The following is a 72,089-nucleotide window of genomic DNA, read 5'->3' on the forward strand; positions in this document are numbered from 1 at the left end:
GCCAGGTCTGGAAGTTTCATTTCCAAAAAGAATCACTCCTGTGACTGACAAAACAAACAAACAAACAAACAAACAAACAAAACCATACAATCTGGTATCATGGCAATGGACATATCCAAAGACTCATATTGTTCTCCACTTCTATATGAGTAGTATTTCATAAAGATGAATATGCTAAGAGATAACAAAGATTTCAGTCTCTTTCAACCGCAGCATTACTGCTAGCTCCTTCTCAAATTCACAGTAGATAAAAAGATTAGATAGTCTCTACAATGAATTATTCAGAGATATATTATCTGTGGAAAAAGGTAAAGTAAATTAATTAATATTAAATGACAAGAACCTTGGAGCAACAGAATAATAATGAGTGGAAAACAGATTTGCACTCAAATTTGACATATGCCAAGCAACTATGTAAGCCCAAGCTCTCCCTTCTCTCCTCCTCTCCTTCCTCCTCTCTGCAATGGTGGTACAAAGTTCATTAAACTAACCAACAAATTTCTGAATGAACTCGCTGCCCACTTTATGAGATGAAACCCATCCCTAACATTATTTGAGTGACCAAGAACCTGAGATTAATAGGCCACAGAATCAAGAGTGAAACAAAAATAAATTCTACTTTTAAAATTAAATTATAGAGAATAAACAAAACACAGCCTAAATTTTATAGAAGTTATTTACTTATTTTCTTCTAATTTTTGTTAGTTACTTCATAATCAGGTACTGGTAATTTGATTATACAAGGCCTCCCCAGATCAGCCCATAAATTTCTTACTACTTACTCAACTTTGTATCTTATTTTTTCTAAACATTTGAAGCTGCCCATATCATAATGGATACGTGAACTTTCATTTGAACAAGGTCAACAACAATTATAACCTGAACTCTTTAAAGAGATCTGAATCTACATCTCCCTTCAGGTATCAGTAGATACTCATACTTAGGGCTTCGAGTATGCCCATTTACTTTTGTTGTGATAAGATTTGGTCTGGTGGAGTTTGCACATGTCTTGAGCATGCTGACTCTAATTCTGGGCAATTCATAAGAGAAATTGTGATGTTTTGTATAGAAATAAAACAAACAAACATACACATAACATACAAACACAGAATGATAAAACAAAACACACAAAAAAAGAAACATACAATTCCAACATTTTCTTGGAGTCATCCAACATATCTGGGTCTTACTAAATTTTTCTATCCCTTCTTCTATAACAATCCCCAAGCTTTGAGAGAAGGATGCTTGGTGTGTATGTCTGTTTTAGGGAGGAGATTTTTCCATACGATTTTATTCTTTATACCTTGACCACTTGCAAGTCTCTGTTTCAGTTGCATATATTCCAAATAAAAGCTTATCTGATAATTGCTGAGAGATGTATGGGAAATATTTTCATTCATTAGAAATCAGTTTAATAGTATGTTTACTAGCGCAATAGTAGATTTAGATTTTCCTGTAGGCCTTTAACTTGTCTAGCTACAAGTTCATGGCCCCAGTATTAGTCCCAGATACAGAGTTCAATTTGTTGAATAGGCCATATCCCAAGTCAGAAAATTGTTAGCTAGACCCACCATATCCATGCCATTGTTAAATTAGTTGACAGGTTTTGTCAGTCTGGTCATTATGTTAACTTACATGGTTCACAGCTGGGAAACATACGTATTACTTTTCTCTTTCAGTAGTATGCCTATCATCTTCTAGCAAAGTGAGAGCTAGCCATTGGGGATGAAGTTATCAGCCAAGTAACAGCTTCATTTCTCTGTCGTCTATACTTCAATCAATAGGTTCTTTTTTTCTAATTAAATTTAATTTTTTCACTTATTCACTTTACATTTCGCTCACTGCCCCCCTCTTGGTCACCCCTTCCAACAATCCTTTCCTTCTTCCCCCTTCCCATCATCTCTGAGCTAATGGGGCTTCCTGCGTATCCTGCCACCCTGGTATTTCAAAGTCTCTTCAAGAGTAGGTGCTTCCTCTCTTATTCAAGCTAGACAAGGCAGTTCAGCAGAAATAACTTGCCCCACATATAAGCAGTAACCTTTGGGATAGTACCAGTACCAGTTGTTTGGGACCCTCATGAAGACTAAGCTGCACACCTGCAACATATGAACGGGGAGGCCTAGGTCCATCAGGTATACATTCTTTGGTTGGTGGTTCAGACTCTGAAAGCCCTAAGGGTCCAGGTTACCTGACTCTCTTAGTCGGCCTGTAGAGTTCCTATCCCCTTTGGGTCTACAATCTTTATTCTTCCATAAGAGCTCCTAAGTTCCATCCACTGTCTGGCTGTGGATGTCTATATATGTGTCTGAGGCAGCTGCAGGCTGGGTCCTCTCAGAGGACAACATACTCTTGTCTGCAAGCATAACAGAATAACATTAATAGTGCTAGGGACTGATGTTTGCCGATTGGATGGGTCTCAAGTTGGGCCAGTTATTGGCTGGCCATTCTCTCAGGTTCTGCTTCATCCCAGTCCCTACATTTTTTTTTTTTATAGGTAGGATAAATTTTGGGTTGAAAGTTTTATAGGTAGTATGGTGTCTGAATTGCACCATTGGAATTTCTGCCTGTCTATAGGAGGTGGCCTCTTCAGATTCATTATATCAATGTTGTGAGTCACAGCTAAAGTCATCCCTAGTTGATTCTTGGGTGACTCCCTTAACCCAGGTCTCTGTCTGGTCCTGGAGATGCCCCCTACCTCCTCACCCCTGTCAGTTGCAGGTTTCCATTTATTTTCCTGGCCATCTAGCCATCTTTCCTGTCCTTCTTCATACCTAATCCTGAAATCTTCATTTCCCTATGCATCCCCCAACCCTATCAGCTCTCCCTCTGTATTCCTCTTATAGCTATTTTATTCCCCCTCTAAGTGAGATTCAAGCTTCTTTGTTTGGACCTTCTTCTTTAGCTCCTTTAGGCCTCTGGCTTGTAACATGGTAACTGTATTTTATGGCTAATATATAAGTGAGTACATAACATGCATGCCCTTTTGGGATTGGGTTACCTCACTCAGGACGATATGCTCAAGTTCCACCCATTTGTCTACAACATTTATAATGTCTTTGTTTTTAATAGCTGGATAATATTCCATTGTGTACATGTACCATGATATCTTTATCCATTATTCAGTTGAGGGACATCAAGGTTGTTTCCAGGTTCTGACTATTACAAATAAACCTGCTACGAACATAGTTGAGCAAGTGTCTTTGTGGGATGTTGGAGCATATGCCCAGAAGGGGTATAGCTGGGTCTTGAAGTAGAACTTTTCTCAGTTTTCTGAGAAAAATATCAAATTGATTTCCAAAGTGGTTTTACCAGTTTGCATTCCCAACAGCAATGAAAAAATGTTCCCTTTGTTTCACATCCAAGCGAGCATCTCTCTCTCTCTCTCTCTCTCTCTCTCTCTCTCTCTCTCTCTCTCTCTCTCTCTCTCTCTCTCAATATCTTAGACATTTTGATAGGTATAAGATGGAACCTCAGAGTAATATTGATTTGCATTTTCCTGATGACTAAGGACTTTGAACATTTCCTTATGTTATTTTCAGCCATTTGAGATTCCTCTGTTGAAAATTCTCTGATTATCTTTGTACCTCATTTTTTAAATGGTCTCTTTAGGGTTTTGGTGTATAACTTCCTGAATTCAATGTAAATTTTGGATATTAGCCCTCTGTCAGATATTGGGTTTGTAAAGATCAGTTGCCAGTTTATAGGCTGCCAGTTTCTCCTATTGACCATGCCCTTTGCCGTACAGAAGCTTAGGTTATTAATAACAAGTCTTAAATGTAACCCGGAGCATTACAGTAACCTAAAGATTCATAAATATCTGCAATAAAAGAAATAGCTGTATTACTCATGGGCTGTAATTGATGGATTTTACATCCTATTTTATACTACTCAGCTCATAATAAAAATAAAATTAATAATGCAAAGTTAAATAGATTCAGTTAGCAATAATCATTAGGTGTGAGTTATCCAATAAATAAACAAATAAATAAATAAATAAATAAATAAATAGACATAGATGCATGTTTTCTTTTATTTCTGGATATTAACTTTGAATACTTGTTCATATTATTCCACTTGGAATATCCAAAGATGTCAAGAAATTGGTAAAAGTTCATTAATAGGTAACCGGAGTAGAAAGAAAGAGCACAGTGATATGAAATATTAAATGGGAATAATGGAACAGGAAGGGTTAAATGGAGGTAGAAGTGAATAGGTAGGGTAGAGAGGAGAATAAAGGGGGGAAAACTAAAACCAAAGGTGAAATTTTGAAAGGTGACCTCAAGTCCAGTCAAGAAAAGCTTCCTAAAATTTATACATACACATGTATAAATAGCCTTTAAATGCATTTGTCTCATTTTCAGGCAACAATGGCCCAAGAAGAGTATATGGAGTAACATATAGAACAATTCTAGTGTCAGATGGAGTTGTCCAGTTAGATCCAATAGATCCAGAAAACTTATAAGCTACCACCAATGCTCAATTCTGAGCATCTATTTGTCTTTCATTCTTTTGTCAAATGGTTTACTCTCTAATTTTTCTAAATGTTGACTGCAGCATGTTAATCTTATTTGCTTCTTAAAGTAAAAATGATTTTCCCTTGAAATAAGTAATATTTGATACTGGTTATACTTTTTTCTTCTTTCTTTTCATGTGTATAAATATCTGTACATTCCTATGTGCAAAGGCACATACGTGCTCATAAGTGTCCGTAAACATCTATATGCGTGTATATGAATGCTCAAGCTTGATGTTAGGATTTTTATTTCATCACTCTCTACCTTATTCATTGAACCAACCTAGAGCTCACTGACATAGCAACACTTTATAGCAGCTTTCTTTGGATGTTCATTTGTTGCCTTATGAAGCTTAAATTATAGAACTGCCATACTCATTTAGAATTACTGTGAACTTGGAATGGAAAACAATTTAATGTAAATGGGTGCTTAGTCCTGATTGGCCACGTAAAGGACAGACTGACATAGTTCCTGGCCCTGGCCCAGAGCCAGCAGGTTGTACCTCCGTAAGTATCCATAGTGTTGCTGTGGGTGTAAGAATTATATGTATGAAATTCATGTTCCTCCTTCAAGAAATGTCCATTCTTCCAGGGTTAATTGAGTCCAGAAGGTGAGGGTGTGGCTAGCATCTCATTAAAATGGTAGAGCACTGAGACCTTCAGGACTGTCTTTAAGGTTGTGGGAAAGAACTCTGAAAACATGAGTTCAAACATATTTGATTTTGTAACTATGTAAAATATAAGGAAGCAATATAAATTATATAAGGAGTTTCATAGATCTATAGGAACAGAAGCAGCTGCTCTATAAACCACCTTGTCATAAAGATACTAAGGAAAATGATAATGAGATTTAGGGAGTGGTATTTGCACAGCATGGTCCTGTCCAGCTAGCTTCTTTGTTCATGCTTATAGAGGCAGGCAGATTCCTGAGTTCAAGATTAGCTTGTGACAGAAGGAGTTTATGTCCTGGCCCACGCATGGTAGAAATGATAATTTCAGGACAGGATCCCACAAAGCTATCTTATTGTCTGTGCTTACTGCCTCTTTCTGAGAATCAGGGGCTAGGATTAGGGACGCTGATTCATGGGATAGTCAAAGGGAACTTGGGGCAATGACTGAATTGATATACACATAAAAGACTGGGCTTTTTTATCTGCAAGTGATGAACTATTCAGAGAAATTTTAGAAATGCAAGAAGCTGTCACTACATAACACAGAGAGAAAAGCCTGGAAAGCAGAACATAGACGATTAGCTTGAAACCCATGATTTGACTTTGAGTTGTTTGTTTCATTGTGTTCTTTTCAGATACACTTTCTCTCAGAACTCTCCAAGCAAAGGCTGGTTCTTGGCAAATTGGGATGCCAGGCCAGGGCATGTAATGCAGCACATGTCTTCCAGGACAGCATGCACTATATACTGAGACCTTTTCTTAAACAAACAAATATAAAAATGTAACAAGTAAGGTGGTGGAAATTTTTTCCCTATTTTTAATCTATAGAGTACATGAATTAATTTTGCTGACTATTCACATTTAAATATTTTTCAAATGTTTCTACAATTGCTGTTTCAATGATCAGCAGCCTTGTAGACAGGAATTATATGACATGATTTCAATTCAGTGACTCAAGGAGGTATGGGTTATAATGCACTTTAGCTTCCTAAGGCAGACGCTTTTCTTTTTGCCAGCTTAGGGAAAGCAAATAAAATAACTGCACTTCAGATGATCTGTCTTAACTTATGTTTCTTTTTTCCAGAAGACTAGCCATGTCTAGAGCTTCCTGACCATGGATTTACAACCTTCCATTTTGCAGTCATTTTATCTGACTTATTTTATGTGTTTGTAAAGTTACAAAACTAGTAATCGGAAGTAGAAATTTCTGATTTCTTTGGAAACTTAGTTGTCTCAGTTGATGTTTTTCTGAAAGCGGTCTTGTGAAAGGATGTTTTGATAAAATACATATCTATATGAGAGCATGTTTTGCTGAAGCAGATGCATGAGAGGATGTTTTGCTGAAGGAGACACATGAGAGAACATATGATGTTTTGCTGGAGCAGACACCTTAGAGGGTGTGTGATGTTTAGAAAGACGATAAATATAACCACACAGACAGTGAGAGGATGCTCTTGCTTTGGTTCACCCTGCAACGATTTGCTAGTTTTTTGCTGATCTTTACTTGTTATAAATTTGTAGAGGGAAGCAAAACAAAGATCTACTTGTGGTATTCTGGTTGTCTATAAATATAAAATACTAAGAACATTACTGCCATTCAGTAAATAAAGCAGTAAAATTTAGACATCAGCACCTAACACTCCTAACACTGGACACCATAATCAGGTTTCTGCGTTTAAATTATAGATATGGCATATGGTACTTACATATTTCATGCTACTAAATTCAAAAATTATTTCTAAGTGGATCTAGCAATAATCCTACTCATAGAAAATGTGGGGTATTTACCATTTTAAAATCATATACCCTAACACTCCAAAAACAGTTTTGTTATTGCGAATTATTCTCTAAAACTTTTACATAACTTGCTATCTCAGTGTATGGAGGAGGAGTCTATTTGATCGTTGAAGGCTTACTCTCCTAATAAGACAAGTTCCTTTTCTCTTTGTTCCTAGTTCCTTAAAGACATTAAAGCAGGGCTACTTTTGAACAGCATGAAAAGGAGACCTAGTAAGTTACTCCAAAGTGACAGGTTTGAAAGATCATATAATGTAAGGTTAATGTTAGACATTACACTCTTCTTAAAGTGTCAGAGTGGGATGGCAAGTCTTCAGTGCTGGTTTGGCAGTTCATTGGATAAAATATATAGTCAGCATTTGGGATGGGGAGAACAGGGCTATAACAAACACATGTCCTGGGAAGAAGAATTTACAAGTCCAGATCTAGAGTGCACCTTCAGTTCTTCATCCCATTTGCATCCTTCTAATCATTTGTATACCTCACAAAAGTACTATGTGGCCTTCAGAATTATGCCAGCTGTGAATTTCTCTAAATTTTCATGACGATTTGACTTATATCAAAATAATTTTAACACACTTACAATCCAATATTGATAAAGGCAATGACATGCGACCTCCTTACCCACTTATAATATTTGGTTTTTAAGAAAGCATTTTCATGGGTTCTTTCTTGAGGGAAATACAAACATATGAAAGCCAAGTTACATTTGTGTGTATTAATTAATTACCAAGAGCACATGTATAAACACACTGGAGACACATATTTTTCAATTGCTTAGTCGTTTCAAACAAATGGACAGTTATACAGATCAAGTAAATAGAGAAGCCTTGCTGCTAAACTAGCCCAACATTCCACCAAATAATCTACAATTATTCTAAAAAAAGTTTACATAGTATATCCAAATCTTATTTAACAGAATAACATTTTAACTACGAAGCATGTTTCATGTACTTGTGAGTATGTATGTGATGGTGTCATATTTGCAACTTGAACTTTACCATCGTCATCACGGTGCCTCTCGCAGGCTTGTCGTATCTCCATCTTTCCATCTTCTGAACTCTATTCTACACACAAGTCCCATTGCCTCTAAAATGCTGGGGCAAGTCATTGATGTTAAGGAATGTAGGAGAAATGACTGCTTATGCGTACACTCAAGTTTTTAGCAATAAAATAATTTAGTGTCATGACAGAAACATTAATATCCTAAGCATCTAATCCTGATTACTTGTCCTGTTCTGTAAAAAGACTACCTTGTTTATTCCTTACTAGAAAATAATACACATTTCTCGAAGAGGCAAGAGATACTTGACTGTCAGCTTTATCATATAGTTTCCTTCTATTTGTTTTTAACAACTTTTTTTTTCTTACTGTTTCCAGTCCTGGTCAAAATTGGGCTCATATTTTTTTTAAAAGGAAAGCTCCTTTCTATAAAGTTTAGTCAATGCAAAATAGGAAGTAACAGGCTCAATGATTACTTTTAAATACTTAGAAAAATTATTATATCTATAATAAATAAATAATGTAATTTAATTTTCAAAACGAATTTACCTGTAGGAAAATATTCAATCTTCTTAAATCTGAACTGACATTAATCATTGATCCTTGACTATTTTATTCACATAATCTTGAGAAAAGCCTCAACTTTCTTTCCAACGACAGAGGAACTCATGTTCATTATGAAGAATATTGTTGTCATGTAACTAGCGTAAAAAGTTCAGCTGCTTTGACTGATGCATTTTAGATAAATTGTCTTTATTTCTTTTATGTCTTTATATTTATATTCCTTCCTTTAACCCCTCCCTTGAATATTAGTATAATAGTAAGATAAGGACAGATTAATATACAAAGGATCATATTGAATATTAGCAATGTTCTTCATCCATCATCTGTACAAGAGTTATATGAGGAAATATCTAACTGACAGTACGTAGAGCTTTTCTTCCCTTCAAACTCATGGCGCAGTTCTAAGTTGCACATCCAGATGCACATGGATGCTGAGTGTGCAAGCTGACATGCTGTTCTTAGCAAAACGCAATGTGTTCAATCAAGCTGGTAAAGCTAGAGTCCATAAATTTATCATGCAAATGTGAGTCTTGAAAAAGCCTTCCCAAATGAATCTCATGGACAAGGATCAACATTTGGCTCCCATTCACAGCCACATATCCTGTAGCACAGCTGACCCCCACAACACAGTGGGCAACTTCCTCAAAGCTATTAAAAAAAAAAAAACTTTGAGAAAATTTATTTGAAAAGGAAACTCATAACCAAAGATACTTCATTTATAAAAGGAGACCTGATGCCAGTAAAAGTTTTCCTGCTTTCTGATGTGCTGGTCTTCTGGGATATGATGTTCTACAATGACCCATTATTGCTCTCACATACTGATTATAGAATATGCATCTAATGTAGAATGTAAAGTGAATAAGTAAAAATAAATAAAATTAAATTGAGAAAAACCATATGTATTAAATGTCAGTAAGAAACTATTTTCGAGGATCTCTTGTATATCATAAATTATATTTATGACATTTCAAACAACCCGTATTTATTTTTTTTCATATGTATTAAATTTTGAGATTAAAAGTACAATTACTTCTTCCTTCGCTGTCTCTAAACTCTCTCTTTCAAATTTATGCTCTCTTTTTATTGTTAGTATATGCACATATGTGTATGTCTATACATTTGTGTCCCTAAATATAACATATATTATGATACTTGTAAGTACGGATTCATGAAAGACCATTTGGTATTTGAGAAATAATCGGTGGGCGATTTAATTGGAATGATTGGAAGACTACTTCTTCTGCTTTGGCATTACTTATTGCTTGCAGTACTTTGTGTAGTGTAGAGATCCCCTGCTCTTTCAACTTCCCATTTGGCTTGTCTGCTTTCTTTGTTCAACTTATGCTCATGTTTGGGCAATCATGTTGGTGAGACTTCTGAGACAGAGTTTTCAATTTCTTTTCACTCAATTCAACTTCTCTCACTTTTTCTCTGTCTCCTTCCTCTTTCCATAAAGTTTTTACCCTTAGGATTATTCTTTTGTTACTTTTTTTTTCTTTTCTTAATCTTAGGGAGCAGCTCCATTTCTAGCATTTACTAAAACAAAATATATGTGCATATAAGAATGCACACAAATAGCTATACTATCCATTACCGTAATTCAAAAATATACAGCCTATCATATGTACTATATCATATAGTATAGCTTTATGGATTTCTCAAAAGTAGAAATCTGTCAACATTTGGTAAATTGTGTTTAGAGACAAGAGATTAAGTGCAATTCTAAAGTCTTTGGAGTAGTGGAATGGTTTCATACATGCTTCAAAATTTAAGTTGGCTATAAAATTCAATAGACATTTTGTAGTTCATACAAAGCTTTACCTGTCAATAAAAGTTCCAATAGCTAAAACTCTTAGATAGATACAGACCTATTATACTAATAGGAAAAAATTCGTGAAAATGAATAGTAAAACTCATTTTTAAAAGGAATATCATGGTTATCATAAATTATTCCAATGAAAATCTTTAACATGTATAAAAACTGTTCATGTTTTCATAGCATCACTCATCTCAGTACTGCTGACATTTACAGCTATCCTTTTATAGCTTGTGCTCTGATCTAATTTTGTTATACAAAACTAGATATTTAGGTTAACTATGGCAATAAGGATTAACTAATTTCATATTTTCAACAAGATTACTGTATTGCTGGCTATTTAGGGTTATCACAAGCTGGAAGAAGTACCTGAGTGACTTTCATCTCTCCAGTATTCTAAGTCTGCTTCTACATGAGTTTATTCAGAGAGTAAAAGCTGCCAAGATCTTTCAGCTTGGAAATTGGAGATACTTAATTCTTGAGCACATGGCTTGACATTAGCATTTTAACTTGGCATAAGCCTCAGTCTCAGGGAGAAACAGCTGTTTTGAAAAACATTGGGGAGATAATCATTAAAAAGTTTAAAATAAGCAGAAACTGGAGTTCTGCCTTGTCACTGTAGTGTGTGAAATGTTGATTTCTGCCAAAACCTACCCTCCATTTATTAGATAATATAATAAATATTATGTGCAAACTGAAAGCACACACACACACACATTGAACAATACATTAAAACAACGATGTATTTTGATAACACAATAATTTTCACATTTTTTTTGGCAACTCATTCTGTGTGTCAATGCAGGGCACACTCATATTCTGATTGGAATATAGTCCTATAGTGTGTATGCCATCATTTCCTATCGCAGAACGGTGACTTAGAATCATTTATTAGAATAGCATTTCCCCATGAAGCAAACAAGAAAGCAAATATTATTTAATTAATTAGGTTTAACAGAATTCACTGGGATGAATCCATTCAGTTTCTACTTTCTTCTGTTATTTGTTCCATGGTTTTCCCTCTTTTTCTCTGTTCTCACATTTCTTTAAAGCAACTATATATTTTTTAACATAAAATGACAAGTAAAATTTAGAACTATAATATAAATCATTCAAGCCAGTAATGAAGTCATAAACTTTGAAATAGGGAGATACACTCATGTTTCATGTGATACAAATTTCACTGGTGCAAACAATTTCTGTGAAGTCTGAAACCTGATCTCATGCAGTTGAGTTCTCTAATTCTTACACTAGTTTCTCTTTACTGTCTATATAGTATATGAATATATAAAACACAAATCTTAGTTAATATGCTTGTGAATATGTGTCTATACTAAACTTTTTGAATATTGTTTTTCAAAGCTAAGTCTATGCTACAAGATAATAAATCTGAATTTTCACACCTCAGTTATTTCATTTTCTATTTTTGCTCTAAGCATTTTAAATGCAAACCAAGCTATGCTTCATTGACATTGCAGTACTTCAGACATTACTCTCCAGTGCTTTACCCAACTTTCATGGAAAAAAAGTAATTTTGTCTCAGAAATCAGCACAAAACTAGAACCTCAGAGTATATGTCCTATCTGTGGAATATTCTCCAAAGTTAAACTAATCAGCATCTTTTGAAGAAACACATTTTATTATCTTTAAGGTGAATATACAACATACTCACGAGATACTTGGTTTTTTTGCCAAATAGAATCACTCTTTATTTTTAAGTATATACTTTAAACTGTGTCCAGTAGCAGCTTCTCCCTTCTTCTCTCTTCCTGAGACTTATTGCTCTGAAATGTTGATCTTTATTTATTTTTATTTTTTAATTTGGATATTTTATTTGTTTACATTTCGAATGTTATCCCCTTTTCGGGTTTCCCCATCTGTAAACCCCCTATCCTTTCCTCTTCACCCTGCTTCTATGAGGGTGCTCCCTACTCACCCACTCCTGCCTCACCACCCTAGCATTCCTCTACACTGGGGCATTCAGTCTTCGAAGGACCACAGGCCTCCCATTGATGTCAGATAAGGCCCCTTCAGACCCTTCAGTCCTTCCCCTAATTATTCCATTGGGGGCTCTATTCTCAGTCTACTGGTTGTCTGTGGACCTTCACATCTGTAATGGTCAGGATCTGGGAGAGCCTCTCAGGGGACAGCTATGTCAGTCGCTTGCCAGCAGCACTTCTTGATATCATCAATAGTGTCTGGGTTTGGTGTTTGCATGCAGGATGGATACCTAGGTGGGGCAGTCTCTGGATGGCCTTTCCTTCAGTCTTTACTCCACTCTTTGTCCCTGTATTTCCTTTAGACAGGAGCCATTCTAGGTTAAATTTTTGGAGATTAGTAGGTGGCTCCATCCCTCAACTGGCGGGGGAGCATGCCTAGCATCTAGATATGGTCTCAACTGGTTCTCTCTCAACCTTGGTGGAGTATTTCAGTTAATATCATACCCATGGGGTCCTGGGAGTCTCTTGATTTTTCGGCATCTGGGATTTCTGGTTGCTACCCCTAGTTCCCCATCCCCCAATACTATACACCTCTGTTCAATTTCCTAACCCTCTGTACATCAGCTCCATCTCTTCCCATACCTGACACTGCTCCTCTTCCCTCCTTATCTTCCTCCCATGTCCCTCCTACTTCCATTAATTTTTTGTGCCCCCTTCTAAGTGGGACTGAAGCATTCATTCTTTAGACTTTTTTTCCTCTTGAGCTTCATGTGGTCCTTGAGTTTTATAGTGGGTATTCCACACTCTTTGCTTAATATCCAATTATCAGTAAGTACATATCATGTGTGTTCTTTTTGACTGAGTTATCTCACTCAGGATGATATTTTTCTAGTTGATCCATTTGCCTGTGAATCTCATGAAGTCATTGTTTTAACAGTTGAGTAGGATTTCATTGTGTAAATGTACCACGTTTTCTGTTGAGGGACATCTAAGTTGTTTCCAGCTTCTGGCAATTATGAATATGGCTGCAATGAACTTAATAGAACATCTGTCCTTATTAAATGTTGGAACATCTTCTAGGTATTTGTCCAGGAGTGATATAGCTGTCTCCTCAAGTAGTACTATGTCCAATTTTCTGAGGAACCTCCAGGCTGATTTCCAGAGTAGTTGTAGGAACTTGCAATCCCACCAGGAATGGAGGAGTGTTCCTCTTTGTCCGCATCCTCTCCAGCGTCTGCTGTCATCTGAGTTTTTAATCTTAGCCATTCTCACTGGTATGAGGTCAAATCTCAGAGTCATTTTGATTTGCATTTCGCTGAAGACTAAAGATGTTGAACATTTCTTTAGGTGCTTCTCGGACAATTGAGTTTCCTCAGTTGAGAATTCTTTGTTTAGCTCTGTTCCCCATTTTTAATAGGGTTATTTGGTTCTCTGGAGTCTAATTTCTTGAGTTCTTTGTATATATTGAATATTAGACCTCTATCGCATATAGGATTAGTAAAGATCTTTTCCCAATCTGTTGGTTTCCATTCAGACCTTCAAAGAAAACTTAGTATCAACACTCTTTGAACTATTCCACAAAACAGAAACAGAAGAAACACTACCCAATTTATTCTATGAAGCCACAGTTATGCTGATACCAAAACCACACAAAGATTCAAGAAATAAAGAGAACGTCAGACAAATTTCCATTATAAATATTGATGCAAAAATACTCAACAAAATTCTCCCAAACCAAATCCAAAAACAAATCAAAATGATCATTCACCACGATCAAGTAGGCTTCATCCCAGGGTTGCAGGGATGGTTTAGTATACAGAAATCCATCAACGTAATCCACTACATAAGCAAACTCAAAAGAAAATAAACCACATGATCATTTCATTTGATGCTGAAAAAGCATTTGACAAAATTCCACATTCCTTCATGTTAAAAGTCTTGGAAAGGTAAGGAATTAAAGGCCCACACCTAAACATAGTAAAAGCAATATACAGCAAACCAGTAGCTAACACCAAACTAAATGGAGATACTTGTTTTAAATGTATATAGTTCTGTTTATAGTCTTTTGATACGATTTTATTATATTTTGATATTGTATATTGTGCCCTTCCCCAGCCTTGAGCAGGCTGGAAAATCCTTGTTTACCATAATAGACCTTGCTACAATAGGACCTAGGTGGAGTTATCTGCCCTGGCTGCACTTACAACTTCCTACAGGACTTTAACACCTAGGTGAAGCCAGCTGCTTTGTTTACACTACAACTACCTGCCAGCACTTATAAGAAGAGACTATCTGCTGTGCCAGCTTTGCAACATTATCCAGCTGAAACTTCCATGGGGCTTCCACTATATAACTGCAGTGCTAAATATTAAAATTTTAGCCTTGATCAGAAAACTTTGTCTTGGTTCCATGTTTTCCTTGCCCCTTTGTCTCTTTCTCATTTCCAGCCCTCCTTTTAGGTGAACTCAGTTCGTCCATGGCCGCTGTGAGGATACAGGTGGAGATTGTGGCACAGATGATTCCAATAAGAAAAGATAGTTGCGGCTGCAGAGATGGTTTGGTGGTTAAGAGCACTGACTGCTCCACCTAAGGGATCTGGGTTCAATTCCCAACAACCACATGGTGTCTCGCAACCATCTGTAATGGGATCTAGTGCCCTCTTCTGGGTTGCAGTTGTACGTGCAAAAACAGATAGTTAACTTTTAATGATTTTCAAAAGTTGTTAGGCGATATTAAGCGGCTAAGACCTCACCTTAAGCTTGTCACAGAAGAACTTAAAACTCTGTTTGATATTTTCAAGGGGAATACAAATTCTATTTCCCCTGGACAATTAACCGATGAGGGACAAATAGCTTTGCAAAAAAGTAGAGGAAGCTATTAATAGCCAACAACAGTTACATTATATAAACTAATCAATTGTTGGCTGTCCTACAGCAGCTCCTTGGCAAAGGGACCATTAATGTGGATTCATCTTTCTTCATCTCCAAAGAAAGTTTCAACACCCTGTTCCGAAGCTGTTGCTGTACTAATACAGAATTGTAGGTCAGGATCACAAAAGTACTTTGGGAAAGAACTTGATGAAATATTCCTTATTCCAAACAGCAATTGAATCGGTTATTGAAGAATACTCATATTTGGCCTACTGCATAGCAAACTTTTTAGGCAAATTTGATAACTATTATTCAATAGACAAGTTATCATTTTCCTTTATGCATGTGTTTGTATTTCCTCTAAATTTATGCATTCAGCCAATAGAAAACGTGATTACTGGATTTACAGACAACTCATCTAATGGGAAGGCAGCATATATAATTGGATCACATGTTCATTTTTCTGAGTTACTTCCTACTTCAGCACAAATAATTGAATTACATGATGTAGCCACTGTTTTTGAAATGTTGAAAAATCAAGCATTTAACTTGTATACTGATAGCCAATATATAGCTCATGGGTTATAATTGCTTAAACTTGTTCCTTTTTTAGATATTGCTAATTCTCAAATTTTACAGTTATTTATACAAATACAGCTTAATTAAAGAAACTTGTAGCCGGGAAATGGTGCTGCACGCCTTTAATTCCAGCACTTGGGAGGCAGAGGCAGGCAGATTTCTGAGTTCGAGGCCAGCCTGGTCTTTATAGGATATTTAAGAGCTCACACTGAATTGCTTGGACCCCAGGGCACAGCAGATTCGTACACCACGCAGATTATAAGCCTTACAAAAGAAAAATTGGCTATGCAATCTCATTTTTTTTATCATCAAAAATAGTAATAGCTTGAGACAATAATTTGGTATTTCTAGAGAGTGTGCAGATCAAATTGCAAAAACTTGTTCTCAATTTCCTCAATTTCTTCATAATGGTATTAATCCTTGAGGACAAATTATGGCAAATGGATGTTACTCATTTCTGATTTTGGAAAATTAATTTGGAAATTTGATTTTGTTGAGACGGCCTACCTGAGAGAACTGGATCTGGGCCTGGATGGTTGCTCTGTTGTTCATCCTGCCAGCTCTTCTGCACCTGCACCACCATGGCCAGATCTCCTGCTTTATCCCACAAGGGCATGTGACCTGCTCTCCTGCTTATGGTGGCCAGCAAGAGATAGCCAGCAAGGGCCAGGCTTCCAGCACTGTGCTAGCTAGGGGCTCTCAAAGCCCCCCACCAGAACCAGCTCTTTCACTCTAAAGGGGCTACTGAGTAGTTAGGGGGTATGGGGACAGTGGGCAGGACACATCTCTCCTGTGCCCATGCCACTTCACAGTAAGTGAGAGGCAGAGTCCTTTCTAATGCTCTCATACCCTTGGGTCCTGTTCCCCCACATTGCCCAGGAAAGGGGCAGGGTTTTTTCTCCCTAGTACAGCAGCCTTAGATGAATGGGGCCAACTCTGTGTAGCCCTCAGGTAAGGAGATTGCCCTAGGAGACAGCCCAGACAAGGTGTGACCAACTGGCTTTGGGAGGTAACAAGGGCCATGGGCATTAACCCAGACCCCTATTGCTGCCGAGCCACAGATCCAGACATGGTATTCAGAGACAGCACATGCTGAGACCTCACCCTTGCTTCAGGCGACTGTATGCTGCTCACACCACGCTGATCCTCACCACTTTAAGTCTTCAGTTCTTCCTGTTGGTATCAGACTCTGAACACAGTGACATCACATCTAGGCAACCCTCACATCGTTGCCAAGGCAATCAACCATACATTCCCAGAATCCACCTGGCTACCTCCTACCCTTACCTGTAAGAGACTACATCATCACCCATATAAATAAGCAGAACTCCCTGACCTCACTCTTCTTCCTCTTCTTCTCCCCCCATCCCAACCTTTGTCCTATCTCCTGAATAAACTCCACATGGAACCATTGGGTTTGATGTGGTCTCTTCCAAGCCCTGGGCAAACAAATATCATTTCCTCTCTTCATACTGCACACACCATTCACTTCTCTTTTTCTCCCATCTCTCCAACACCTGCGTGCTTATTACAGTGGCAATAATATTTTGAATTTATAAGCAATCGGTTTTTTTTAAACTTTGTGGTGTGTGTGTGTGTGTGTGCTTGTGCACGCTTGCCTGCACGAGTGTGTGTATGTGCATTAATGTGTGCACTCGTTATTTAGCATTCATTCTTTGTTATTGATGTCTTGAATCAATGTCTTCAACTGGTATTAAACATTTGAAATGAGCTAATCCGGCTGGGCAGTGTAAACCAGGAATCTTGCTATTTTTGACTCCCTAGCCTTGAAATTTCAAAGATGTATCGATAGCCCAAGTATTTTTTTTTGATAGATGTTGAGCTCAACTTTATGTCCTATGGTGACAGAAGTATCTTTTGATCTGAAGTTTTTTTTTTTTTTTTATGTTTCAATTGAATTTGAACATTTTAACCAAATGAAACATATAAAGACAGAATTACATATCCTAAAAGTTTAAATATTAACTTTAAATATTTTAACTGATTTTTTTTTACAAGAAGATAATAAAAATTTTTCAGTTTTGATCTTGTCTTCTTGACCCTGGCCTCTTACCTGTTGTCTTTTCTCATTGCTCCCTGCCTCATGGCTGGGTGTTTGTACCAAGAAAGCTACAAGGAAACATGAATTAGGTAGCTTGTTATTCCCTCATCCTGTTTCTCAGATTTCCTTGCTAGATCAAGACAATCATGGTTCCTGTACCCCGGTGGCTTGACTTGAGTTATAATGTCCAATTGCAGTCTCTTCTAGAATTCTCGATATCACCTTTGTAACAACTGGGGACCATATATTGTCTCTGTTTATTAGAGCACCCAATGTAACAATTAAGTCTATTTAAACCTGCTAAGATCTACAATTTCGTTATTTTAGCTCTTCTTGAGTCTTATGAGATTTCACTAATCTTACTTCTTTAAGATGTAGCATTTCTTTTAGTCTCAAATGTCATGGAAGTAGAACTTCACTCAAGCATCCCTGGAGAATATCACTATTTCATTCTACACAACATCTGATGTGTATCATTTAAAGTTACATTTCTGAAAACATACAGATAATATCACAAAACCAGAAATATAATGTTTGTTGAAAATAAGCTATTCTTTCTTTTATATCTTATATAAAAACACAACTTAAATGGGTTGTAATTTTTTTTAGCATTTTGCGTACAGAATTCACATAATAACTGATTTGCCCTTTACCTGATATTACAAAGAACCGTAACGTAACCCATAATACTTTATTAACTGGAAAACAATTTACATTTTAATGCAATGGTTATAGATAGATTTTCAAGTTTAGGTTTCACCCAGGTTATCAAAAGGTTCCAATTAAGGGAACATTTTATGATTCATATTTTGCTTAAAAGTATAAAAAATGTGGGTAGGTTTATAAAAAATATACATGGATATTTGGATATTGATTATATGTAATGTACCCATGTATTCCATATTTTTCTCTTTTCACAATGGAAGCATAGGAATCAATTAATTTCACAAGTTAATATTGTGCGATGGGATGAAATAGAACAAATAACACATCTTTGTCAGCCTACAGAAGAATCTCATAGTCTGATATAATGAATTATGACACAATAAAGAGCCAATAGTAGAATCTGAACTCCAACTTCATGGTTGTGCTGCAACCTCTCACAAAAGACGAGCCACTTCTTTAGCATGTTATTCAAGTATTTAAGAAATCAGCTGATGTCAGCAATTGTTGGATTTCATAGGCCTAACATCCAAGAAGTAGGAGCTTGTAGAATGACTTCCTTCTCCAGGGACCTCAAGGTAGTCCCCTAATGGCTTCAGTTGATTGTGTATTTCATCAACACTCTCTTCTGAGATCCGGTTGTATTTGAAGTCACTCACACAACATGTACACACATATGCATGCACATACTCAGACACATACATAAACAAATTGCCCAAAAATATTTAAATATTTTTTCATAAGTATATTATGTGAAATATATACATATATTAATATATTGTGGCATTTGAATGTTAAATATATTTGCATGTATTTACATGGTTGCATACAGAATGTAATGTCTGTGTATATATGGTACAATTTACATGTACTTCATATTTGTAAATAGTAATATATACATACACATACATATACGTGTGTGTGTGTATGTGTGTGTGTGTGTGTGTGTGTGTGTGTGTGTATAAAATTCTCTGTTTAAAATATAAGTTCTATCTCCCAGGGAGGTGGGGGAAAGAGTCAATAGTCCACAAATTATCTCAAAGGACAAATTTCCCAGAAGGTCAGCTGGACTTGAAATATAAAGAAAATTATCATAATGGCTCTCTATACTATTATTAATTTATACATAAATTTACATCTATGAATGTGTGCATGAATATATAATTTTACATTATATATATATATATATATATATATATATATGATCACTACTTGAAATCATTTGCTTACATTACCTCAGTTCATTTCCATGAGACTTTTCTTTTTATTTTGGCTTTTCGAGACAGGGTTTCTCTGTGTAGCCCTGGCTGTCCTGGAACTCACTCTGTAGACCAGGCTGGCCTCAAACTCAGAAATCTGCCTGCCTCTGCCTCCCAAGTGCTGGGATTAAAGGCGTGTGGCACTACTGCCCGGCTGACTTTTCTTATTCTACAGAACTAAAATTAGTATTTATTTGTGGAAGCCAATGTTAAAGTTTTAAATAATGAAAGTATAGATATATCTATCATATTGACTATAATATCATTGAAATATCACAAAATACTTTGCCATAAAAATATCATATAAAAACTTGGTATAAAATGTTTAGAATACTAAATTGATGATGACACAGGATATTAAGCCCAGATACACTCATTACATAAGAAAACTAAAAGTATCAAATTCTTATGTTTCTATTCTGTTCTATTCTATCCTCTCCTCTCCTCTCCTCTCCTCTCCTCTCCTCTCCTCTCCTCTCCTCTCCTATCCTATCCTATCCTATCCTATTCTATATTATGGTGTGCTTCTATAAAATAGACATGTTTATTTAAATTTAATCTATACATTTTCTATAGTTTCTTTAAAACCTTGACAGCATGTACCATTTTTGTCTATATTTCTATAAAATAAACTGAATATAATACATCCTTCTCCATGAAAATAATGTTTTCTAAGGTGTAAAATAAACATTAATAACTTTAATGGTAATATATCTATGTCTATTTTAAGATCTCATTAAAATCAGTTTCCACAAATCAATTGAAATATTTAATCTTTGCTGTAAATTGACCTTAGTGAATTCTATCAGAAGTATATCATGAATTCAGATTTAATAGTTGAGCCTGCATGTAAAACAAATGACTTTTATTGTATAAAACAATTAATTTCTCTTCACAGATATTTATGTGTGAAATTAAATATTTCATACATTCATTAATTTTGTAATTTTAGAAATAAGCTACTTTGATGTGAACTAATCAACTTTTCCATTTGTGTGAAAGCTAATTCTTTAATGGACAGTAATAATTTCCTCTCCGTAATGAGTCATCAAGCATGCAGTGCATATTAATAACTTAAAATAGGCCTTTTATTTTCATCATGGTCAACAATATTGTACTGTGGCTCTCTCTGCATAAAATTTATTTCTGTTGAATTAGTTATATAAGTCCTTCACTTTAAGTAGGTTATTAAATATTAACATAATTTTGACCTTTAAAAGGCCAGCCATCTTTTTTTGAACTGATGTTCTTCTGATAGTGTTCTTGTTGGTTATTTATTAACTCTCAATAAAATCCTGCCAACGTAACATCAATCCAACGAATTTTTTTTGATGGACATATAATATAGCATATATAATGGCATTTGTATATCAATACAAGAAAAAAGAAATTCATTGTCTATTAAGGAATCATGTATATATATATATATATATATATATGTGTGTGTGTGTTTTCATGTAGAATATTTTATATATATCTATAATTGAAAACTCTCAAAAATGAAATAGCAAACTTTATTTTAAAACTTGTGCTATACTTCTATACTAAGTCATTTATTAAAAGACAATTAAAATTATTTTCAATAAAACAATAATACTGTTTATATGATACAAACACTATTTTGTAAGGAAATAAATGATACAATAAATAAAATAAATTTAATATAAGCATATAGTTTAAGTATAATTTCACTACTTTTTAGATATATTTCGAATGAAGTAACCTTATAATACATAGATAATGTTAATGAAATATACCAGTGTATATTATACTGTACAAAAACTATGTACAAGTGGATCAAAGACCTGAATTTGAATAATCAAAAAGGAAATATTGGCAGTAACTTATGAAATACAGATGTAGTATAAGAGTATTAATAGGATTCCATTTGTCAGAAATTAAGTACAACAGTTGAAAAGCAGGACATCTTGATGCTAAAATGTTTCTAAGAATGAAACATTTAAAGATAAGAACAATCAGTCAATGAAACAACCCACAGAATTAAAAAGAATCCCTTGCCAGCTACACATGTGATAAAAGTTTAATATCCAGAATATACAAAGAATTCACAAGTCTAGGGAGAAAGGGAAAGGGAATGATGGAAGTGTAGTAAGAAATACCTCAAAAATATCCATTGTCATTATCAATAGAATGCAGCAAATTGAAAGGATGATGGGAGCTGAACCAGGGAGAGTGGCAGTAGAAATTAATACAGAAGAAGATGGAAAGATAATTGACAAATAATACTAAAGTTGTGTTATAAAGCCTTACGGAATTATATTAGTTTATAGCCATCTAAAATTATAATTTATATATGCCTCTTGGGCTGACAGTGTTCTCTTACAAACCACAGGCTAAAAAAATTTATGTAATCAGACACTAGAAATCTCCTTTATAATAGTTGGTGAGGGTAGCCCAAGTTACAATCCAAGTTCACCATGGCATGGCGTGGTGAACAATGTCTTGGGGAATTGTGAGAGAGGCTCCCAGATATAAAAGTGAAGGTCCTTTATCCTCAGGGGCATTTTGTTCTCTGGATTGTTCTTGGACATGATTTAGTGCCTCCTGTGACAAACATTTATATTAAATTTATAAGGCATGTTAATTCTTATTGAATATCAAAACATAGATATAGAACTCATTCTGGTCAGAGTACCCTAAATCTGGATATGGCTTTCTGCTTTGCTTAGATTATTTTCAATATATAATATATAGCATGTGCCAGTCAAGTTTGTATAAATAGGTCTGTCATGAGAAATGTTCTGGGAAAGGCTGCTGTCAGTATTTAGTATGTGCTTAATGGCATTGATTTACATATTTTTCTGATCATGTTTTTCTGAACTCAAGCCACTTTCCTTGAATAGTTATTTTCTTTGTTCCATTTGTGTGTAAAAGCACTACGAAACTTAAGTAAGGCAGTTTCTAGTATCTACTGTACTCTGTTCCATTATTTTGGATTCTCAGATGCCCCATCTAGCAAACCAGATCTGAACAGGTTGGCAAAAATTGGCAATCAAGATTACGGCTTTTGTATCTTTGAATCTGGGAACATTACAGAAGAGTAGATGGAAAGATTGAAAGCAAATTCAATTAAATTAAAAAATAACAAAACCACCAAAACAAACTAAAGACAGGACATTTGTTGTGAAGCATTTTGTCCTAGAAATGATTAAACATTTTAGACCAGAACTATAGCAATGTCAATGGACATTTGAACATGGAAGAGGGATAATCTCACAGGATCCTACACTTAGACATACAACTACAAGCAACTAATAACAGTGCTGTTTGTGTGTGTGTGTGTGTGTGTGTGTGTGCTGAGTGTGTAAAACAGATAAACAGAAAGTCAGACAGTCAGAGAGTAGCAGACAGTTAGCCTTTCCTTATAATGAGTCCTCTAATTAGTTATAAGATACATTGTAATCAGACAGAAACCATGTAAACATAAGTGTCAAACGTGTACCTAGCAAGTTTATTTTTATATTGGTGAATACACACACATATATACATAGAGGGTGGGGAGGGAGAGAGAGAAAAATACCTTCCCATCCCAGTTATGATTGAAGAAAACAAAGGCTCCATTTGAAAGTAGAAGAGCATAGAAAGAATTGGTGAATGGAGACTTGTGAGAGACTGAAAGGATGAACAGGAAGTGTGTAAAGAGGGCAGTTGTATTTTAGTTAGGATATATAAAAAGGAGAAAGAAATATCTTTAAGGGAACATAAAGTAAATGTGAGAGGAAATTGTATTTACTTGAAACCACTATATGACTATTATGTTCTATAACTATAAGTAGATTAAACATTTGTACTTAGGCTTGAGAAGATTTGTTGTGATAAATCAACCCTATACTGGGAACAACAGAATTAAAAAAAAACTAATAAATGTTCACCTAACCTGTCATCTCTCCTAGCTTAGTTACAAAGTACTCCAGAGAGTGATATATTCTTTTTTTTAAATAATGAGTAAATAGCTGACTGGGATTAAGACATGGTGCTCCTTCTGAACAACATTGCAAACAAATAACCAATTGTACCTTAACTATTGTACTCAACTACTCAACAATCATAGCTCAGGGTAATAAATATAATTTTGCTGATATGTTTTAAACTTTCATTAGTATAATGAAGTAAATAGTTACTAAATGAAACCATTTTAAGTATCTTATATATGAAATGTGAGACAATTTGAGTTAATTAATTTACTATTACAAATCACATACATTTCATATCTGAGCCTTGGTGTAACTTTATTACTATTTTAGTGGGTTTTCATATATATATATATATATATATATATATATATATATATATATATGAAAATAATCCTATTGAATAAAATAATAAGAAAGTTACATTTTGTCATGGCTAACTAACTTACAGAGTTTCAAGTTTTAAACAGTCAGGTACTTTCTCAAAATAATGAAAACAAATGTTTTTCTTCATCATTAACTTTCCTAAGCCTACTGACTTTTGCAAAATCACTGCAGCTTGTCTCAAATGGTGTATGAAATGAAAATTTCCTGCCTAGTCACTGCACATAGGAAACATTTCGATGATGGCTTGCAATCAGTGTTCTGTCCAGTTATTTTTTGTAATACTGTGATCATGGAATAAGACATACATACTGAGGAAGAAGAAATGGGTAAAGTGAAAATTTTCTTCAAGTGACATTTTTATCTGATTTTTCATGTTTAATTGGAGAGACTAGGTCAACTTGAAACAAAATGGCATTTTTAATTGAATGATATAAATATTTCAATCTAATGTATTGAATATGAACCTGATGTGTATGCATTGATCATTTAAATATATAAGCACTATCTATAATGATTATGCTACAAATGAAACCTCTACAAAATGGGTGAAAAAGACCTTCACTTATATGCATTTGATTTATTCACAGTGGTGAATTCATAATTTCTTGCCTCACATCCCAATTGATATGTATGCTAAATGCCAAAGCATACAGTGTGGATACAAATTGACTCATTTCATTAAGAGTCATAGAAACAACTATAAATCTGAACAAAAAATTTAAAATCCCACATAATATTGATCATTTGATTTTCTATAACTAGAGTCCACTGTCACCTAGCAGAAAAAGGTACTAATAGCACTTTTAAGTGAGTCGCTGTACAAGAATAGCACTGACCTTCCACACATTCGCTGGTGTTTACTGAGGCCCCACTTTACATTTTTAAAAAAAGAATAGATCAAAGCATGAGGATCATAGATTACATCGTCCCTTCGATCAGCAGATGTTTACTGACGATATCATTTACATTGCTTGTCATTATTTTATTCACAAAGGGAACCTAGAACAGGTGGTATTTAGCCCCACTTTAATATTATTTCTTTTCTATTCTCATTTGAAAAATAATAGTTCATATGGACAAGCTTTACTCTTTTCCTTTTTCCTTTATACTTATTATATTTTATTGTTATCCATAGCAGAGAACTCAGATTGGTATATATATGTTTAATTAACCATGTTTTTTTTTTTACCATAAGAATCTAGTATGGAATTAAAAATAAAGCTTTATGCGTAAATCAAGAGGAATTTCCCAGATGAGCTCTATAATGTGTGCTTTGTGATCTATCACATGGGGTCAGCACACTGGGCTCAGAATGAAGATGAACAACTTGCTTGGAGAGCTTGGCCTTTACAGTGTGACATTCATGACTTAATTCTTCCTTGTGGGACAGCATAATTTTCATGCCCATGTGATCAACAAGAGAACGTTATCTATTCTGAAGAGGGCCTCAAAAATTATTTTAATTTCCCTGGATTGCCATGGCATCGTAATTTGAGGCTGAACACTTAAGTCAAGCTGTCATTAGGGATGTGCTAGGGGAAGAAACTCTCCCTTGCCCGACATACTTTTCCGTAGTTTGGCAGGAATGTTTGATTTTCCTTCCTTTGTAGTGTATTTGTCTTATCATTTGTCATACCAGATTTTATTCTTGTTTCTTCATAATCTTAAAATAAGAAATCGTTTGGTTTGAGGCTCACTATATTTTGATATTAAGTTGATTTTTCATTCTTTCCTTTCTTTTTTTCTATTTCTTTTTTAGACATCAAACAAGCCAAATAACCTAATTAAAAACTGGGGTGTGAAGATAAACAGAGAATTCTCAACAGAAGAATCTCTAATAGCCAAAAAACTATTAAAGAAACATTCAATGTCCTTAGTCATCTGGGAAATGCAGATCAAAACATCTCTGAAATTCCACCTCTAATGTCAAAATGTCTAAGACCAAAAACTCAAGTGAAAGCACACCTTTGGGTATAAGACTGCAAGGACACTTGTTCAAATATTTTCATAGCAGCTATATTCATAATAGGCAAAAAATAGAAGCAACCTAGATGTCCCTCAACTGAAGAGTAGATAAAGTCTATTTTTCTTATTTTGTTAGCTTTGGTCTTATCTATTTGAAAATAATGTCACATCATAAGGCTGAGATTTCAATGTAATATTTTTAAAGCCATACAATTCAACATATGACATAAATAATTCACTAATAATTATAAGTAAATATTGTCTAAATAATGAAATATATCCTAATGTGAGTTAGACAATGATCCAATTGAAGAAGCATCATGACATCATGTATACTAGAAATTTCTCTGCTGAGAATTATTTTTTTCCAGTGCAGTTGTAGAGTCCCTGCATGTTATGATTTGCTTATATTTAAAAAAAGTCAATGAAATGGATGGATTAAATATATAGTAAACTTCACCAAAGATTCAAAACCAGAAGGAAGAGAAAAAGAACAAAAGACCAAGGAAAGACCGTTTGAAATTTTTAGATACAACTCACCATGTTTCTCTATTTTGCAATTTTAAAGTTTTATGATGCCATATACTGAATGATACCCTATTTGTTATTGAGTGAATCCACTAAAGGCCATCCAGAGACTGCCCCACCTGAGGATCCATTCCATATACAGTCACCAAACACAGTCACTATTGCAGATGCCAAGAAGTGTTTGCTGACAGGAACCTGATATAGACTTGATATAGATGTCTCCTGTGAGGCTCTTCCAGAGCCTGACAAATACAGAGACAGATGCTCCCAGCCAACCATTGGGCTTAACACTGGATCCCCAACGGAAGAGTTAGGGAAAGGACTGAAGGAGCTGAAGGGGTTTGCAACCCCATAAAAAGAACAATATCAACCAACGAGACCCCCAACCACCACCAGAGCTCCCAGGGACTAAACTGCTAACCAAAGAGCACACATGGAGGGACTAATGACTCTAGCTGCATATGTAGCAGAGAATGGCCTTGCTGGGCATCAGTGGGAGGAGAGGCCTTTGGTCCTGTAAGGCTTGATGACCAAGCATGGGGAACGTTAGGGAGGTAAGATGGAAGTGTGTGTGTGTGTGTGTGTGTGTTACCCTACCTGCATAGAAGCAGGGGGGAAGAGTGGGATAGGGGTTTTTTGGAGGGGAAACCAGAAAGAAGGATGACATTTGAAATGTAAATAAATAAAATAACCAATTAAATTTTTTAAAAAATTTAAAAAGAAATATATGCTGCTTTTCAGTAGGATGCTGGATAAAGAGCTTTGATTTATGCCCCAAATAGAATTCTATGCAGGAGTGGAAATAAATGACATAGATCTGCATGTATCAAAAAATTAATTAAAATAAAGTAAGTTGCTTCCGGTCCCAGGCGCTGTGGAAGCCGCCGGTTACCGTGCAGACATGGCCGAGACCAAGAACCACACCACACACAACCAGTCCCGCAAATGGCACAGAAATGGCATCAAGAAACCCCGATCACAAAGATACGAGTCTCTTAAGGGGGTTGACCCCAACTTCTTGAGGATCATGCGCTTTGCCAAGAAGCACAACAAGAAAGGCCTGAAGAAGATGCAGGCCAACAATGCAAAGGCAGTGAGTGCACGCGCAGAGGCCATCAAGCCCAAGATGTCAAAGGGCCCCAGCCACAAACTCAGCCGCCTGGCTTTCATCGCTCACCCCAAGCTTGGGAAGCAGATTCGAAGCTACATGGCCAAGGGTCATAGACTCTGCCAACCAAAGCCCAAAATTCAAACCAAGGCAGAGGCTAAAGCTCCAGCTAAGGCCCAGGCTGCAGCTCCAGCCCAGGCTCCCAAAGGTGCCCAGGTCCCTGTGAAGTTTCCATAGAAAAGGCTCCTGCCAACGTGAAGACAGATGGACTGCCGTGACACACCTACCCACACACTATTTGCAGATGACCAGTGTCCTATGCTGTTTTTACAAATAAACTCGAGGCAAGTTCTGTTAAAAAAAAAGTAAGTTGCCAAGACAAAAAAAAATCTTTTTCTTTAAAAATAAGAAAATTCCATTAAGAATTTTTTTTATTTTTATTTCTTTTATCTCTACAATAACCTCAGAAAATACTCACAGAATAATTTTTAAATAAGAGGACTCAACATGAGAAAGTTACTAAGAATTTTGCTCAATGTATTAGAAAAATTTTAATATGGAAATTGAAATTCCTTTAGTACCAACAGCAATCACATTTCAGTCTGATTCTGTCTATCATTCTAATCATTTTCAGTGTACCCTACCAATGATTCATAGGCAGAAACATGAATGGCTTCCTTAGTTACAACTCACTTTGTATCCCTATAGGTATAAATAATGATCAACCTTTGAACTCTAATTCTGTGGTCTTTTCCTTTTCTTTAACAATCTCTGCCTTTGTAAATTTTTCTATGAAGAATTACCTAAACCAGGAGGTATATTATAGCTTAATAATTTTTTCTCTTCAAATATATTCTCCAACTAAGTGTCATTGAGCTACCTTAGTAAAAAAAAATCAGTGCCTGAAAAATTTTAAATATATTTATAAATTCTATTGTATTTCCTAGACAATCCAAAATAACTTTAAAAAAATTAAATATACTTTATAACATATATGATTTCATCTTTTAACTTTCTCATTACCTTTTATCTCATTATCTTGAGATGTCTTCTGGCTCACACTAGGCGCAGGATTTTGCAAGTATTACAATCTTGAAGACATATACATGATATGATAATAATTGTATGTTGATGCTATGTCCCTGACAAAATCATTAAATATTTTAAATGCAGTAATGCATTTTATTCTGTTAATGTGTACTTTAACTATATAATGCAATATTTAATTTTATAAACTTAAAAACAATAACTCATTAAATTAGAGAAGTATCTCATAGTGACACAGCAACACTCTGAGACTAAGGGCTCCTAAGCTGTGTGGCTTCCAGAACCTAACTAATCCATCATGCTATACTGTAATACACTCATAGTTTTATCAAATTTTTAAAATTAATTAATGTATTTAAAGATTCTTCTATTCCCATATTGCTTCGTTTACTCCATGGAAAACTCTTTTCTAATCTCTGAAAGCTAAACTAATTACATTCATGTTTTAGCTCAGTTTTTTTTTTTTGCTGTTGTTGTTGTCATTGTTGTTGTTGTTTTCACAGGAATAAAATTATCTCTCTGAACTCTAGGCTATGTGAAAAATTTTGAGAACTTAATAAAACTGTTTTTCAAGGATATTTCAGGACAGCAACATTACATACACAGAATTCTATTTCCTGATATTATATCAAATTCTTCCTTGAGAAAACAGAGTCACCACAAATAAAGAATTATATAATATCCCAAATGTGATGTTTTTGGTCTTTTACTAAAAAGATGCCTAGAATATAATATTTACCTGTCTTACCATATTATTCTGAGACTTATACAAAGTTAAAATTCAAATTTTAATTGTTTATTTGAAATGAATTGGGAACACTATTCAAATCTACTTTTATTTGTGTGTGTGTGTGTGTGTGTGTGTGTGTCTGTGTGTGATTTTGAGAGAGTATGTACAAATGTGTGCAGGGGCCTACATAGGATAAAAGAGGGAGTCTTCTCCCTGCAGCTTGAGGTATGGGAAATCTATTGTCATTCATCATAAATAGCCAGATAATATACACTAATTTTATGTAAATGTGATTAAAAAATCTATTTTTATTATGAAGGCAAGCAAGAAATATCCCCACGTATATTGAGACAATGTAGATAAGAATGTACTGCATTTTTAAATATTTGAGAATTATTCCCTTCATTAGTGATATTTAGCCTTAGAAAGAGTATTTTAATTGTTGCTCTATAGTAACATAAACTGTCAAATGATTTCTATTTCTTTGCCAAATTCTTTAATACTAAAGCACTTATAACGCTTCAATTGACCTAACTCCAAACATAGCAGAAGTTATTATGTCTATACTCATTATGAAAACACAGCATGACCTTTGAGGACACATTATGCCAGTCGAAACCAAAATTACTCAGTTGTTCTGGGATTTGAGGGTTTTCTGTCTTTGACCTTTGAATTGAAAGTAAAAACAAATCCATTTTTTCAGCATGTCAACATATTCAACTGTTAACTCCAGATAAGGAGGATGCATTATTTTTCCTTAGTCATTTAAACTAAAGTACAGCCTAAACTTGAGAATTTAAAATCACTTGGAAGGTAAGTAGTATTTTCCCCCTTAGGCAGATATGTAATATCTTAAAAAATGGCTACCAAACCTAAATGCATATAGTCCCTTGAGTATTCTCCTAATCAGGTTAATTTTACCACTTTAGCTCACTATTTGGTTCTGTATTCAAAGCTTTGACGTGACTAAATATTTGTTGCATTTCATTCACTTTACTTTTCTAACTTTATATGCAACACACATATATGTGTGTATATATATATATATATGTATATATATACATATGATGTATATGTATATATATATAAATAATATAAATAGCATATTCTATACTTTTCTCACTCTCTAATATTTAGAGGAATAAGGATGTGAAGTAATGGAAGAGCATGTATTGAAAAGAAGATACATTTTTTTATCTTACTCTGAAAACATACCATGTATTTAATAAACTGTTAGGTATTAACCAATGCACATGTTATCATCATGCATTTTCTACATTGCATATCCACCAGTTGCTCATAAATTTCAATTAATAACCTGAGAAAAATGCAACGTGAATCAGTTAAATTCACCTATGAAAACCCTCTAAGGTTATTCTTCCTCCTTTTCTTCCCACTGCTTGCTAGACTCCCACCACTCCATCAGATCCCACCACTCAGGGCTCAAGAAACCCAGAAGAAGAAAGGGGGAAAGAGAAGAAGATCCAAGAAAACCAAACCCTCTAAATCAAAATGATCAAAGCCTTGTGAATTTAGCAAAGACTGCTGTACCATGCACAAAACATGCATGGTCTGCAACAGATGTGTTCTTTTAGCTCAGGGGACTAGTGGACAGATGCCTTCATTCCTAACCCATACGTCATTTGTACTTTGTACTTTCTTAAATGAAAATATTCTTTCTACCAAATATTCTTACTGGGTGAATAAACCACTGTTAAGTGTAAGCTTCATACCTCCCAGAATGTAGCCAATGGAAAATGAACTCAGTGGCATCTCTTGATGTTCCTTTGCATAGTACTATGTCATGTTGCTTTCTTATTTCTTTTTACTTTATATTACTATTTTCTATTTTTATTTTCTATTTCTATTTTTCTTCTCTCTTTTCACCCTATAGGTCCATTGTATACATATCATGATTTCCAATTTAATGGGGCTTTTTTTTGATTCATGAGTTTGCAAATAATGGATCTGTTTCTTGTGCTTACTTTTTGTATTTCTTGTTTGGTCCAATTCCAATGTATAAATTTTTGTTTTATCATACTATATATTATATTACACTCATCTTTTAGATTTTTATCTGATGAGATACAGAAAGGGAGTAGATCAGGATGGCAGGGGAGGAGGGGGCAGTCAAGAGGAGTACAGGGAAGGAAAATCATAACTATGATATATTATGTAAGAATAAAATCTATTTTCAATGAAAGGAGAAAGATAGAGAGAGAATTATCTGCTAACTATTGAGAATTTTCATTGCCATAGACATCTTAAAGCGTGAGAGGGAAGAAGCCTTTTTAAAGACCTACTTTATGCCAGATATTTCTTAGTCCATACCCAATGGCTTTGTATGCTCTCTTTTTTAATGATTATATGGTAAAAAAAGCCAAATAAGTTACTAAGTGAAAATGCAGTTATCATAATGAATTATATATAGTGGGATCCTTATGAATTTAGGATTTCACAGATAAAATTAACCAGTTGTTTATATACTTGCTGGTCGTGTTTTACTTGTTCCTTCAGTATGTACTACATCTTCAGCTACATTTGTCTTTCAGTTTTTAAGGGGTTGGTATTTGAATTCATTTATTTCCTCCTGTAAAGGTATTTAATGACTTTTCTTAAAATTAGGAAATAGAGAATTTCATATAAATATTATAAATTCATAATCTGAGTTGGAGAACCATGCAAGATGCTCTAAAGTCAATCACGTTTGTAAAGAAAGCATCATTCTGAGGCTAAGAGCATGTCATTCAATTTATTCCCTAGTTTTTCTGTCTCATCTTACTTACCTGCACTGCTGCTGATATGAACAACTGTTCAACTCCAGATTTTTATGCTATGATTCTAAGGTCTCTTGTCATTGGACTCCAACATTCCACACAAGCACAACATGGAGTTCAACTGACCCAACACTGATCTCATATAAGTGCTGTATTTGCAGTCTTAATATTGTGTAGTTGTGACTCCATTATAAACTTTTACATAATCAAATATGCATAAACTCACATAAATTCATATACAGATTAACATGTGCATAATTATACATTTCCATTCAAACCAGTTTGGCCCAACTTGCAGACATTCTCACAATAACATACAGACACACATCTATGCTTACATATTTATTTGGAGCAAAAGACCAAGCACCAGTGCAGAAAGAACTCACTTATTCTGGATGAAAACTGAGCTCCAATCTTTATTGTATAGAGAAAGAAAAAGCTTCTACACTTTCATTGCTAAATGAATTAAACCCAAGTTTGTAAAAGAAAGCTTTGTTCTTTTAGTAAGACTAAGCCTGCCTTGTATTAAGAAAAGACCTGTTTCTTCCATTCCATGGTAAGGATAAGCCTGCCTGCTTCTGCTCTCTCTGCAGCTTCTCCTTTTTTTCTACTTTCTCTCTTCATTCTGTATATCGCTGTCTTAGTTTTTTTTTTATGTTACCTATAGTTTCTAAGTTATTCCACTCTGCATTCTCCTTTCAATCTTGCTCTCTCCTCCTGCTCTGATGTCACAATAATTCTCTTGTTTTCAATGCCTTTTCTCCCAATGCTATGCCTATCCTTCTAAGTTCTTCATGAGTTCAGTTTTCTCTAAAAAAATCTCTCGTGTCCTGACCAAAAAAATAAATCATCCTCAGTTCAGTTCTAACACGTTCAGATCTAAAACATTCTCTTCTTCAGGTCTGACTCTTTATCCTCAGCACTTACACATCTTTCAGAATACATGATCACATGTTAAAGATTTCATCACAGGTTAATACAAATTCAAATCATAAATCGAATGAGAAGTTTACAACAATGAAAGTTTACATGCATATCCATTAGGAGTAATTATCTGGCTAAACATTCATCACCTGTCTTAGCTCCATGAGTTCACTGAAAGTTAAAAACCATACCTAAGTTATTAACAAATTTTTTATAGATAAACTCAGTAAAACTTTTATCTTTTGTACTAGCACCTATAATAAATCATAGTTCCCTGTTTATGATCTTTGCTTAATGGTTTTACAACCTCTTGGAATGTTCTTTGAGAAGTAGAAAGTCTGGTTACTATCTAGAAGCCAGCAGGATTCTCATTGCAGTTTTGACTATCAGAAAAGGATATGATAGTAGTTCCATTATAAAAGAGCCTAATAATCACTGATATAATTTTAGGAATACTTATAGGATCATCATTAAGAACTAAGCAGTCATCTATTTGTCTATGAAAAGCTCATTGTAAGAGAGTACATCTTCATAGATCTGCAGAAATCTGCTCAAAGAAAGTGGGCTAACATCTAGTGATTGGCACATATGTTTATTAATAACAACAGCAGAAGCATATTAATAGCAAGACTCTTTACCTAAAATGAATTTCTCCTTGGCCTTGCCTATTATAGCTTCATTGTTAGATATTAATCTAAAGCGAAGTCATTTCAGAAAGATCATCTACTAGTTATTAGCTTATGCTATGATTGCTTCTTACAGGAAATCATAGTAATCAAATTTGGTTTCAGATTTCTTCTATTCTGAAAACTGATTGAACATAAGTTCTAAACCAAGATTTACAATATGGTGTAAGTAAGTAAGTATGTAAGTAAGTATGGTGTTTTCTAACTTAAATTCTTCTTGTTTTATTAAAATATTTTTTCATACAATGTATTCCGGTTATGGTTTCCCTTCCCCCAGCCGATCCCAAATCCTTCCCACATCCCATTTTTCTACTCAATTGTTTGTGCTTCCTCTGCAAATTCACCAACTCTACGCAATATTCAAATAGAAATTTATAACTAGTATGTGGAGAAGCAAAACTAGCAGCATGTTAAGCTACGATATTACTTTTAACTAAAAATATGCAAATTCTTCAATTAGGAAAACTAGCATTGATTCGTTATGTCTCATTTCTAGAAATATCCATGTTTATAAGTTCATTTAAAGTATCATAAACATTAAAACATGCTGTAAGAATCCCTACATATTTGTTCCAATAGAATGGATAGCTCATGGATATTAATTGGAAATCTTTTTAATAATTATAATTACTTCATACTAATTTTGTGGTTTTCTGAAATCTATAAAGTATAATAAAATACATTTTTTGGCATCAGCATCACTGACAAGATAGCTTTGGATATCAGAGAGATACCATGGTCCTCAAAGATGGTGCTGTCAAAGATTTTACTAGACATGTAGATAAAAAAAGCTGAGGTCAGTTTGAGACTGAGTGATACTGTCTAAACAGCCTAAAGAATGTAGTCTGCTTCTTGCTGGCATTCACTGGCTTTCAGATATTATGAAATATAATTCGTTTATTTTTATAGTCAATATATTATGACTTAATTATATTTCTATTGCAGAAACATCCCAACCAAAAGCAACTTCAATATTGTAGTTTATTATCAAAGGTAATCTTTTCAGAATTCAAGGCAGAAATCGTGGCAGCAAACAAATCAGAATCCTTGATGGGTGATGCCTAGTGTCTTGTGCCCTGTGGCTCACCCAGTCTGGTTTTGTATAGTACCCAGGACCACCAGCTATGAGGTAGACTCACCCATAGTGAGTTGGGAGCTACCCAATAAAACATCAACTAAGTGAATGCATCATCGGCTTGTTCACAGGCATCCTGGTTGGGCACATTTTCACAGTGGAGGTCCTCTTTTCCAAAATGGTTTCAACTTGTGTCAAGTTCACTTAAATTTAGCCACTTCACCTGAACTTTCCTTCCTTGTTTATCCCAATATCACATAATAATCACATAATAATGTCAACATCACAATATAAAACATAGATAATTTTAAAATACCTTGTTTTCTTCAAAACTTTAGTCTTTTTTAGAATATTCAATGTCTCTCTAAAACTCCAAAGTCTCTTGAAAATATTCAGTCTTATTAATATATGAAATTCTAAGTTAAATTCTAAAGGCTCTTAGTTGAGGGCTCCAATAAATGAATAAAAAAATAATAAGTTAAGTATTTTCTTCCTGGTAAGAAGAAAGAATCAGGGCACAGTCACAAACTGAGCAAAGGAAAAGCAAAATCAAAGAGTTAAATAATTCATTGTCTAATGTCTGGAAAGCATTCTCAATCACAGTCTTCTAGAAGCCAAAGGGCATGGTCAATCAGTCACATTTCTTTGGGGTCGCTAGTCATAGGATATGCATCTGGTCTCTTAAGTTCAGTCTGGGTTACTGCTATAGCTGTTAACATCATTGCTACTCAGCTGGGTTATCTATTGTACTTGCTGAACCATCGCCAACAGTCTTTCCTGAGCCCTCTTCAGGGACTCTGAACCTATCAAAAGGTGCCAAAGCTCAGGCTTTCTGATGATTCATTCAATTCTGGGGTTTTCAGTACTTCTGTGGCTTAAAGGTCATCTATGCCTTCTGTTGGCCAGACTTGTGGGATTATTTTCTCAATTCAGGGTCACTTTTCCAATAGAATTTACATGTATCAAGTTGATATAAAACTAGCCAACATACAATATAATGTGATTTTCGTTATATATACTCATATATATCAAATATGGTAAGCCTAAGTTTAAATATCATGGCAGTAGTATAAAACTTTATTATAATTTATAGAGCTCAATTTTCTAGATGATAGTTGCCATGTGACTATATCAGTCAATGAGAATATGTCTTGCACTGCCCATTCTTCCACTTAAGTGGACTGTGGCATTGATAAAGTGATTACTGTATTTGTCAGCAATTGGAAAGTAATTGCTTATTTGCTTCTAGGTTGTCTTTTGGTTTGAAATGATCTAAATTAGTATTGTCAAAGCTCTCTACAATTAGACATAGATAAATTAATTGTCTTTCCCTTTTGCCTAAATTGTGTAACTAATTCTGTACATAAGCAAGAGTGTTTTAAAGTGCTGGAAGCAAAGCAATGTTTGAGGCAAATTGGCTTCTTCAGATTAAGGACAAAGATTCATACTATTTCGTTTTCTCTGAGTATAATTACACATCAAATGTGGTTGGAAAATCTCTACTGGGGAAGTTATGAGACCTGACCACTACTGAAGTCAAATCACAATAGAAACTGTCACAAATAAAGTTTTCATAAAGGCGAATATGTGGATGATACAGAACTGAGAATTATTCATCTTAAACACACACTCTGTTCTAGTGATATATGAGGAAGGTCACTTTATAATTTGTTTTGAAGAGTGAAGCATATTTGTCTTCATTTATCATCATTAATGACTGTGCATTTGAGCATAATTTTATTTCTTAGAAAAATAAATACAGAATCATTGAATTGGTTATTTACAGAATCCTTTTACAAAAGCACTTAACCCCATCCAGGGAAGATATCTTCATGAGCTTATTACCCTTAAAGGCACTAGCCTTAATGTCATTTCACTGAAATTATGTGATTCTTAGAAAGGACACTCTAAAATCATAGCCCTTTTTAGGAATATTGTTTTCGGATCTTGAAAAAATGAATTTGAGATTATAATTCAGCTCTAACATGTACTAATTATACTATACACATACATGGATATTTTTACTTTATAGAAATATGTGTAGATCTAGAAAATACATGGCTAAAAAGAATTGCAAAATACTCTATAGAAAATAATTAAATTGACTAGATGAAAGATTGATTGACATTGTATTGAATAGCCAGATCTCATTGTTCTGTACTTGTAAATTTTTAAATATTGTCTTAAAGAATTTAATTAATGATACTTCTTTCCTCTCATTGACTGTTTATATAAAAATAATGGGTCAAATTGTATGAGGAAGAAACTGACATTGGACTGCTAAAGAAATGATTCTGTACTGAAACCTGCAGTATTATGACTTACAGCCTCATTAATAAGAGCAACATTATTTAGAATGTTTACCTTACTGTTCACATAACGAGGTAACAGCAGCAACTGTGACTTGCCACATGTGATGAAGTATTACTAATTTCTTTTAGATAGGGCACTAACTCTAGTACAGTTACTTTTATCAGACCTTGAAATTATTGAAATTATGTTTGAAAGAATTCATATAAAGTAAATAGTCTCTATTTTCTTTCAGTTTATTGTGCTTTTTAAAAACTTAATATAAAGTTAAATCCCCAGTGAGGGATTTCAATATTTCAGCACAAACAAGTGGGTAGCCATATATATTCTTTATAAAAGTCACTGGATAAACATCAGTTATTTTGTAAAATTCAGCCATGCAGCTAGATTTGTGTTTAGAAATTCACCAAGCTGCCAATTTTTCTATCAGCAGATGAACTATTTCTTCCAATGTTCTATTAGTAAATACATTAAAGCATCTTTATGGCAGATACATTGCATAGTTCATTCTCTCTCAATTCATTCAAGTACTACATAAAATGTAGTGTATTACAAACTCTAGTTAGTATGTTTGTTTCTGCAGGGTATGCAGTGGTATGCCTGGAAGAATTTTATTAGTATATCAGCATAAACAAATTTTTAAATGTTTTGCAAATAATGAAAAATATGCTACTGCCTTCTGGAGAAAGAAGCTATAAGTAATGAAATAGGAAATGTAGAAAATTTACCTGTGATATTGAAATAAAATTGAAAGTAGTATCACAAAATAAAGACTATTACCTCTTTTATATAATGTTTATTTATATGCCTTGCAGACATCTAACTTATGTGTTGAAATGTGTAATGATTATATATGTGTACATGTTCTTTGTTGTATTATGTTCTTATTTTTAATATTTCTTTTTTTTTGCTGCTTGCTTGTTTCTCTTTTTTCTTAGTTATATTCTTTGAACCCAGAAGTGATATAGTCAAGACTATCTTTAAATTCTCTATACTTGATGATGATCTTTAATCTCACTAAATATGTTTCATGTAATGCTGGAGATAGAACTAATGGCATATTTCATTTAATGCAAGCACTTTATGAATACAGACACATCCTGAATGTTGTAAAACAATTTTTGACCTTTTCTGATCTATATTTTGGCATTAAAAAATACAATCAATTTCTCAAATGTGATAGTAGTCACACAGTATTTTCTATCGGTGATTTTCAGACAGCTAAACTAGTCCCCCTTGTTAATATATACTTTAATTTCTCTAATCAAAAATTTTTGATAAATATATATCCTTGCAATATAACACACACGCACACACACACACACACACACACCTATATTAAAACAGGTTTTACCTGCATTCATTTATTAAATTTTATTAAAGAAAGATTTTTATATATGAATATACCTTTGTAATATTCCCTAGTATTCAAAATTATATAGATTTTTCTTCTCATAATGACTGTAGAACATGAAGAAAAATGAACAAACTATGCAAACAAATGAAGACCTTTAATTGTTCTGTTTAACACAGAAGAGATAATGATCTGTGTAACAAAGGGATGAATTTAGTTGTAGCATAATAGAGGTAGCTCCCTAAAGAATTAGTGATTCATAAATGAATTTCTAGAAAAAGTCAAAATTACTTGCATAAAATGGACTGTGAGTAAGAGAAAAACAGATTCTATGACATTTTGTGAGGAATGTACAGTGGTGTAAAAATAGAATCCAAGTAGAAGACTGAGGTTAGAGCCTAGAAGACAGGGTATGAATTAAGCCAGAAACACCAGGTAGAGAACAACCTAGAAGTTTTGATTCCATTAAGGTTTTTCTGTTTAACTTTGGAGCAGTAGATTTATACTTAAGTCTTTCAGCATGGAAGAGAAATTATTTCTATTCCAAAATAAATTCTTAAACATGAAAAAAATATTTCCCTGAAGATAAAAGGCATGGCATGGACATTTGTTCTTTTCCTGTAATCTCAGGTTACAGTCAACTATTAATGGCTTCATCATCGTTTATCCAGGACTTTTATAGTCCTGAGAAGTTTACATGTTATTTTAAAATATGACCATACTTTCAAAACATTTTACAGCCAACCTAACTCAACATAGCACATAGAACAAAGCATTTTCCATTTCTACATACATATTAATATATTTCGTGGTAAAGCATTACACATTTATGTAGTTTTCCATTGCAAAAAGGTACATAATAGTGTTGTGGTTGGTCTACCACTTATATTGTGTTAGTGAGGTCCCCAAATTTACACTAGATTCTGCACTGAGGGTCTCTAGTTGTTTTGGATAGGTAAATAAAGTCACCAGAAGACAATGACTGGACAAGAGGACAGAGAAGAGAATGTTAGGATTCTCAGGCAAGGGACCAAGGGAGGAGAAAAGAAAAAGCCACCATGCTGTTAAAAGAATAGTAGCCACACCTTAGCAGTATAGGAAGATAGACAGCTAACATGTAACATTCTGTACAGAGAGAGAGCAAACATGCAATAGCTGGGGAAGAATGGTCCCAGAGGGCCCCTGACTGGGTCTAAGACAACAAAAATAGAATGTAGATTTTAGTAAATAATAATTCAGGAATATTGGAGGGATTTTGTTAACCATGTAGATGTTTAGGAATAGCTCAGCCATTGAGCTGTTTAGGACACACTAAGATATAAAGCTATGTGTGTGCACATCTTTCATTCAAGAACCCAGAACACTGGGGTGGGTAGCAAGGCCTCTGGGTCTGTTTGAGTAGAGATTAATTGGCAACTACTACATGATAGACCCAATTTAGAACTATATGTTGACCCCAAAAGGTATTTTTCTTTAACTGGTGATATTATTTAAACCTGAAATAGAAGAGCATTTAAATAGAAATTATGTTTGATAAAATTCACGAATCCATCAATATAAGAATTAAAAGAAATTTGAAGAGTCAACATGACTATACACTGGTGAGATTCAATATGATTCATTTATACTTTTGATATAATCAGAAGAAAGTAAAGGAAGATTAAAGAACCTGCATTTCTTACACCTACAGCTATCTTCATCATGTAAATTCCAGTGAAGTCTGCATCTCTAAATAAATGTACATTCGTTGCCTAATATTTAAAGAAAATCATCTCTTTAGCTATTTTACCTTAACTATCTGATATAATTTTTAAACGAACCTTATTGATTTGTACATAGATAGTTAAAATTTTCAATAAAAGGGAGAATCTACCTTCTGTATATAAAGCAACAATTATATATTTAAGAGATTTTTCTGAGATATTCTCACAGGTATCTCTATTAATGTAAGTTATCTGCTGCTAAAAATCAAGCAAAGATAATGCAAAGGAATAATTAATAAAAAATGCTGAGGGAGAGAGATGGGCTAATGAAAAAATTTATGTCAAAGGTTTAATGGCAAATATCTTTAAGGTTCAGCGTGCCCTTCTACTACAACAGGACAGCCATTGCCTTCCTCTCTCATAAGACTATATGTTTCCATTACTTTAGCTTTTTGTGAATTCTTACATCTTATTTTCATGAGGCTAGTTTTTATTTCTGGATGGGTTTTAGTTAGGATTTATCTGAATGTTTAAAATTTGAATAAAGTAAATGAAGAAAGAACAGTAGATTTAGAGCTCTGACTTCAATATTAATGAACATTTGATCTAGTTATCGCAATCAAAACACATCTTTGGAACTGATTGTAATCACTTTAACTGGGATAGTCTTGATAGCAAATAGGTTTCATCAAATACAGAAAGGCAAAGCATAATGAGTGTATTATACTGAGGATCAAATTAATCTTAGAGTACTATACGCTACCATGTGTAATGAGAAGTCCATAAGAAAGTTATTTTTACAGTCAACCAATAGAATCTCCTTTCTTAATAGTATAGAATATCATATGTTATAAATAGCTAATTTTATTTCGGATTTATTTTGTTGATGCTGGAGGATCAAGATAGTGGAATAATTTCATTAAAATCCCTTGCCTAGAATATAAGATCCAGTCTTACTGAGGAAGCAACAGGAAGCCTCACAAACCAACCTGAATGATGCTCTGGTAGAAATGTGACTTTCAAAGTACAATATATATATATATAGCAAATCTACTGAAGAGGAACTTTTGAATACTTGCCCCCCCCATTCCCAAGGGAGAGACTAATTAACATTCCTGGTCAGCTCAGGAACTTTAGAAAAGGTCATGGGACACTTGCCTGTGGAAGAGGGTTATTAACATTCCTCAGGACACAGGGGAATGAACCCACCTGTAGATGGGGAAGGCCCAGTGCTCTTAGACATATTCCACAGGACAGACCAACCCTTGCCACCTACAGACAAGGGAAGTCCATGACACCTCATTCCAAATCAGTTTAAGAAATCAGTGTTCTGCCAGTCACATTGTGCCCAATGGCTGCTAACCCTAGAGACTGATAGATGTCCTCTGAACAAGTTGTGCAGGGTCACCTCTCCTTTTGGGATACAGGATGGCCTCAGCATGCTGGAACATTAAAGATTACTCTTGTTTTTGCAGTGATCTCTCTTCTCCATGTGGTTTACTCAGAGGGTCTCCAGTAAACTAAGGCTCTCCTCACTAGAGTCTTACACTACCATGTCAATGAAATCATTTTCCCCTAATTATTCTGGTTATATGCCTAATCATGAATGGCCATGTGGAAGGGACAGTATGACATGGTTTGCCACCCCTGGAACAGAGCCACTAGGATTCTTGTGGGCCTCCTTGAGTGTTGACTGTTGCTAGATTTAATAAGGCTTGTTTGTATAATTTACTTTATGTTGTTTCTACAGCAAATATTATTTCTGCCAAGGTTTTTGGGGAATGTCTTCTCTGCCAAGGTTAGTGACTCCATGGTAATCATAGACATATCAAATCCTAGAAGTAAGGATGTGTCTATGTCCTTAGCAAAAATAGTAGATGCTATGACCTTCAGGACAGCCCTTAAGGCTCTGGCTCAAGAATGTATAATTTTTCAACCATATAAAAATATAAGGATACTATATGAATCGTAGGAGGGGCTTCACAGACCTAAAAAAAAATATGAGACAGCTGCACTATGATCCAGCTTGTCATTAAGGAAGATTAAGGAAGGAGATAAAGAGATTTGGGTAGTGGTGATCACTTCTCAAGATTCCATCCATTTAAATGTATGGTCTGTGCTTACAAAGCCAGGCTGATCTCTGAATTCATTTGTAATGTTAAAAAGAAAACGTACTTCCTGTCTTTTTCTAAGAAACGGGCTGGGGTCATGAAATGCTGATTTGTGGAATAATCAAAAGGTAACCTGTAGTAAACAGCTGAATTGAAATGTAAATAAAAGAATGGGTCTTGGTCTGGGAGAGCTGAGCTATCTGGATGAAATGTCTGGAGATCCAAAGAACGCTGTCTCGAGGAGAACACAGGCCATCAGCTTGTACCCCAAGATCAACTTCCAGTCTTTTTTTTTATTGGATATTTTATTTACATTTCAGATGTTATCCTCTTTCCCCAATTCCCTCCCACCCAGAAACCCCCTATCCCATTCCCCCTCCTCCTGCTTCTATGAGGATGTGCCCCCACCCACCCACACACTCCTACCTCCCCGCCCTCAAATTCCCCCATACTGAGGCATCCAGCCTTCATGGGACAAAGGACTTCCTCTCCTACCTATGCCCCACAGGCCATTCTCCCCTACATATACAGCTGGAGCTATGAGTCCCTCCCTATGTGCTCCCAGGCTGATGCTTTAGACCTTGGGAGTTCTGGTTGGTTGGTACTATTCCTCTCCCCATGGATCCTCAATCCTCTTCAGCTCCTTCAGTCTTCTAACTCCTCCATTGGGAACCCCATGATCATTTCAATGGTTAGCTGTGAGCATCTACCTCTGTATATGTCAGGCTCTGGCAGACCTCTAAGGAGACAGCAATATCAGGCTCCTGTAAGCTTGTACTTCCTGACATCCACATCAGCTTCTGCCTTTGGTGACTGCACATGAGATGGATACCCAGGTGGAATGGTCTCCAGACAGCCCCTCCTTCAGCTTCTGTCCCACACTTTGTCTCCATATTTGCTCCCATGAGTATTTTGTTACTCCTTCTAAGGACTGAAGCACCCCCACTTTGATCTTCCTTCTTCATGAGCTTCATGTGCTCTGTGAGTTTTATCTTGGATATTTCAAGTTTTTCAGTCTTTTTATTTATTTTTTCCACACTCAGGAATCCCAGTACCAGCTGAGGCTGCCCCCTGGCATTTATACATTTCCTGCTTATCCATTTCCTGCATGCCTACTTTCATCTTATTCACATCCTGCTTGCCCAATTCTTCTTACTCTCTTCTTGCTTTTCAACTTAAATTTGTCTTTTAAAAGGGAAGACACTTCAAATTTGATGAACCTATTATTCATATTAGATATTAATGTTATATATAAATGAAGAACCTTTGTCTTATTCATTGCTATTTTCTAAACGAATAGTAAAGTATCCTGACTTAGTCTCTATTTCCAGAGTAGAATAACACAACTAAGCTTCAATAGCATTTATTACTAAATAATAATATTAGAGATTTAGGTTAATTTTCTTTAATAGTTAATAAAGTAGTTACAAGTTTATATAATTACTATCTTTACCACTTATTGTGGTTTAACTTGGGAAAAGTAAATACAACTCTTAGGGAAGACGGACTATCTTAGGGGTAGTTATCTATGACAAATAATTAAGTATTCAGAATAGAAATTAACACATTGAAGTGCTTTTAAAAGAAAGAAAAGTAAGATCAGTGGTACATATATTATTTAACAATTTTGCCCTAATGTTACATAACAAACTTTACATTCCTAATTCTTTTACTTATGCACAAATACTTGAATGATAAGACTATTCTTAGATCAAACAATAATAAAATTTGCCACTACTCAGATCAGATTTTTTACACTGAAATTATCATTGTTTGAAAATACCGTAATTTGAGTTTTGAGTTATATTAAATTAAAGACAAGTCATAGTAATCATATTACGATGTTTAAAACAAACTCAGAACAACACTGATCACTATTTTGTCACCATATATTAACATAGTTTTTTTTTTTTGGAGGGGGGTGGTGTTCTGATCACTTTTGGACAGTCTTGAAGAAAGATTAATGGTTTATGCTTGTTTGGGATATATTTAGTCAAAAGGGGCTTTATTGCAAAGGGCAAGATTTCTCCTGGTGGAAACTCTGAATGATTAGAAGCAAGCAATGTGGAAAATTCAGGCTTGCTTTTAGAACAATTTCATGGACCATTGCGCAAGAAGTCTAGAAAACTGAAGTAGGTAACTGGGAACTGAAGTATGTATATGCAACTTTAATAATGTCTGTATACAAAGATAATGGTGATGGGTTCAGGGTGTAGTCAGTTATCAATATTTCAATTCCTATTTGACTGAAAACTCCTCTTTCTCCATTACCTCACTCCATTTTACCCTCTCCTGTGTTTTTTCCCCTGCTCTTCCCTCCTCCTCCTTCCCGTCTCATTTTTCTTCTTCTCACCTGCCTTTTCTCATCCTCTTTCTTTGCCTCATCTCTAATATACATTTTTCTTTTCTGCTTGCTTATATTTTTATCTCTCTGAAAGTCTTGGAATAAATTTCGGATATCATCATGGTGGAAAACATGTATTTGTCAAAATCACATTTTTTATTTTATTTTTTAGCCTCTTATTAACGGATACATCAGAAACTTTCTGTTTCTTTCTGTTTTTATTTCCTTTTTGGTAACCTCTTATTTATCAAAAGGCCATCATATTTTCAAAAAATATATAATGTATATTCATCTAATATTTTAATTTTTCTGGTAAGTCTGCATAAAGCAAGTGTGTTTCAGGAGTATAATCACACTTATGTTCATATCAGCATCTATACATTTTACTTGCATTTGCTTTCCACAGTAGTGAAAAAAAAACATTATCTGCTTCCAGTATGGTGATAATGTTCATGACAAATGTTCTAATAAAGATTGTAAGCAAATCAATTGTCCTTCCTAGCAGTACGGTGAGGTTCAGTAACATTTTATGCAAACTCACAGGAGACTAAGCATTAAACCTGAAAAAAGAAGACTCTGTATCTCGCATTTCACTGTGTTTTGGGATTTGTGCATCTCCCTTAATGTACAGTTAATGTAATTTGAGGTTATTGATCTGTTTTTATAGTCTTACCCTATGTTCTTAAAGTGGCTGATCTTAAGTTATGACAATAGTATTCTTTTACAGAATTCTGACCAGGGAGCAAAATGTTTAAGAAGTATCATTCCTCTTCAGAAAATGCAAAACTCTCTATGATTTGTCACTGCAATATTTTATGAGTAATGGAGGAGATAACTTTGCTGAGAGTAAAATTCTAAATCTCTCTCTCATCCAGTTCACCATCTCTGCTAGAGAAGCATGGGTCCAAAATAACAAGAAAAGATAAAAGATGAAATGTTGATTTGAACCATGAATGCAATATGATTGGTATCACAGGAACCTGCAAATGCTGGATTATGCACAATGCCATTTTCAAATTGGTTGTCACATTACAAGAACAATGAGTTAAAGCAGCTAAAATAATGGATTTTTAAAAAGAGATCGTGAAATACGTAATCAGACAATTCCCATTCATTTTAAAACTAAATAGTACAAAAAACTGATCTTAGAGAAATCTGCTACCTTTACTTTATCAAAATCTGTCAATGTCGTTATCTGAGAAATGATGACATACTGAAAGGTACCACGATAAGTCTCTGTTTGTGTGTATATATTAACCTTATCATTTAAAGACCCTTTGAGCTCCATATTCTAATTGGTTATATCTACTAATTATCAGTGATAGGAAGCTTGTTCAGATGACCATTGTTACCTTGGTTAATTTTAGAAGCAATGGAGAGTCTGTAGTAGTGGAAAGTGGAATTGTTTAGCAGGTAGGAGTTGGCAAATTGTGGGAGTTGGGTGTTAAGTATCATGTAGCCATTTTGGAACAGTTTGAGAAGATTCAGTCTTAGCTTCAGATGCTACCAAAAGTACAGAAAATGTTACTTCCCAGTAGTTACTTTTACCTGGAGGGGGAGGATTGAGTTAGTAATAGAGTTGATGATGACAATATAATGATTTCTCAGAAAGAGGTATTAGTCATGTTTGCAGCCACTTTGTGTCCTTGACTATAGACTGATAGAAGCATGATTTATGTTCTAATGGTCTGATTCTCAAAAAGGATTGTTTTTATTTTCTTATTATATTGAAAAACATAGTAAATTCATAAGTCTACACTTAATCTTTTTTAGTAGGCATTTATGTGATTTTTAAATTCTTGAGGAAGTCAGGTACGAAGAAAAAATCAAAACACTAGAAGTGCTACAACAGCTGTCCATGCATTCACTCATATACTGTGCAAGGACTTTTTCCTTTTTTTAATAATTTATTTACTTTTTCAAATTGTAATTCATTCACATAGGGGTTATAAACACAGACAGGCAGGACGTGAAGAAGGGGATGACACTAGAGTGTGGGTGTTCAGGGGAATACAGATATCTTTCAGAACAAGGTATTGGCTGGGTGAAGGTTCAGGGGACAGATCACTATGACTCTGCCTATGATTCACTAAGGCTACAATGCATGTCAAGTGATGATACCTCCTTAGATTTTAATGACTCAGAAATTCTAGATCCCAAAAGAAAATGTGCTCTGTGTATCTCTGACATAAACTAAACATATATTAATTACATATTAATATTAACTTACAAAGTTACCGGTATATATCACACTGTGTATGCTTTTATGAATACAATATTAATTAGGATACTATGACAGAAATTCCCACAATAATGATTATTGACTATGAATTACATAGATAAACTGGTTAAAAGTTAACTTTTCTAATCCTAGAAGTAGGCATATGAAACTCAGCTCTATGCTGCTACCATTATATTTTATAAACCAAAGTAATGTTTGAAACTTCCCATGAAGAATAGAACATGGAGAATAATCAAGGTTCTAACATCAATTTCTTTGACTGATCACCATGGATTCAGGTAAATACGGAGATAGCCAAGGCTACATCTACAATCTAAGACAGACAAGAGAAAGTCAAAGACAAAGTAAAACAGAGAAAGATTGATACTCAGCCAGAAAAAGTGAAAGAATATTTTATTTAATAAAGTAACTTATTTATATTTCAAATCCTGCCTCTCCTCTCAGACCCCCCTGACACTGCTCCTCTCCAACACCCGTTCACCTCTGAGGGGATGTCTCACCCCAAGTACCCTCCTACTCTGGTGCATCAAATCTATGCAAGATTAGACTTGTCTTCTCCCATTGAGGCCTGGTAAGGGAGCACTCTGCTACATATGTGCTGGGGACCTCAGACCAGACCCTATATGCTCATTGGTTGGTAGCTTAGTCTCTGGACGCTGCCAAGGATCCAAGTTAGCTGACACTTTTGGTCCTCCTGTAGAGTTGGATGGTCTTCAGGGACTTCAATCCTTTCCCTAAATTTTTCATAGGGGTCCCCATTTTCTGTCCATTGGTTGGCTATGGATATTTGCATCTGTCTCAGTCATTTGCTGGATATAGCCTCTAAAAGGACAGCTATTCTAGGTCCCTGTTTTCAAACACAACAAATAATCACTAATAGGGCCAATGATTGGTTCCTGCCCATGGAATGAGTCTCAAATTTGTCTGGTCACTTATCAGCCATTCCTTCAGTTTCTGCTCCTTCTTAGTTCCTGCATTTCTTTTAGATAGGGTCAATTTTGGTTCACAGGTCTTGCTGGTCCCATCCCTCCACTGGGTTGGGGGATTGTTTGGCTATGGGAGGTGGTCTCTACAGGTTCAATATCCCCACTGTTGGGCATTTCAGCTAAGGTTCCACATTCAGTCCTGAGAGCCTCCTCCAACCCATGTTTCTGAAGCTTCATAGAGCATTCCTCCATCTCTAGCCCAGTCAGCTGCATATTTAATGTCCTGGCTCTGTGGTACAATCTCCTGACTTTCCCCATACATGATGCTAACCCCCCCTACTCTTCCCATTTCTTTCTGCTTCCCATCTCTTTCCTTATGGATCCCATGACTATTTCATGTCCCTTTCTAAGTGGTATTCAAGCATCCTCACTTGGTCTTTCCTTCTTGTTTTTTTCGGTCTGTGGTGTGTATCAAAGGCATTCAAAAAATTTTTTGGTAATATCTTCTTATCAGTGAGTATACAACATGCATGGTCTTTTGGGTCTGGGTTATTCAAGCAGGATGATGTTTTCTAGTTCTACCCATTTGCCTGCAAAATTCATGATGACATTGTTTTTAATAGCTGAACAGTGTTCCATTATGTAAATGAGCCACATTTTCTGTATCCATTCTCCATCTGAGGGACATCTGGGATGTTTTTGGTTAATGTGAATAAGGCTGCTATGAACATAGTAGAGCGTGTGTCCTTGTAGTACAGTGAAGCATCTTTTTGGTATAGGCCCAGGATCAGTATAGCTGTGTCTTAAGGTAGAGTATTTGCAATTTTCTGAGAAATCACTAGATTGATTTCTAGAGTGGTTATACAAGATTGCAATTCCACCAGCAATGGAGGAGTAATCCCGTTTCTCTCTGTGTGTGTGTGTTTTGTTTTTAATTTTTTTCTTTTTCTTTTTTCTTTTTGTTTTGGCTTTGGGTTTTTTGTTTTTTATCTTTGCCATGTGTAAGGTAGAATCTTAGGATAGAGATTTGCATTTCTCTGATGACAAAAGAAGTTGACCATTTCTTTAGATGCTTCTCAGCCATTTGAGATCCTTCCATTGAGAACTCTCTGTTTAGCTTTATACCCAATTTTATAATTTTTTTAAAATTTGTTGGAGTCTAACTTGAGTTCTTTATATATTTTGGTCATTAGCCCTGTGCTGGATGTAGAGTTGGTAAAGATCTTTTCCCAATATGTAGGCTGCCATTTTGTCTTATTGATAATTTCCTTTACTTTACAGAAGCTTTTCAGTTTCATAAGGTTCCAGTTATCAATTGTTGATCTTAAATCTTGAAGCATTGGTGTTCTGTTCAGGATATTTCCTCTGTGCAAAGGTGTTCAAGGCTATTTCCTACTTTTTCATCCATTAGATTGAGTATATCTGGTTTTATTTTGAGGTCCTTGATCCATTTGGGCTTGAGGTTTTTGCAGGGTGTTAATTATGGGCCTATTTACAGTCTTCTACATACAGACATCCAGTTCAACCAGCACCATTTGTTGAAGATGCTTCCTATTTTTTCTATTTTATGGTTTTGAGTTATCATGAGAAGAAAGATCACAACTTTGGTACAATTCTGGAGGCCCTTGACTATGAAAGTCCCTTTCAAATAATATATAATAATAGCAACCACAATTGTATTCATGTAAATTTATATGACCTTAAAAGTATAGAAAATAAAATATAAGATTTATAAATTAGTCCTCAAGATTTGAAAATATATGGGTCTATAAGTATGTAGGAATATTGGTCTTGAATTGTGTGATTTACATGTATTAATGTTTCATGTTTTACTTTGGTTGTTGTTTTAAAGAAAAAATGCAAACAATGTTTTTCATTAGACCATACTGTGTAGTTAGCAAGATTAATACAAACTCCAAAAATTAAAATTATATATGGGCAGATTTATTGTTATTTAAATTTTTAATCTAAAATACAGTCCGAGATGGATGCCAATAGTAATACTGCTCACTGTTGTTCCATGTTGTCAAAAGAGTAATGATATTAAAATTTTCTGTTCTTATAGTTCTATAATTTTCTCCTTAGTTTAGAACAGATTTGGCTTCTCAGAAATCTGTACATATGTAGATCCTGCTGTAATTTTCTATTACTGTCATCACCTTACCCATGAGGACTCAGCAGTAATATTAAGAAAATCATGACAAGACAAAACTTTACTTAGGCTAACATTATTTCCAATAACATCATTGGTTTGCCTTTATTTCAACTCTAAGTACACTCTGTTGTGTAGAGTATCTTTATATCCTTCCTCATTTTGTCCAGCTAATTTCTGCCTACTTCACACTTTTTTCAATCTGTTTAACTAGATGTTCTACTGATCCAATCAGCAAGCAGATCACACTATTCTTTGGCTCCTTATATACTATTACAAGGTGTATTTTTTCCTATCAGTTTATTTTAAAGTCTTTTTATCCTTTAAATTTTGACCTTCACTTTATGCTCATAATAAGCCAGGGGTGAATGAGAAAGGAGTTTTTGGATCTAGTATATGCATATTCTTTCTTCTTTTTCTTGCAGTAATCTTTGGGAAATCTTTACATTTGACTATTTAATCTGACATCTGTGCAGAACAGTAGAACAGATGACTGGTTTTAAGTATTCCACTTCTAGATTCTTAACCAGAAATAAAAACATAGCCTATCATTTTACTTTATCAAAGATTAGTTATCAAAGTATTTGATATGCTTGAATGTCATCTTTGAGATCATGTCCAATAAAATGGATTTGGCAAGGGAGCAGTATTTCAGTTTTACTAACAATACTGAAGCTTCCTGTTCTTATATTCTCTGAAGAATGTTATTTACAAATTAAAAGACTAGCATAGTTTAAAATTGTGATCTTGACTTTGTATTTTTTAAATTTTGATTCTACCTGATAAATAATAGACATGTTTCACTCACCAGACCTGTAGCAGTCATCCTGTAAACATCTTTTCTTCAACCGTACCTCTATTACCTGAAGACCCTGCTGAACACTGATATAGAGTCAGCTTTATTCCTTGCTCTCAGCCCTGCCTTGTGGCCCTTTCTCCATTGTCTCATTCAGCAATACTTAGAAATAACCCCTGTGGTCACAAGATCTGAAACTGAGGTAGATGCTTCATACAACATTTCTTGTTCTCTATCATGATAGATCCATTCTCTTGATAAGTACCCTGACAATCTACGTGCAGGTGGTCATTCTATATCAACTCCATTCATGGAACACTTGGCAGATATCCATGATCCCTCTAGCCCTTTCATCTCTGTATCTCCAGACTATTCTTTGTCTTACTGTAATATACTAGCCAGAGCCCTTCCTTCATCATACCGTACCTCCAACTTACTGGCTATCCTACCCTTTGAAGTGGACAGGATTCATCTCTATTCTTCTCCAATACCTACCAACCCATAAAAGTACTTTGTACTAGCAACACATAGCTATTAAACTTCCCTGATGTCTAAGGATGATGAAAATTCCTTTAAATGTTTCTCAAACTTTGTGTTTCATCATTTGATAATTTTCTGCTTAGATCTCTACCACATTTTAAATTTAGTTATATTTTCTGGATTTTTTAGATCTTTGTATTTTTTATATTAACTTTCTAACAACTGTATAATTGTTGAAGAAAATTTCCAATTCTGAAGGCAGCTCCTTTGTCAAAATGGTGTCCTTTCCATACAACTTTTCAGTTCTATGAGATCCCACATATGAATGGCTAGTCTTCATGCCACTGTAATCTGTGTCTTGTTCAGAAGATTGGAGGGGGTCATGTAAATGGATAGAACTAGGAAAAAATCCTGAGGTAACCCAGATTTTATTTTCTCATATATGTGGATATTGGTTGTTAAGCATTAAATATGTATGCAGCAAGTCCACATAAGCACATATGTAAAATATAGAGTAAGGGGTTAGTATGAATTAGCTTATTCTCCAAGGAAGGGGAAATATATTTTTGTGGAGAAACTAGGAGAGAATAAAGTGGTCTGATTAAAAATAGAAGGCAATCATGGTGGTAAGGGAAGAAATATGGAAGGGGCAACTAACAATTTGGGCCAGTTTTAGGGTCTCCAAGAATTCTGATTACTAGGTTCATAAACTGTACATGTATGTGAAAAAAAATGTATAATCAAAAAAAATCAGGGAACTAAAAACTCAACTAAGCATCTTTCAACACCAAGTGAAACCTCCAGTGCCAAAAATTGATTACATCTAGCAAGCAGTTGCTGAAAGAGACCCTCTGGATCCTCCCAAGCAATGCAGACTAGAGCTTTTACTTGCTTTTCAAAAACAGATGATAATGTCCTATTGCTAAAAACAATGCTTACTTATCTCATTTAAAATAGAAGAGCCCAGCTGTTGACTAACTAGAGCTTTCTCCATTGAATAGTGTTCATAGTTCTAAAGGATACCCTTCAGCCTTGCTATTCAACCTGCTACCTGCAACTGTGACCTCCCTGCATGGTAAGCTGGTACAGTAGAGACACATTGTGAAGTTAACCAATCACCCTCTGATAGGATTTAAGTATACTCCATGATGTGGAATCCATATCTGAAACTGTTCAGATGGCCAACAACCTGAGACTAGAAAGACCATGGGTCTTGGCGAAAATCAAATTTCATTTTCATGCTAAAGGAATATTACAAAAAAAATCTTCCAAAAGCATTCTTCTATACTTATAGATCAGTGTCTTGCTTGGTAAACATCAGACATAGAAACATGTTCTATGTAAATAAATGGTAAGTAATATAGAGATCCACATCTAGATAATATGCAATGTGAAAGACTTTGGAACACCTAGTACTAAATGGAATGTCTATATCTAGTATCTCCACTCAGGTATCAGGTAATTATTTTGAAGAGGCAGTAGAAAGATTGTAAAAGCCAGAGGATATAAATGATATTAAATAAACAGTATCTTCCACAGTCAACAGGACTGATACAAAAATGAACTCTCAGATACGAGGATGCAAGAGCCTTCAGAGTTTCAAGCCAGGCAGGGACCCGGCACTGATTAAGGGAAGAGATATATGTGTTCCCTTTCTTGACCAAGAACATATTACATTTAACGTCTGCTTGCAAAGGAAAATCAGTGCTCACCAATAGTTTCTCAATGGGAATAATAATCACACTTAAGCATAGCTTCCCTGTCCAGCATCAGATGCCCCAATCAAAATGAACGAAAAGTTAGCTTTGCATATTATTTGTCTCATTGTTTCTGTTAGACAGTTTTTTGCTTACTGGTCTTTTAGCCTTTATGTTTTGATTTCTGTAGGAGGAGCTAAGGTAGAAGGAGTTATGAGATAAAGAATAGGAATAAAGAGAAGAAGAGGGGTAGGAATTGGAGGAGCTAGGAGAGAGGGACAAGAGAGAGGGGAACATGGAAGCTGATGTATGTGTGTTTCTAGCAGTCAAAGGTAGTTGGTATATCTAGGTTGGGATTAGGTTACACCTCTGATTGTATGGGCATCTTGTTTTTGAGCATTACCAAACATATAAAGCCTTTGGATAATCTAAGCATTAGAGTCTACTGAGTCCACATGGATGGCAGGATGGTCTGGGCTCAGCAAAATCGTGAGAGCACAGTGGAAGATTGGCAAAGCTATCTCCTACGCTGGCATCTCATGGATGGCAGGGTTGGTGTCTCTGACTGCCTGAGTGGAGGGCTGGAGCTGAGCAGCAGTGGTACAGCTGCAGCCATGCCTGGCCGCAGGCATAGGCTAGTCTGGAACATGGCTGCTGATTAAGAAAAGCCAGATTGAAAGCCGCCATTTTAAATATCTCAGGCAATAGGTTTCTGATTTAGTTTTTACTTTTATTCATTTTGTGTATGTATATGTGTGGTTATGTGTTCTGCTTTTTATTCTCGTTTGTATGCTTCTTGTTTGTCGGTTTATTTTCTAAAGTAAACGCAAGAAAAAGTGGAGTTGTCACCACTGGGAAATGAGGGGGATTGGAGAGAAATTAAGGGGTATACAATCTTTTCCAAATATATTATATAACAAGCTATTTTCAAATTTAAAAAGTTTGGTATTTATTGTATGTCATTATTGAGCTTTTTTTTTTCTGCATAGTATGCTCATTGTCTTTATTTGGTTTAGTTTGAACAACATATGCAACTAGACTTTGCTTAGATAAGTAAGCCTTCTGTTTGTTGTTTTCTCCTTCTTAAAATATACCAGGATTCTACAAATACACACACACACACACACACACACATATGTATATGTATATATGTATATATATATGATTCCTGTATATATCAGTTACGCTTTTTCTGAATTAATGTTTTTTTTTCTGAATTCTATGTTTTTAATCTATAGAATTACATCTAGTTACATTTCATACAACATTCCTGATATGTCTTCCAGTAATTTGGTTGACCAAGTAATATGTTTAAGTGGTTGTCATTTCACTTGGAGAAGTTGTATAATGATATTTATAGGGATGTAGGAATACATTTCTAAAATCTCCATGATTGATTCTTCTGCATAAAACATGGAAATTCAGTCAATGTGAAATAATATTTTTGTAAGCTCTCTGTGTTTAGTAATACTCTTTCCTCCTCTTTCTATCACTGTGGGGATATTTACATGAAAATGGTTTTCTGTTACGAAGAGTTCATCTGTTCCTGCGGCTTATTTCTCACCTGAAGTCACAATTCTCTGAATATACATTATAATCATCTCTGTGTAAGCCAATTTCAGTGTCACACTCAGAGGATTATGCCTTCAACTGAGAAATAAACAGCAGGGGCTGACAAAATTTAAAAACCAAATGCCCCATTTTATGGAAATGCCCCAATTAATAAAAAAAAATACAATTGAAAAGTTAGATATCAGCAGAATTATCTCTCAACAGGTTTTTTTTTTCATGTGTTTTTTTCAGTATTCTTTGTAGCCAAGCTAGTTAAACCTTGGTTATTCACTGTTAATTATGCCAGATGTCTTTTTATCCTTCTGTTTGTGTTTAGCATTCTGTCCCAGTTCTATCATTTTTAATTATGTAAAGCTTTTGTGCTAAGATTCATATAGAAGTAGTAACTCCTCATTATAATCTATTGATAGCTAGAAATAAAGTGAGAAAGGAACAGATGGTCAGACACTGCATTGTGGACTCACATGGAGACCCAGATAGACATTAAATATCTCAGACTATTAAAAATCACAATCCACGTTGACTTACAGTTCCACTTAAGTTTAGATATTGAATTGTCCACGATGTCATCATTTATGACACTTGAGAGTCGATCTCATAACTTTGCATTCATTTCGGCCCAATTTCTCTGATAGTTTCAGGATGAAACACACACAAAATGTTGATTCACTGTCTATTTTCTTCATTACTGCCATTAGATGCAAACCAAATAAAATGCTTTATGAAATGATAAAGTTTTATTTTTGTTACTAATTAAGTTAATTAACATTGATTCACTGCCTAATATTCATAGACTAAGTATAATGAGGTGATGTTTTTATAGAATTTAAGTGATAAATACTTCAATAAAGTTTAGAGCTTTATAAAACATATTTGTTTTGGTGGAGAGAAAAAACGAATAAAGTAATAAAGTCTAGCTGTAACTTACCAGGAAGATTACCCAGTGAGAGGTCTGAGGATCTATTTTATTTGTTTGTTTGTGCGATTGTTTTTGTAAGATCAGGAGGGTCTAATTAGAGAAGTTTTTGATAATAACTGAGGAAATATACAAGAAAGGATAGCTGGTCAATATGAATTAAATATATAATTATTTGATGTAAAGGAGTATTGGGAAAGGTAATTGTCAAAAATTCTAATAACTTTACAAATATAGCATGTGTATGACTCCAGAAATGCTTCTTGAAATTCAAATATCATGCACCAAGTCTGACTTCAGCAAGTCTTTGCTTCCAGTTGCCAGAATTTGCGTAAGCTTTATGTCAATGAATGTTCTTTGAACCACAAAGGATAAGTTATAAGAGTGCAGATCTGTGCTAGGTGAGAAATTACACTGGTGGGGCAAGGAAAGCATGTATGAGGAACGCAGTATCAAAATCATTGTGAGTATGTCAACATTCAATAACAAAAAGGAAGACACAATTAAAGAATGTTTAGTAATGAAGTGATGACAGGTCTGCTTTTTTTTTAAATTTCTGTTCTATTGTAATAAGTCAAGTATAAACTGAAAGGATCAGACAGAACCTAGATGATCATCAAGGAGACTATTGATACAGCATATCTCTTTAATAGAGATACTAATCAAGCATAGGTGGGCCTAGACAAGAGAGGTAATAATGTAGACCCACCAAGAACATTCACGGGCTCGACTTAAACTTCCCTGCACGTATGTAGCAGATGTGTGGCTTGGTCTTCATGTGGGTTCTGAATAAATGGAGAAGGGGCTATCTTAGAAGCTGTTGCCTGTATGTGAGATATGCTTTTCTAGCTGGGCTGCCTTGTCTGGCCTCAGTGGGAAAGGATGAGACTAGGCTTCTAGAGACTTGAAGTGCAAGGTTGGGTGGGATACCAAGTGGGGAACTCACCTGCGCAGAGGAGAATTGGAGGGGGATGAGAGAAGGATTGTGGCAGGGGGTGACCTGGAGTAGGTAGTTAATGGGATGTAAATAACTCAAAACAAAATTTAATTCAGTTAAAAAAGAAATGTACAAGTTTATACATATATGTAAGTGTATTTAACAACAATGAATGAGAAAAGTGACCATGAAAGCATATATATATACATGGTTTGGTAATCACAAAATAGATGGGGCTTATGGGGTTTATAGTTATTATTATATAATATCAAATAACAAAACCTAGCTAACTGAAGATAAAAGTATAAAAAATGGCAAAAATAAAACTGTAAGCTATTTTGAGTTATTGGTCTGTAGCTCTAAGCTGTTAAAGAAAAATGTGAATGTATTTCCACAGCATTTCAAGTGGGTAGATTATTTCTGTATCAGTAAAGAACATGACCTGTGCTTCTCTTCTGACGATATTACTTATAATAATAATCATTCCTTTTTAAGTATTTCCTTCTTCATGGGTGAGGGGCAGGGGTTGAATGAAAGACCTTAACTGTTTCTACGGAAAGAAGAGTTAAAGAACTTACTGATTTTTTTCAGTGACACTATCATTGAAATAATTTTCTGAGTAACATTTAGGTACAAAATTTAAAACAGTATTAAGATTCCCCACATATGTAAGCCATATTAAGATTATTATAATGTCTCTCCACAGGATAGTAAAAATCAACGTAGGTAAACGAGTCAAGTGTAAATAGGAAGTGTGGTATATAGCAGAAGCATGGGTTTGACTTCAGGAAGAAAATAACCCTTTATTTGTTTACTTTTATTGTTTTTATACAAAAACCTGTTTTGTCAAATTATACACTCAAGTTCCAGTATTACTTTTATAATTAATAATATTTCTAAAATAGAAGACACATTCTAATAATATCAAAGCAATAATAAAACATAAATATCAGTTTTCCACTAAGACAATAATCCCCAGGAAAGCTGAAAAATACATACCTAAAAAAAAAAAACCTGAACAACCAAAATCAATACAGGAAAGCTCAAGGTATGAAAATAAAATTTTGGACACATTGGTATGTATTTACTTATAGCCTTTCCATTATATATATTGATTGCTTAATCAAATAAATATATGTAATGTATAACTAATATCTAGAATTTTATGTGAAAATAAAAGATTATTCATAGAAATTATTATCAATGCTGTTTTCAGTACCTGAATGAAGTAGAAATATCTGGTTTCTTTGAAGACTCAGTTGTGTCGTATGATATTTTTCTGGAAATTCTTATGAAAGGATGTTTTCTTCAGAACAGCTACATGATGTTTTTCTGAAAGTAGCCTGGAAAAGGGGCATGTGATACATTGCTAGAGCAGATGCTTGAGAGAATATGACATTTGGAAATTATATAAATATAGCCCAATGGACAATAGATGATACTGGATGATATTGGTATGTCTTGCCTTTTTTATTGGTCGTTGTTGGGCTTTGCCTAAGCTGGTCGTCACTAATGATGCTGGATGGTATTGGTATGCCTTACCATTTTAGTTGGTCATCACTTGTCACGATTTCAAAGAGAAAAATGCTCCAAAATCCTTCTGATGGTTTTGGAGGCTTCTTGCTGTTTCTGAAGATTTTGGGGCAATTGACAGAGCCTTGAGGTTTTGTCTGGAGCAACCGGCCATTGCTAATTCATGAATGATATTTGCAAGTGGATCAAGCTGCTGGTTCTGATTTTATGAACTGAACTGCTGATATCCTGACAACAAAGATTGGATTTTCACAAAAGAAACATTTCTAAACAAGTAAACATCATTTTCCTTTCTACCACCTCTGGTGGGCAGTAGGCTAGAAGGGATGATAAATCATTTAAGAACCCTTAATAAAAGTAGATTTTGAAAAATCTATGCCTACAGCTGAATGTAGACTTAAGTTTATGGAACAGACATACAAGAGTATATAACATATACTAAAGTATGTTCTATTGAGTGCTACCTAAAATCAAATTTGATATTTTGCTTCATTTTAAATTTGAGATTTTGAGTAGGTCTTCTTTCCCCAGACCTAACAAAATCCTCAAAGAGAACATTTCTTTCTACTTTTCTAAAGAAAACATATATGTTTTCTTTATATATGAAAACATATATATATATATGAATATAACAAATAGAGATGTATAGGATTATATATTAAAATTCTTGTAAAATGATTTAAATATGGATTTTTCTTTTAATTATAAAGAAAAGGAAGTGTCCATATTGGAAATAAACTTACCCTTTGGATGAATTGCTGTTTTTCCCTTGAATTCTAGAAGTATATAGTGATTATTATCTCATGTTTCCAAGTTGCAAGTAATATAAACAATGCTACAGATACATTTTTCACACATTATCATGCATACTAGGGATATTTTAAATAAGGGGTGATTAGAACTGTCATACTAAATTGTGTTTGCCAACCACTATATAAATTCTGGATGCTAGTTTTTCAGTGTACAAACAGGTTGTTTTTCAGATTTCTCAACTTTTACTAAAATTATTTTATTTCAGGAAAATTTTAGTCTTAAAACTGGAGATTAATTCTTACTGAATTTCATAGCTTCTCTTATTATTTCACAGAGATATACTATAATTTTAATCACATATATTAACTACCTCCTTCTCCAATAGGTTCCCATGTATTCATGAGTTTTGAAATTCCATAATGCCTATTAGTGCTGTCCCAATTTTAATGAGTAAAGGCTCATTCACTGGAACATAGACAACCTATAAGGATCCTATGTTCCTGAAAGAAACAAACCCTCTCTAGCAACAACGGAGTACTAATATTTCCTCAATTGGGGTGGACCATTGGAATACCCTTCCTGATCCAAGCTTCAAATTTGAATGGCTTCATCTTGTATATGCCTTGTAAAGAAAATCACAGGTGCCTCTCCAGTGTTATATAACATGAACCATCTGTTTGTTCATATATTTACAATATTAAGGCCTCTTTTCATAGAATGTACCTGCTTTTCTACAGGGTATATTTTATTTGTGTCTTTGCTATAGAGTTTTATTGTTGCATGGATTTATTGATTGTGTAGCTTGTAACTTTTTCAGAATTAATAATATTTGAATCCAGGAGATGGGTCATTGAATAAAGGTATTTGCTGATCTAAACAAATTAACTATATACCTGAGATCTGAACGAAAGACATAGAAAACTAATTCCTACAAGTTGTTTTCTATACAACACATGCCTGAACATATACATGTGTGTGCATATGTACATGCACATACACACAAGTCAATAATTAATACAATTTAATAAAAGATAAATTTGTAATATGTTGAATGTGTTCGAGCTGTATCTTTTCTAGTTTTTGCTTGCTTTTAAACTTGTTTACATTTATATTGTTCATCTCTCAAAAATTTGGTGCTGATGACATGTCTTAGTTACTATTCATGCAAAACTGTTCCTTAGATACAACAGGCTATGTGAAAGATTTCAGTAATTTTGGATGTGATCCAACATGAATTTTTATATTTTCTCATTATCCTTGAGTATTAAACACTGCATTATAAACTGCACACCAACATTATTTTTGCTATGGCAAATATTGTAGGATCAGAGTTACATGCTCATCTGAATTTCTGGCTTGAATTTTATAAAATAATTGAAGTGTCAGGATGGACAAACATACTTAGGAGGCAATATTTTAGTAGAATTCTCCTAGATTGCTTTAAATTCCTACTTAAAAATACTATACAGACTCTACATATATATTTAATAATCTTTCTTTTTATTGTCAGACTTGAACTTTGTAACTACAGAAAAATGCCTCACATCTACAATGCTAATCTTCATTTAACAGATATTAATTAAGGAAATACTACAGTATAGCATTGTTTTAAGAACTAAGGTAAACATGTCAAAAAGTGATTATCTCTGAATTTTTCAAAATGATAAAATGGAAAACCTGATGACGGCAACTCACTCTTTTAATGCCAGAAGGCAGAGTCAGGTGGATCTCTATGAGTTTAGCCTTGTCTTTATAACCAGTTCCAGAATAGCCAATGGTGCCCAGAGAAACTCTGTCTCAAACATAGATAGACTCCCCAATCCCAGGTCTCTGTCACATATTTGAGATACGCCCACCCCAGTGGAACAATGGAGACATCAACCCTCCCACAAAACATTCCAGCCAAAATTTATCCTATGGACAAAAAATTCAGAGGCAGGGATAAAGCAGAAACTGAAGGAATGGATAATCAATAACTATCCCAACCAGAGAACCAACCCATAGGCAGGCAAGAATATGTGACACTATTCTGTAATATGCTGTTATCACAGAAGCCTTGGGTGGTTGTCCTCTGAGAGACTTCACCTACCCAGCAGCTGACTCAGATAGATGCAAAGACTCAGCCAGACATTGGATGTAGCTTTGGGACTCTTACATAAGAGGTAGGGAAAGGATTGAGAGCCCCTAATGGTATAGGAACTGCACAAGAAGACCAACAGAATCAACTAACCTGGATATTGGAAAGCTCTCATAAACTGAACAACTAATCAAAGAGCATACATTGGCTAGACTTAGGCCTGTTTCATATAAGTAGCTTAGTGGTAATTTGGTCTAGTCTTCATGTGGGTCTCTAACAATGGGAACAAGGTCTATTCCTAAGTTGTTGCCTTTCTATGCAATGTTTCCATGCCCAGACTGTCTTTTCTGTCTTCAATGGGAGAGGTAGCTATCCCTGTAGATTCTCAATGTGCCAAAGTGGCTATAGCCAAGGGAGGAAGGGCTTCACTCTCTCAGAGGAGAAGTGCAATGAGGATGAGGGGATAGTGTGTGGAAGGGGGGAACCGGGCAGTGATCAGGATGTGAAACAGATAAAGAAAAGTAAATTAAAAATTAGATAGATGATAGATAGATAGATAGATAGATAGATTATTCATAAAAAGAAACTAGGGTAAAAAAATTAATCACACAATGATCTAGACAACTCAATCCTATAGAAAAGCATAGAAGCTATTTAGTAAAAATGATGAATTTAAATCTTGATTATTCCATAGTCTTTCAAGTGACTGAAGTGACAAAACTGGATTCCTCTTAACGAAACCCCTAGAGTTGTGTAACAATGATTCTAATTTTATTTGTAAATATTATTTTGGCTATTTCTTCAAAAAGTCACAATGTACAAGCCTGAAACAAACTGCTTTGTCTATTTCAACTTTGTGCAGTCCATTTGAAAGTTTGACCTCTCAAGGGAACTGTGTTGGAGCCAGTCAACAGAGCAGGTGTTAGCAGGATTCACTGTCCTGTTTTGCCCTGAGGGAGAAATAAACAGGCCAACAATTCTAGAAACTAACATGTCACTTTTCACCAGATACATCTGGTAGAGGTCACAGTACTACCAGGTGGACTCAAGTTGAAAATGCTTGAGTGGAAAATTCCATTCTACAATATATGATATTAATAACACCAGGCTTGTGTCATTACATGGATGACTTCCTTTAAATTTCATGGAACTTTGAGTACCATAAGGTCTCAAAGTATCAAGAGTGACATGTAATCTTGAAATCTTGATTTGTAGAGGATGCCACCAAGCATTGCAAGCATGACACCTTAACCAACATCGTCCCTTACCATCTGCTGTTCTGAACCATTCCAGGACTGTCACTGGACACAGACATGAGCTTTAGAGGGAAAAAAAAAGAGAAATGCACTTATTGCCTTTTAGATATTTCTATTTAATAATAAGTAAGTCAATTCATGAATTTCACAAATATAGAATGTTAAGATCTATAAATTAAACTAAAAAATAAGAATATTTATATACGATTACTCTATGTGCTAACATTTGTGAGTCATTAGTAATTGCTCACTTGTTTAATGAATTCATTTCTCTTGACAATAATTTTATGTTGGCTCCTCTATGTTTAACATGCAAAATAGCAGATTCAACCAAACAGTAGTCATTTGGTAACAAATATATTCTTTTGATCTTAAAATGCTTCTCTTATAAAATTAATTTAATTTTTTTTAAATTTAATTTTTATTTTATTTGTCCTACAGAATTATGTGTAGTAAACATGATTGAATAGCCATATATTTTACAACATTTTAAGGGCAGACATTAAGTTTCTCTGTGGCATTTTAATTTCCTTTCTGCATGTATAAGATAATGTGTGTGTGTGTGTGTGTGTGTGTGTGTGTGTGTGTGTAGGGGTGTGGGTGTGTGCATTCCATGTGGGTGCATTTATGGAGGTTAGACAGTTTTGGGTGTAGGTCTTCACCTTTCACATTATTATAGATAAAGACATTCTTGTTAAGTATTGCTATTACCAGAGCATCTGGTCCACATACTTCTAGGCATTTTCTTATCTCTGTCTCCTTCTTGACCTTAGAAGTGTTGATGAGTTCAGATGAGAGTAAACATATCAGGGGTTTTATAGATCCTGGTAGTCACAATGTATGTTCCCAGGCTTATAAGGCAAGCATTTTAAACACTGAGTTTTGTAAAATAAGAAAGGTACCTATGGATCCAAATTTGCTTATGATATAAAAATACATTTCCATATGCCAGAATAAAAATTGTATAAATAAATATCACATAAATTGTTTTTCTTATTTTTTTCTTAAAAATCCCAATATTGATGATAATGTATGAATGAAGTCAAGTAGAAATAATCCCAAATATTTGTCTAGACAAGTCTGATGTACAAATAATTTTGTGACTCCCTACCTCAGTGTAGAGTTTTGCATCACATTGTATTGCTTTAGGAACAGTAATCCTTATTTTCTAGTTCATCATAAGCCTTAGAATGTGCACTGGAATATTTACAAAATTATCTGCAGAAAAGCACCTATCAAGGAAATGTTTGTTATATACAGTAATTCTCTAAGTACTTCAAAATACTGTGCGATGGCTAATGCTGTCTCTTGTCTGTTTCTTTCTAAAAACAATGGATAGACAACATGTAATCCCCCATTTTGAACATTACCATAGAAGGAAAGTTTAGTGGAGACTAGAAGTTCAACAACCAAAACACCCTTTCCACCAGGGTAAGTATACAAATAAATAGTTTATCATATGAAGTCATTATACTTCAGGCTGTGAGTAAAATAGCAACATAGATAATATTATCCAAAACATAGCAGACCACAACTGGTTGGATGCAACATATATTACAGAAAAATTTGTAATCCAGTTTAAAGCTTTATTCCTAGTGTCAGACTTATCCTCTGATTCATAAGTCTTATAGGCATATTTCTATTTAGAAGATTATTTTAAATATAAAAACTTGTTATTTATTTTGAATCCATAACTATTCCTTTAAAAAATATTGGCAAAAAGAATGCCTGAATGAATTCTTCTTTCTCAGTTCCAGAGTTTAAAAGAGTTTTCACATTTAATTGACTGCTTTGCTTTGGCACTCTAAACACCAACAACTGGTAACATTATCAAAGCATTCATAGATGATTTGACAAAACAGATGATGTTAAGAAAAACCCTACCTAAAATAACCCCTATGTCAAAGTCACATGAGAGCCAAAATCTCAAGGGAACCTATTTGTTTTTCATGCCCTTTCATGAACACCAGCAGTTCATCAATGGGGTAGAAGTTGTGGTGTGCCAACTCAAAACCCTGGATCTGGGCCCATGAGGTATCTGGTCAGCTCACCAGCTCTCATGCACTTATGTCACTGGGGAGCACTTTCTCATCCTGTCCTGTCTGGCCAATCCATTGCCAGTCCCAGAAAGCAGCAGAACCATTTCTCCTATGCTCAGATCCTTGCAGCCAGCTTACTTCTGGCCTTGCCACTGTTGTCTTACAGATACTGTAAATAGAGCCATATCACACCCTGAAACTAGACAGTCGTAGATAGAAATCTTAGCATTTGAAAATACAAATGCTGAATATAAGAAAGAAATCAGACCATTGAAAGCACAAGGAGCTTTGCTAGATGAATAGCTAAGAAAGACAAATGGTATTGGCTTTCGGGATCCTCATGCCAATATTATATGACAAGTCATACCCAGAAGTCTCAATAATCAAAATGCTTGATGCTTTACTTGTGGTGAATATGGCCATTTCCAGAGAAATTGTATGATTAAAAGATTCAGAGCTCAAAGTAGCAGATACATTGACTCTAGAGAATGTGGTATTTATAGAAGAGAACAAGCAGGTTCTGGCTGCTATGGAACACAAGGGCTAACAGGGTATTGTAGCTGTGGTGGAAAAGGCAAACTTTGGTCTAAGGATTGTGCATCCATGAGAGGCATACAAATTAACTTCTTGTCTTTGGGCAATGAACCAAGGGACCTGTTAGCTAGAGGCCCTGCAGCAAACAATACAAGCTGTCTTCCTTTGATCATCCAGGAGGTATCAATCGGGCAAGAAAATCAAAACTAGGTATTTCAGATCTTATAAACTCTTCAGAAGGAAGTGTAAATTTGGATCTGGTCACACATATGCCTCTTGCCCTACCCCCAAAAGCTGCAGGTTCCAAGTTAACTACTGATGTTTATGGTTGTTTACCTTCAGGGTCTGTTGAAATAATCTTGGGAAGAAGCAGATTTACTTCTGAAAGATTTATTGTGCATCTAGGTCTAGTAGATGAGAGTAGAACGGAAAAAATTGAAATTCTGTCATATGTGAAAAAGGAGATGCAAATTAATGCAGAGGATAAAATTGCTTAGCTGTTATTGTTTTCTTACATCAAGGACAATGCCACTCTATTAGAAAAAGCAGGGGTTTGGGGAAGTACTGAAAAACATGTGTTCTAGCAAACAATAGTTATTGATCAGAGACCCAAATTAATAGTACAAATGAATGCCATTAAAATAGAAAGTTTGTTATATACAGGAGCTGAGGTTTGCTTTCTCAGTACCTACTCTAAACAATAATGGTCCAATTAAAATAAAAGATACCATTGGAAGGTACAGGAAATGTTAAGTAGTCCAACTTAATGTCAATATTTTGTCAACAACCATTAGAAATAATCCATAGGCAATCAATTTCCTTAATCTCTGACTTATCATTACATGGATGACATTATGTTGGCCTATTTTGATGAAGATGATTTAGAGAAAATAAATTAAAAGACCACAAAGAATTCTGGCATGCTGGGGGGGTTACAGAATGCTCCAGAAAAAAAAAATGCTAAGAGAAGATTCGTTTATAAAACCGGTCAACAAAATTTCAACCTCAAAAGGTACAGATACATAGGGACAAACTGCAGACACTTAACAATTTTCAAAAATTAATGGGTAATATTAATTGTCTGAGGCCTACATTTGGATACTTATTAGTCAAATAATTTTTTTCAAACAGTACGAGGAGATTCAAATTTAAACAGTCTAAGATATCTAATAGCTGAAGCAGGAAAAGAATTAATATTTGTAGAACAATGACTGTAAAATGTATATGTAGATCAGATTGATCCTAAACTTCATTGTATTTTGTTTTATTTTACCTTCAACTCAATCTCCTACTGGGCTCATTATGCAAATTATTATGGAATAAATTTTCTTAGCTCATAAACAAAGTAAAATATTGAAGACATATATTTCTGAATAAATCATAAGTTAGTTCAAAAATAAGAGGAAGTCAATTATCAGGAAAAAAAATCCGGCCTAAATTGTAATACCTCTTACTAATGTTATATTATATCCTTGTGATCAATGAAAATTGGCAAAGAGCTTGAAGTAACTATGTGTGAGAAATTAATAACAAATATCCTCAAAGCATATGTATACAGTTTATAAAAAGTATTAACTGAATTCTTCCACATAGTGTAAAAGCACCAATTCCAGAAGTATGACATTCTATACTAATGCAAACAAGATGGGATGGCAGGTTATAAGTCAAACAAATTAAGTAAGGTGTTCAAAAGTCCATATACCTCAGTTCAAAACTCAGAGTTGTATGTAATCCTTATGAGATTATTAGATTATCCTGAGTCTTTTAATATAATAACTGATTCTTTACATGCAGAGTTGTTTTGCATATAGAGAATTGTGAATTTGTTCCTAATAACTAAGAAATAACTTGCTTATATACACAATTACAACAGGCCATCAGAAGTAGGAACTGTTTTATATTATTTATATCAGACCCATAGAGGCTTTTCTAGTCCAATGGCATAAGAAAATGAAGAAATTGACCAGTTACTAATAGGAATTGTGTTATAAACCTCAAAAATTTCATGAGAAACATCATATTAACCAGAAGTTTAAAGAAAACATTTTCTATAACTTGTCAAAAAGCCAAAGAAAAATCAACCAATGTAATACACAGTATAAGCAAACTCCAAGATAAAAAACACATAATCATTTCATTAGATACTCATGGCTTTGACAAAATACAACACCCCTTCATTTTCAATTTCACAGAGAGATAAGGATTTCATGGCACATACTTGAATATAATAAAAGCAATATATAGGAAATCAACAGCCAACATCATCTTAAATGGAGAGAAACTATAAGCAATCCCACTAATATCAGGTATAAGACAAGGTTGCCTGCTTGCTATTCAATATAGTACTTGAAATTCTAGCCAGTGAAATTTGACAACAAAAGAATATCAAGGGGAAATACATTGGAAAAGGAGTCATGGTGTCACTATTTGCAGATGATATGATAGTATACAGAAGCGAATCCGAAAATTCTACCAGAGATTTACTACAGCTGATATACAACTTCAGCAAAGTCAAAGGTCTTAAAATTAACTCAAACAAGTCAGTAGCCTTCCTTTACACAAATGTCAAACAGGCTGAGAAAGAAATTAGAGAAACAGCACTCTTTAAAATAGCCACAAATAGGGTAAAATATCTTGGTGTAACTCTTATAAAGCAAATGAAGGATATGTATGACAAGAACTTCAAATCCCTGAGAAAAGAAATAGAAGAAGACTTTAGAAGATGAAAAAATTTTCCATGCTCATGGATTGGTAGGATTAACATAGTGAAAATGGCTATTTACCAAATGCAAAGTACATATTCAATGCAATCCCCACCAAAATCCCAACACAATTCTTTACAGACATGTAAAGAGCAATTCTCAATTTCATATGGAAAAAACAAAAACAAAACAAGAAAAACCACAAAAACCCAGGACAAAACATTTCTCAACAATAAAAGAACTTCCAAGGAATCACTATCTCTGACTTCAACCTATACTACAAGACAATAGTGAAAAACAAACAAAACAAACAAAACAAAACAAAAATGAAACATGGAATTGGTTCAGAGACAGACAGACAGGCCAATCAATGGAATAGACTCAAAGACTCAGAAGCAAACACATATACCTATGGAAACGACCTTTGACAAAGAACCCAAAACCATACAGTGGAAAAAAAAGAAAGCATATTCAATAAATGGTGGTGGTCTAACTGGTGGTCAGTATGCAGAATAAAAACAGATCCATATTTATTACTTTGCACAAAGTTCAAGTGCAAGGGAATCAAACAGCTCAATATGAAACCAGATTCACTAAATCTAATAGAATAGGAAGTGGCAAAGACCCTTGAACTCATTGCCTCAGGGGAAGATATCCTGAACAGAAGACCAATGGCTCAGGCTCTAAAATCAACAATTGATAAATGCGACCTCATGAAACTGAAAAGCTTCTGTAAGACAAAAGACATAGTCAATAGTACAAATCAACAAAGATTGGGAAAAAGTCTTCACTAACCCTAAGTGTGACAGAGGGCTAATATCCAAAATATATAAAGAACATAGTGGTGGCGCACACCATTAGGATTTGCTGAAGGAGGCAGAGGCAGGAGGATCAAGAGTTCGAGGCTAGCCTGGGCTACACATTTCTTGCCTGGCAGTGGTGACCCACGCCTTTAATCCAAGCACTTGGGAGGCAGAGGCAGGTGGATTTCTGAGTTCGAGGCCAGCCTGGACAGCCCAGGCTATAAGAGAAACCCTGTCTAGAAAAATTAAATACAAAACAAAACAAAAACAAAAACAAACAAACAAACAAACACCAAAAACAAAAACCACTACCATAACCAAATAACTAAATTTAAAAAAGAGGTACAGAGATAAACAGAGATTTCCCAACAGAAGTATCTTGAATAGCTGGGGAGCTCTCACAGGCCAAGAAGATTTTGTACTTTTCCACCACCTGGCCCCTCTTACCCCCTCCCCTTGTAAGACATGCTATAAAAAAGCATTTCATGTTCAAAAATAAATAAATTATTTATAAAAAAAAAGAAATACTGAAATTTATTAGTCATTAAGAAATGCAAATCAAAATGTTCCTGGGATTCTACCTCACACCAATCAGAATGGCTAAGATAAAAAACTTAATTGATACCACATTCTGGTGAGGATGTGGAGAAAGAGGAACACTCCTCCATTGCTGGTGGTTTTGCAAACTGGTACAACCACTCTGGAAATCAATCTGGAGGATCCTCAGAAAATTTGAAATAGATCTACCTGAAAACCCAGCTATACCATTCTTGGGCATATACCAAAAAGATGTCCAACCATGCCACAGGGACATGTGATTCACTATATCCATAGTGGCCTTATTTGTGATTACTAGAAGCTGGAAACAACCCAGATGTCCCTCAACCAATGAATGGATTCAGAAAATGTGGACAAGGAAATGGCTGCTTGGCAGGAATATGACATTGGCCAAAGACAAAGAAGTAGGCTTCAGGCAGGAATTAGATATTAGGCCAGAACAAAGAAGTAATTTCAGGTAGGAATCTAAATCTTAGGCTAGAACAAAGAAGTTTTGTTCTGTTTTGTTTTGATACAATAATATTTAAGACATGGCAGGGTCTTTTAGGGGGTGAGTTGGCTATTTGGAGACACTGATGACTCTTTGGAGAGACTAAATAAATTCTTGTAGGCTGGATGAGTTGTGAGGAATCTAACTTTCACATGGTACTTTGCTACATCTAGTCTCTTTTTCCATTTTATAATTCATTTACTATGTGATGGATCAATAGGATGCCTTCTACCCTGTCTGATGAACTCCCCATCACTTGTTGCCCAGGTGATATCAGCATCATTACTTTGGATTTTAGCCTCTCAAGGCATGCATAAACCAAACTAAACCTGTACATTACATATGAAATTAGTTCTTCATTCTTAGCTCTTATAATAATAGGAAAGGCCATTAAGACAGCATATAATGAAAAATGGCTTTTGATTATCTCTGATAACGTATCTCCTGTACATAAATAACCTCATGCTAAGTGCCAGTGAATTATAGATAGTACTTATAAGAATGTACTGCCTAATAAAAAGGATATAATTAGAACTAAATTGGATAAATTTATCTCTTATTAACTATGATTCATCTCTCTGATACTATTCTTTTCTTTTAATATTTTTGTGATATTTTCCTTGGAAAATCCATGGAGAAAATTGAATGAAAGCATTGCAGTTGTCATTTTATAAATGTTCAAATTTTTGTTCATGTTCATCTTCATACATATAAATTTAGACGACTTTTAGACTTTCTGGGGGGAAGAAAAGGTTTTATACATTCTACTGTTCAGAGCCGAAACCTCTTTTCTGATTTTTCTTAATTTCACAGCAGGAAAACATAGGTAAATGCTTTAGGAAGTGAGATGAATGCATGTCAGGGGCTTTTCTCTCCTCAGGTAACACGAGCTTTACATCTAGCTAGATGTTCAACCGAGAGCCTCTTTTCATTTACAGCAGAATGCTAATGCCACAGTATTACACGGAAAATCTCTATGCTTATGCGTTGTTTTTTCCCGGAGATGATGTTCTCATGGGTAGAGTAGTCAGAATGAATAAGAATATATAAAGTCATAATTCTCTAAATTTAAAAACACGTCTGAGGCCTTGGTTTTTATTTTATTTTTTATACACTTTTAAAATCCTATTTCACTAGCCCTTTGAGAATTTCATACAATATGTTTTGATCTTACCCACCGCTTCTCTTGCAGAAAACGACTCGACACCGAGTAGTGACGGAGGGAGAATGACCAGGATTCCACGATGTTCAAACAAACTTTAAAACTGACCCAGCTTCACTATATCTTCCTTAAATATCCGAGTTGGATCATATATTTAAAAGTCTGTTTTCTTTTGTTACAGTTATTTTTTCCACTGATCTGATCGTTTTATTTTCTTATTTCTGAGAGAGAGATACTATCTCAAGTATAGATGTCAACAATCACTATGCATAAGTACGCATAAGCAGGGAAAACCTCAAAATTATAGCAATCCTCTTTCCCATCCCTTTAATCTACCCCCATACACTTAATATTGAGCAGCTCGTTTTCATAGGGAGCTTTATATCCGACTGGTATAGTGTATCTAATATCTCATGTAGTAGTATTTCCTTCTTAAATATGGTGCAATTAATATTTTATTCAATCCTTTTTCTACATACATTAGCTAATCAAATGCTCCCAGTGACAGTTAAAATCTGATAATGCTTGTGTTTTGCTGACTTATATTTTAGAAACTATTATGATGGTGTTATAGAGGTTACATCAGGGGAACTCCATATTTCAGTGCATCTCATAGACTTTTAATACCTATTAGTAATTCAGATAATATATACAGAACCAAGTTTCATAGTCCTTGTAGGGAATGATGATAAACCAATAATTTTGACATCATATGCAGCGTATATGTTATTATAATCTAGATTATGGAATAAAAATCTTAATTTGGGAAGACTAAACTGAAATTCTGAAAGTCAAAAAATGAATGATGATCATTATATTGTCATCCATCCATATAGGACATACATTTGCCCAAATCAGAGAATTATTCTTCTGTGAAAGCTGTACAAAAATGTTTATGAAATAAAAAAATATAAATAATGTTAATACAAATACACAAGATGAGCAGACTGGATTAGTTTGAGAGAACATTAAATTAACAATAAAGTAAGAAGAAAGTGGCAAATTTAGATATGAAAACAAGCAAATAAACTTAAGCTAATAAAAGAAAAGAAGAATTGAATGCTCTGGAGGAACAAATTGCAATATCAGAAGACTTTTGATCATCTATATCCCTCTTATCAAAATTTCCCAAATATCTTAGTAAAATAATAATTGATGATGATGATGGTGGTGATGATGATGATGAACAATTCAACTTAATATTGCTAGAAAACACTTGACTTTGAACAAACATCAATAACATGGTTCTATGTCATGACAAATTTCCATTGTCTTTTAAAATGTTCTTTCAGGACTAGAGAAATGGCTCAAGTCCAAGTGGATAAAGGACCTCCACATAAAACCAGATACACTGAAACTAATAGAAGAAAAGGTGGGGAAGAACCTTGAATACCTGGGCACAGGGGAAAAGTTCCTGAACAGAATACCATCTGCTTATGCTCTAAGATCAAGAATTGACAAACGGGGCCTCATAAAATTACAAAGTTTCTGAAAGGTAAAGGACACTGTCAATAGGACAAAAAGGCAATCAACAGATTGGGAAAAGATCCTTACCAATCCCACATCCAATAGAGGCCTAATATCCAATATATACAAAGAACTAAAGAAATTAGATTCCAGACAATCAAATAACCCTGTTAAAAATGGGAAACAAAGTTAAACAGAGAATTCTCAACTGAGGAAACCTGAATGTCCCAGAAGCACCTAAAGAAATGTTCAGCACCCTTAGTCATCAGGGAAATGCAAA

Source organism: Grammomys surdaster, unplaced genomic scaffold (genome assembly GCF_004785775.1).
Source record: "Grammomys surdaster isolate TR1022 unplaced genomic scaffold, NIH_TR_1.0 372, whole genome shotgun sequence".
NCBI classification, from domain to species: Eukaryota; Metazoa; Chordata; class Mammalia; order Rodentia; family Muridae; genus Grammomys; species Grammomys surdaster.